This window comes from Aplidium turbinatum, chromosome 15 (genome assembly GCF_918807975.1).
Source record: "Aplidium turbinatum chromosome 15, kaAplTurb1.1, whole genome shotgun sequence".
In the NCBI taxonomy this organism is placed as follows: Eukaryota; Metazoa; Chordata; class Ascidiacea; order Aplousobranchia; family Polyclinidae; genus Aplidium; species Aplidium turbinatum.
The window spans coordinates 7,329,050-7,396,592 of NC_137486.1; the positions used below are offsets into that span (position 1 = coordinate 7,329,050).

The window sequence follows — 67,543 nt, forward strand, 5'->3', positions numbered from 1 at the left end:
TTGTTGCACAACTTTTTAGTTGTTTGCTTGGAAACTCCGACTCGCAAGACAACGCAAATATGCAATAGAGACTTGCATAATGCTATGGGAATTGTTCAGGAGCTAAGTAGTTTGCAAAATCAGTCTGGCAAGTTCAAAATCGCCCTGCAGGAGGAATCCCACCATGGCTTGCACACTTTGTGCCAAACAAGATGGCTGACGATGTACCGGCTATGTACGATGTACCGGCAGTGTTGTCAAATTACGAAGCCTTGCTAAACACACTTCAAAATTTCAACAATGCGAAATCATTAGGCCTTTATTCCCAATTATTGCAAGGCAACACATAGGCTACTTTGCATTGCAGTTTTGCCAAGTTTTATTCAAGCCACTTGAAAAGATAACTGGCCTGTTGCAGATCAAGTCTTAGCCTATAGCTACCATCAGCGACATGATGGAGCTGGTTGAAAACTCAAAAGTTAGGGGAGGCTGGGGTGCATTGGAACACTAAAAACGTTTTTGTTTCTAGCTCTATCAGGTTTTGTTTAAACATACTGACGTCTCGCTAGTTGATAGTATAAGTGTAGTTCTATATTTTAAATTATTCCACTTTCTCCAAACTTTTATACTTGCCGAGTATTTCGAGCTCAAAATTTGGTGTTCGAATGCGCCCCGTGGATTTTTTCCGGGGTCAAATGGAACACAAGACTGGGTGGATTGGAACATCGATTGGGGTACAATGGAACACAAGTAAAACATCACAAAAACGTGTTTATTAAAAAGAAAAATTGACGAAAAAACTTCCTTTTCAACGAAGATAAACAACAACAAAAAAATAGGCTGTGTTTCGTTATACAAACGTTGTGCAGGAATAGTATCCAGCCCTACATTTTGTGTTTTATATTATGTTGAGCAGCTGCTTTTCGTATTGAGTATCCTTGGTTTATGACCATTTCGGTGGCACTCTTCATGACATTTCCTGAAAAATCTCTATCAGTCTAGCGTTTACGACTTCGAACCATGTTTACAATACCGGCTAGACAAAATTTCTCTGTCGCTAGTTTTGCAAGAGTTGGCTATGCGTGAATATGTTACAGCAACACCTAACACCATAACTGTCTGTGGAAAATGCAATGACAAGTTAGGCACTAGTTTTAGTGTGCACTGTGCAGTAGCTTACTGGAAATGAAGTCAAACCAAAAGTCAGCAAGTTATTGGTTGATACTTTTACATGAAGACAAATCATGTAGTGTGTAACTTTAGCCCACAGTATAGGCTACTTATAGGCATAAACAATTAACTTACACTCTCTAGTGTAAGGGTAACCATTGTTAGGTAAACTCTTTAACCAACGAGTAAGCTACGAGAGATTAGGTGCGAGTTCAAGTCTAAAAAGCCTACTTAAAACTGTAGCCAACTTGAGATGGAATCAAGTCCGTAGGCTACTCGTAGCCTACTTGAATGTAGGCCTAACCTATGACAATAATATGAACCTGGCTTTAATATCTTTATGTTTCCTGCAAGCAGACTGTTTTATTTATAACTAACAGATACAATATGTTGGGGAGCATTGGAACGTGTTCCAATGCAGACAAACATTTTTGTTCCAATCCACCCCAAGGCAAATTTTTTAACAAAAATGGCGGTAGCTCACTTGTTTTCTAACCTGTTGAGAAAACTGTTTCACACAAGCTTGCTAGTATCCCTACGTTCTTAGTTTCATAGGTGGGACAATTTTTCCTTCGCTGAATATTCTGTAACTAAGTTTATTTTGAATAAACTGCAATTTACTTGAACTAGTCAGAAACACATTTTGATCAACAGCACCCTACCTCAGCGCATGTCAGCTACCAAAACAGAACATGTGGTGAGCAACTTAGCAATGAAGCCACTGTCATGCTTGAATGGTTTTAAAAGTTAAAGAAAAAAAGGGGAATTCGACTGTTCCATACGTCCCTGTGTTCCAATGCACCCCAGCCTCCCCCTAATTACCAGAGTCTTAGAAATGAAGAACAATTTATGCAGTTATACAAGGAATTTCAGCGGCAAGTAGATAGCTTAGGCTTAGCTAAAGTCCAAATTTCAAGAAAGCGCTGTGAGCAAAGTGCTTCCCATGACCTCGCTTCTCATTACAGAAGGCAGTTCTGTGCATCTATTGACAGCATAGTGCAAGGCCTCACCAAATGCTTGAAGTTTTAGTATCTGGCACAGTCAACGACAGTGTTGTTACAGCGTTGGAACGATATGGCTTTGATGTGAAAATTTTGGGCCAAGATTTAAGCCACTTCCATCAGAAATTTGGGCCGATCAAGTATGTGTGCGATGTTCGAAACAAGTTAATGGGACTTAGGCCTATTATTGTCAAAGAGTTTTATGCCAGTGTGGAAAAACTTGTAAAATTGCTATTGGTCAATGGCCCTTCTTCTGCAGAAGCTGAAAGATCGTTTAGCTCGCTACGCCGCTTAAAACATGGCTCCGAAGCACAATGACTGCTTCAAGACTCAATTTCATTGCCATGTAGGCCTACCATGCCCATTAAGTGTATTTGGATGAACTAAGTGCAGATGAAATCTGCAAAGAATTTTTTTTCAACAATGCAAAGATTTAAAGTCTTTGACGACTTCTGACTGTTCTGCTTAGAATGGAAGCAAAGTGCACACAGTGTGTTGTTTAAGTTGAGGTGTTCGTTTATAATGTTATTTCTTTGTAGTTTTTGTGAGATTTTGGCACAAGGCATTACCTGGGTGTTATGACATTTTTGTTTAGTGTTATTTCTTATACGGCGCAGATGGTAGGCCTTCCTGTAGTATCGATCAAGATGTCTCCTTATTTTCAGTTCTTGTAAAAGTTAATGTAGTTTAGCTTTTTTTTTCTGAGTTGAATGTAGGCCTAACCCTAGATGCTGAAACGTTTCATTTCAATGTGGATGTTATGGCACAGGTTGTCGTGCTGTAGTTTTATAGATTATAGCTTTGACCTTAACGCTTTTGGCCTTTTAAATCTAACCTTTTAGCGTCTGAAGTGCAAAATTTGGAGGACTTGAGTCAAGGAAGAATACAGAGAGGGATTTTGCGTACGTCCCCTCTTCCAGTCAAAATTGTCTCAAAACCTCAAACAAATGTGGCAAATGTTAAAAAGCTTTTGCTCGCGATTTCAGCTTTGTTGAAAGAATTTTTCGATTTTAAATCGTGCTGAAAGGCAAAAATTTTGCGCCTTCGACGCGAAACATGCAGCCTAAGACGCTGTATAAGAAACTGAAGCTTTCAGTAATGCGAACGGGGTCTGGAGAGCGACTTTCCAGAAGTATATGTGATGCGATAATCCAATAAGCCCCGGTCGATGTCAAAACATCGTTCCCGCCCTTGCTTAAATGACCCCCCCACTCTCAGGAAGTGTCCGGAGCCCCTGCCTTTAAGAGTCATTTCGAAATTAATTTAAATAGATGATATACAGTAGATATCATGTGATGAAAAATTGCGGCATGTCGTAGGCTAAATATCAATTTTAAATCTACAATGTGCATTCATAAAAATATCATCAACATTAGTTTGTGAAATTTGCAATGAACTTGAATGGATACATTTTGATCCTAAACATTGCATGAAAAATTTAACAACTTTTATTTGCATGCTCTTGACAGGAAAACCGGGCAAAGCAAAAGCAGAGAAGCTAAGTTGGTGCTTAGCCAAGGTATAAATGTAAGGTAAGATATAATGTAAGGTATAATCATAATGTATAGTGTGAATGTATAAGGTAGGCCTATAATGTAAACTAAGATGTAACTTACATACCAAAAAAGTAGCGCGCTACTGCCCAGTGCCTACCTCTGAATGTAAGGTATAAAAGGTAACATATAATAGCATAGTTAGAATAACTAAAATTTAGTCAAACCAATGTTGATTTCTGCATTTCAAGATTAGCTCGTATCATGTAAGTGGAGTAAATTAACTTAGATTCTACCATCCGTAATATAGCTTTAGGATAAACTGGGTCATGCCCTTCATGATTGACAAATTTTCAGGACAATTAAGTTTTTAACGTAAGATTTGAACTTTCATCTCAGCAGTTCAAAGTGATCAACAACATCAACAGAAAATTAAACATCGACTTCATAAGTCACCCCTTTTAACCCGTGTTTGGTGATCTCCATAACGATAGCTTAGACTTTGAACATGGGCTCCAAGGAAAACGAAGAGCGCGAACTTATAGCTTTTGTGTTGTCTGCAGTTACACATATGTAAATGCAGTTACACATATGTAAAAGACCATGAACCCAGACAGCAAAGCAACCGTTTTTTACATTGATTCAACGTCAGCAGATGTTAAATTGTTAAAAGGTCTACAGACCTTGAATCAGTGTAAAAAATGGTGAATTTGTTGCCTGGGCCTCTAGGGTGAGAAACAAGTGACACGCAAAGTATTTGAGTGACACGCAAAGTATTTGAACCCAGTGCATTACCGAGTAATAGTGTCAATACAACGCAAGTCTGCACGGTCTGCTACACAAGCTGCGAAAGGAAGACAAAACATCACTATCCTATAAACTAGCCTGACAAATACAAGCGAAGAAGGCTGAATGAAACTTTTCGTTTTCAGTACAAGAGATATTTTGTAGGTGGAGCGAATACCATATCTTTATATCTTTTCAACCTCAGTTACAGAACAATTTTTAGTCCGCCCGGATAGCTCAGTTCGTTTGGGCATGACTTCGTGAACGAAGAAGCTTTAAGACCAAGCGGCGCTGGTTCGACTCTCGATATGTGCGCTTGAGCAACGCATTCTAAAGACTGTTCTCCATTCAGCGGCACCTAATGGATGGAATAATTCTCAGGCAACAACACTTAAACAACCGGAAACTTCACTCTGTCAATCTCGGCAACGGGCCCTGCGTCGAAAGCCTCTACAGTCTACACTCTACAAGTATGCGAAATTACCAGGAATAATTTATCAAGGCTTTGTCAGCCCGAGAATAAAGGTTCAAAGCCAAACCAAACTTTTATATATTTCAGCTATTGTCATCTCCGTATAAATCGCTTTGTTTTTGCACTCCACTACTTTGAGTTTTTAGGCAAACTGCAGAATATTTTTGTCGTATTACATTAGATATGACATTTTTTTATTCGGGGAAATCTTGAGTTTTTTCATTTAATAAAATTTTATTTATTGTGACAATTTTCCTATGAGTTGGAAATTTTCTGACAAAAAAAATGTAACTACCCATTTATGGCTTCTACCATTTGAAAACACCAAAATAATTTTTGTTAATTATCTTGATATGACGCAGAAACAATACAGCAGTTGATTTCCGGTAAAACGTTTTGTGAAAATGTCTTTGAGCGAGTCTACTTTTATCGAAAGCGTGGCTTTCTTGCAAATGCTAAAGTCTACTACAAAGCAATAATTGGAAAATGGCATAATATCCCTTTCTTATTATACTATTGTTTTTAATGTGAAGTTGTTGCGTAATCTATGACTTACAGTATGACAGCACAAGATTGCGAACCTGTATGAAGAGCTTGACAAATCAAGTTTTCTTTGATTTGCTTTCAACGTCCTACACCGAAATAGACTGATATTTTCTGCATGAATTTATTATACGACAAATGATCTCCTGTCCGACTGACTAGTGAGTAATAGGCTGGCAATGTTAAATAATGAGGGAAGCGATCAACATATTGAACACCCCCAGACAGCAAAATCTGTCCATTTTACATTGATCTAACGTCTACAGACGTAGAATCGTTGGCGTTGAACCAATAAAAATGGCGGATTTTTCTGTCTGGGCACAAACTTGCCTTTCACGTTCCGACCAATGAATTCACAATTTTTACAGTAATTTGACGTGAAATAAGGTAACTATATTACAAAAAATTACTTACAAAAATAAATACAAACACCTAAAAATAGGATAAATAAACCAAATTCCATAGCAATCCATTTACATGTATCCACAAGGCTCAAGGTCGTAAGGCAAAACAGAAATCAAGTAACAAAAAACGTGATTCGGTGCAATTCAAAGTACTGGAATTTTGACAAGAAATACCAAAACAGCACTAAAGGCAACTGCATGATCAAACATTCTTATGAGACGACAGTTTTCCAACCAAGTCTGACCGTCCGATTTCAACAAACGCTCTCTCCATCTGAAGACAATTTTCCTCGTGCGTCTGTGACTTTTGAGAGCGAATCCAAAGCGAAAAGACGAATTTCATCTCTTCACGAAAACTCTCGTATACGTCATACTCGACGCTCTGTATTATGACATCACTGATACCAAGTTCTCTCGCTACGGTTCGCCACTCGTGAGAGGCGAGATGGGCGCATAGAAAATCGACCAAGTCGGATGAATTTTGAGAAAGTTTGCTCTGATTTACTTTAGACAAGTCCGGAAGTAGATTTGGATACTCTTCTTCTTCATTCTTTGTTGGTGAATACTTGTTGTCATTGCAAGAGCAAGGTTCTTTGTAACTTTTGTAGCAACTACACCATGCTTCCTCGTCACTCTCTCCTTCAACTCCACTGTCCACATCACTTGAATGATATGCTTTCATTCTTCTACAGCTGAGGCACATACCATCCAACGGAGTCGGACCTCTGCTGGTCACATCGCTCATGGAGTCATCAAAACTAAGATCAGGAGAGGAGCGACCGGAATTAAGGCGCATCTGGTAAGACATCTCTTTCACTGAATCATTCTTCAGATTACCAACCAACTGTTTTGTTGAACGCTTTGTGGGAGTGTACGGTCGGCTCAAAGGGTTCAAAACAGAGTGTGATGTTGTGTTTATATCTTGTTGTTCAATGTACGTTGATGCTTGGGTCAGTGCAGACACATAGCCACGATTTAAGGCAGCAGAATTTTTGTTGATTGTCATCGCATATGGAACTCCAACATTGGCCACCGGCACTTGTGTTGGGCAGTTTTTGTTGTAATAAACGTATTGCGGCTGTATGGTTGTGCACGTGTACGCAGGCACGTACCTCACTTTCGCAGGAGGGGACAAAAGTTTTTCAATTCCCTTCTTAGGCTTGCATTTCACGTACCGTACTGGCGCTTGAACATACGGGACTAGCACAGGTGATACGACCACGTAGGATCCTGGAGTAGCAGGAAACCCAAGAGTAGTGGCAGCGTTGGGTAATGGCAGATTGTTGTTCCCATGTTTACTTCGTAGTCTGACAACCGGAGAACTCATAGCTTTTAGACTCAAAGCAGAAAATATAACACTTGAAACAATGTTTATTGCAATTTCTGTAAACAAATAAAATCATTTTAAAATCTATATACCTGAATACAATGCATTTCAATGTCATAGTCTGCAAATGATAATGTTATTGCAGAAGTAACAAGCTGTTAAGCCTACATTCGTGGTCTATATTGCTGATTTGCAACTGAGTAGTGAGCTGTGTAGGCTAAAATACCTTACTTACAACATGGCGATTTATTGCTAGTTCTTTGATAACAAGCAGATCGTAGGTGTGACACTCGAAAAAACTTTCGTGTAGGCTACAGTCTTTACACCTTGTTTTATAACTGTTGGAAATAAGATTATTTCGAACAACTTTTGAAGCAAAATTTAGTTATTTGTGTTTTCGAGATGAAAACAAGAGACGTAAATAATACAGAAAGCAATTTGACGCCGTTTTTAGTCACACTGGTGTGATGCAAGACTTTGCGAACAGACATTCCTTAATATCGTTTCCTGACTGTGAATTATAAATGTAGCTTATTCTGCAATATCCAATTAATAACAATTCCAGGAGTCAAGTACTAAATGTAAAAAAACGGCTCCCGGCAGCTAGTTGTACACCAAGCATCGTCAATTGCAATAAAAGTAACAATTGCTTCTTAATTTCGCATTCTGTATATTTGATAACGGTTCTGGAAAAACAAACATGTTTCATCAAACAGGCCTATTTCACTGCATCTAGTGTCTAAGTTTGTAGCAATGGATTTAAAGTCTCTATGCAGATACACTGAATATATTCTATTAGCCCTAGGCTAAAATATGCTCCCAGCTGAGGCAAAGGAAACTACTCACTGCTAAAGACAAGCGCATTTTGTCTGATATATATTGATTACACATGCTCCAAATAAACTAACAAATAATAACATTAAGAAAAACTTGTTGTTGAATGAATCACACATTACGCTGTTTACTTTCTCTGCTCAAACGCTAAGTTCTGCTGTGTCACAGGGGAATTTCCCCACGGCATTCGGGTTCAACTTGATTGTGAGAATACAGAAAGGCAAACAGAGCGTGGTTTTCAGCAGATAGTTTTTCTCCTGTCTATTTTTCATCAACAAACTTGAATCACCTTCGTTTTAATTGTGATCAAAGCCCAACAAACAGATTGCGGTCATTGTGAAAATAAAAACAATCTGGAACAACTTCGATTCACCTCTCGCTGAGTACACAAGTTGGTTTGTTGCGTAAGCGTATTTTTCATCCCAGCATGAGTTTAATCGACCTAGCGTTTTGTTGACAACGCAAGTTAAACGTATTATTGACGTTTCATGATTGCGAAACAATGAATGCTTATTGAGAAAAGTGAAGTTGGAGCTATATGAGCAAAAAACCCATAAAACACGCCAAGGGTGGGGGTGATTGATTGAGCTTGCACCGCAAGTTCATACCAAACAGCTAAAGAATCTTTTCGTACAATTTATTCTGGGTTAGACCACTTTTTATATTATCTTACTTTAATACGCGCTCATTTTACTACGACTCACCTTAACACAAGCGGAAATTTCACTCTGTCAATCTCGGTAACCGGCTCTGCGTCAAGAGCCTTTACAAGTATGCGAAACTACCAGGAATAAACCTATCAAGGCTTTGTCAGTCCGAGGATAAAGATTCAAAACCAACCAACCAACTGCTAACCAAAAAAAGTTTATAGCCTGTAGAAGGTGACCTGACCTGGAATTAACCCTGTTGTAATAGATGCACTGACAGAAACTGAGGCGTATCGGAATCTTGGCCTTGCGTGAACCAGTTGCTCTTCAAGTCTCTTGTAAACCAGTGTAGTAAGCGACAGTCTTACTGAAAGGAGCAAGTTGGCTGACTTAGTGGAGCGCCCCTCAAGGCGGCCACTAAAGAACTGTTTTGCGTATGACCCTTTCTCTTTCCTGCAGACCTATCATACCATCACCAACGTTTCTTGTATTTACAGTAGAATAGAGGTCTTCTGGACCGAGATTTGAAGTAGACTTTTACATGAACATTTCATTCAAATAAACAAACAATAACAAAACGTAAAGACCGTCCAGACTACATTTCACACCGAATAAAACTGAGAAACAAAGCGTCAACTTTCTGTTAGTATTTTAAGAAAGCCGCTTCCAAAAGGCAAAAGCGCCAGCAAATGATGACGCAAACCTTGAACCCAATCACTGCGCCAAGAGCCAATAAGCAGTTCTAGCACTGCGCATAACGTAATCGAGCCTACGGAATACTTAGGCCTATAATTCTTTGTCGAATCAAATTAATGCTGTTTACAAGAACACATGGCCGTTGAGAGAATGGTATGTGCCCAGTACCAATAGGATTCTCCGCCCCAAATTAAGACACTTCTATGTTCACGTCCCGGGCCACTTGGAAGGTCATAGGCCCCTAAAGTAATTCCTGGGTCTAAAAGTACCCACTGGAATCTCTGTCAACGCCATAACATGCATACCTATCTTGCTCAGTGATATGAGATTATATGACAATTATTTCGATCGCTTGACCTCTGAACAACACGAAAGCTTCGAGATTTTGGTAACAGGCATAGCACGCAAGTTGCAATATGCTCACAAAACGGATACATGTGGAAGTTGCCACATAACCTTTATCGCAGCAGTATCACTAACCGCTCTTTTAACACCGCTTCAACGATGTAAACTTTTGCTTGCTGTTTATGTAAAATGTGACTTAAAAAGGCCAAAACGTGACATTCAGTTGGCTTAAGCTTTATCTGATGTAGCAAAGTCAGCTTACTTCTGATTATACAATCAGCAAACTGTAAAAATATAGTATAGTAGCCTACAAGAAACCTTTTGTTCAAAACTGTTAGTTTTACCGAATCTTTACAAAGCTTTGGAAGACTTTAGTTTGTCGTGTACAACTAAGGCACTTCTTGTGCTTATTTTTCACGATGTCAAATATTACTCAATGCTCTTAGTGAAATCCTCAACAGGTTTATTGCAACAAAATGCTAACAACCAGGAGCGTAGTCAATTGTTCTCCCCCCCCCCAGAAAAATACTTTTAATAAACATTTTACCTTCTGGTCCCCCAGATCTCTTTTGAATACTTCGCTTTCGCCAACTCGTTGCAACCCTCACTGACATGTGCAAAAATACTTATTTTCCCCTCCTCCCCCTTGAATTTCCTGACTACGCCCCTGCTAACAACACATCTAATCAATCATGTATTACTGAACTTGTTGCTGTTGTCCAACCTCCTGTGCATTGCTTCATTTCAAAGCTCATGCTGCAAATGCAGATTTATCAGAAATTGATGTCTAAAACTTTTAAACAACTTTCTTGAATATAATAAATAACTGAAATGGAAAAACTTCGCTTATTCATCCGTACCTGGCTGTTGCGTGTGCGTCTGATTGACTACGTAAAGTTTTCTTGACGTCACAGACATCGCAAGACGTGTACGTTTGATGGTAAATGGGCTATTTAAGTAAACGCCTTTGGCGAGACAGCAAAACTTTTTTGAGAGTAACACTCAAGTTTATGGTTGTTTTTTAGCCACACGCAAAATACCCAAACGTCAGAGGTTTGCACAAGTGCTCTCCAAATTCATTTTCTCCGATCTTGGCCTACTGCATAACCAATGAGGAATCATTTAAGACAATTATTTAAATCAAACTTTAAAGATAGATAACAAATTTGAACTAAACTCAAAACCTTTTCACGATAAAAGAACTCACGTAGAAAAAGTAGATCTGGTGCTGCAACGAGTGGCTATAAGGTTTCACTCTCTAACCCCAAGTAAACCTTTTTGAAAATTCCACTAAAAATCAGAAACGCAACATGCTGAAAACTGAAAAGCGGTCTGTGACTCGTGGCGTACTGACACTTTCTTTTTCTAAAACTTTATTCACGAACTCATGAGTCAACAAACTAAAATCAAAACAAAACAAACAGGAATGTTATGCTACCGCCATATCCTGGAAACATATGCCAAAACTTGTTTGTGGCAAACTCTCACTAGGCTTTTGCTAAATATTGGCTGATAGCTAACCGAATTTAGTAACTTTCTTACTTTGATAGTACCGACTTAGTGAATTGTTATTTCTACAGTTTTTGGTGTTTGATATTACACTGCAACCTGCAATACCCCAGCTAGCAAAACTTTCTTTTTCAACGTCGCTATTAGAAGAAAAAATGCCTGGTTTTGTTGACTTGAACGATCTTACTAACCGATCACATAAGAGCAATCCCAGGCAGCAAATCAGTCGTTTTTCACAACGGCTGCAGACGTTGAATCAATGTAAAAAAATAACTGATTTGCTATCTAGGAAACAACAATGTTGCTTGATAAGAAAACGAAACAGATCAAATTACTCACCAATATGTAATTGCAGTGCAAAGTACAATGTGGTCACTACAATTAAAACAACAGTATTCTGCGACTAATAGCATTTTTGTTTTCATGAAATACAACAAATTAATCATGACAAAGTCAGATGTATTCTCCCTCATCGAAAATAAGCTGTGTTTGCACTTTAGAATAACGAAAAACCACTCGCTTAAAAAAACCCAGACATGAACGTTTTCCAAAGAGCAATTCTCAATTGTGACGTCATCCAAAACCTGTCGTTTCTCTCAGACAGACAAATTAAACTCTTTCTAGTAATCGAGCTTATTTTCAGACTAATCAACATTGCGTTCAAACTTTAACTTCATGCCATGTGTGTTTTCGCAAATATATTTTAAAACAACGAAAATAGATCGATTCAAGTTCCTTGCCAGCAAAAAATTACGTTTTTACATCGTTTTAACATCGCCAGACAGTAAAACTATGCAAACAAGGGAACTTTTGCTGGCTGAATTTTCACTCACTGAACTTGGTGTGGCCTAGAAGTAGAATGATTTGTTAAGCAACAAATTTGATACGGTGCAATGCCAGATTGTCGAATCTCAATTGAGCGATATTTCGATCATCTTATGCTAAACCTTATATTTATGACAATAGTGTGATTGGCATAATTTGTCACACATTAAAAGTTTTGAGCAAAAGTTTTAACTTTTACTTTGTTGTAACATTTCTTTTCACTATTTTTTTTACAACTTTTAAGTATTAAAACTTTGAAAAGACGCATAAGATCTTGCATCAACGCAGCTAAAAGCCTATCGTATACAAAAGGATTTTTACAAACGTAATCGGTTAACATCATTCAACACTAAGATTATACACACAAAGTTTATAGTATTTTCTTTTTTTATTGTCTGCTGTTCATGATACTTAAAGCAGACAGAAACTTCAATCGCTTACTCTGAAACTAATTTGCAAGCTAAACTACGGTAAGTCAAAAGGCTATACTTGTGCAATTTTGCATATTGTGCGGTAGGCTACATACAATTTACCTATACCTTCTACACAACAACTTAATGCTGCTACGAAAATATCAAGGGTCGAGCGAATGCAATTCATTCCGCTATCTGTAAAACTAAGCAAACTGAGACTGTCACTGATTAATCAACTTACCATTGGTTTTATATCGCCACGTCGTCCAATACCGCGTAATGGCTGTCACGCTGTAAACAATTTCATGCTTTGCACAACCTCGCGCTCAATTCTGGCGTAACATTGCCTTCAGGTTCCCCACATAGGAAAGGCATGGTGTCATCATCATTGATTTAACATGTGCTAAATGTGGTGTAATTGTCACGTTAGCATAAATTTATCGTTGCCTCTATGTCTAAGTCAGCTAATAAACGAAAATGCTGTTTATGCTGCAATATCAGCAATATTTTTGTATGAAACTACAAGGCAACATGTTACGCCAAGCGTATTGCTGAAATGGATGTTACAGTTTACAGAAGGAAACCCAATCAAAACTATTTGCTTACTCCGTACTTTGCGATATTTACCATAAACATTAAACAAGTACTACTAAGACTATATTGTAGATTTTCAAGAAGTCTCATGAAGCAATGGTGCTTTTACAAGTCGCGTAACGTCACTGTAATGATTCGCTTTGATATTGCACTGGCTGCAGCAATTGGGAGATGTTGCCTGAATTACTGCTTCATAAGCAAGAAGACTTTAACAAGCTAGGCCAATAAATTTAATCTGTTTTACGATTGATTCTTCAAAGTGTGATTTACTGTAAATATACAATGCAGTTTTGTGTGCATTTTCTTTGTTATGTTTTCTTTGTCTACTCTACAGTGACTACACCATCCTTTGCTCATCTGTTGCGTGGCCGATTGATAAGAATCTCCACGCAACGCTCATGAGACGTCAGTTCGACACCGCTACAGCGCACGTTTAATGACATGCCAACTCAATGACCACATTTTTCTTTGCTGCTTCCAGCTGCCTGTTGTTTTGAATTTGTGTTTGCAGTGTTGGCTACTGTGTGCTGTAGCAATGGGCTCAAAATAGAACATCATCATATTCCAGCTAGTAAATCAGTCCTCTTTTACGTCGATTTCATCATTTTCACCTCTATCTTGTTTTATAACGTTATGGCAATAAACTTTTTGACTGCAATCATTTGCAATGTGATATTTTCAAAAGATATGCAATTCTTCAGTAAGGGTGATGGGAAAATACAAAACTATTTCAAAACACCAATCAGCCCACAACAACGCTTCTTTCCATCATCGTACTGCCGTCTGCAGTATATCCCAGGCAGCTAATCAACCGTATATTGCATTGATTCAACGTCAAACTATTGATTTGCTGTCTAAGACGTTGGACAAACGTTTGACGTTTTATGTTATACGTCATTCACTCTAAGGAAGCGCATTGTTATGTTGCGCAAAACGTCAGTGAAAAATGCAAACAACTTATATGTTTCTGCTTTCACTTTCTAATTCATGGAAAGAACACTGCAGTTACGTTGTCAGACAAACGTTTTTCTGAAAAACATCCACACTTTGGAGTAATTTCATTTTTAAATAGATCTATACCATAAAGTGATGAGCATAAAATTCGTTTCAGGCTTAAGGCAAATTGTTCATCGTTATCAAATGTTTTAGGCCTGAAACGAATTCCCAATGGAAGAACAAGCCTGAATTGTATGTATAATACAGTAACATAATTATGATGCTGAGTGTTACCTTTAAATTGGTAATAAATAAAGAAACCATCTATCTTTTGCAAGGGGTTACCAATTAAGAAGATCTTGCTGAATTTCTTTATTGTTGTGTTCCACTTTTGACCCACATTGATTTGAATCAAATATGAAAAAAAAAATCAACAGAGGATTAAGAATTAACCGATCTTTTAAGCAGCACATGATGCAAATTGTGTCATTAGATGATCGAGAAATAGTTTGCACGAATCAAAAAGTGAGTCAATCGTCAGCGATTCTAATCATTGAATTACAATTGGCACATAAGAAAAACAGTTATTCCGCAAAGTAGGTTTCTTAAATCGGCAGATTTTCTTAAATGGTGAATAATCCAATGTTAGTACATTCAACTCCAAATCTTAAAAATCAAACTTAATAAAACAGAGAAAACTTAAGCGCGGAAAATTTCCATACAGTAGCCTACATTATAGGGATTTTAAGTACAGTACCGTAGCCCCATTGGCTACAATTGTATTTTTAACTTGCGTTCTTGCCCAAAAGTGGTCACTCTTTTTCTTTGGTCTCTCCTGAGCTTGAATAGAAACTAACACAAACATTTCCCTGCTAATATAAACATTGATAGTGGGCAAAACAAATAGCATCTGCACACATGAGCGCTCCTTTCTACAAGCTTATAGGCTGCACAACGTAGTAAAAGTTTTACGTAAGCTTTGACCGAACACATTACAACATTTATCTGAATCAGCATTGCATGACGTCAGCGTTACCGCAGGAAGTGAAAGTAGATTGCAGTTTTGCGTCATCGAAAGGCAATGTTGATCCCTGCAAGTGTGTACGCAATTTAAAATCACCTGGTCTGGTATAGGCTTATAACACAATAGTTAAATCTAATCCTCAAGTAATGTTAAAATTAATGCCTTCTATCACCAGTTAGCTGAAAGCTGAAGAGAGTGCCAAAGTTTGAAAAAAAACGACAAAAGGTGTTAGCCTAATAAAACAAACTTACTAATTTGTGGTACGTCGGCAAAGATATTTATATTTAAAATAAAAGTATGTTAGGGATAACATCCGAGTCAAATGTTTCATGTATCTGCTTTTAGAAATGGCCTACCCAGAAAGAAAAAAATGCTCTGTTTTCGACGTTTCATGTGGTAGGTCATTCGCTGTGAGGATGCGCATTATCATGCAGCGTAAAACGTCAGTGGAAAAAAAATAAAAACTTACATTTTTCTGCCTTTACTTTGTAATTCATGGAAAGAACATTGCAGTTATCCACGAAGTTACCCAATTGTTAATTTTTTATCCAAACTTTATAGTATCCGTTTTTCTAGCTAGGGCAATGGCAACAGCAAGCGATAGGCCGACCAAATTAGCATTAGTTGGTAAGTTTGACAACCCCCACTAAGATTTGATGATGTTAAACTGAAGACTGTTGGATTGCACCCACATCAAGCCTTTGGCTGTTTTAAATGGTGCAAGAAATTAAATGCGGCGGAAATCGTCGATTCAAGCAAGTTCAAACACAAAAGAGAAATGCCACTGGGAAGAATGTAGTTTCATTTTAAACCGCAGTTCTTTAAATGCAGTTTCGTTTTATTTTGTTTTACAGAAAACAAGAATTCGATTCGACCAATCTTAGCTTTTAATCGACCAAATTACTTTTCTTAAAGTTTTTGTCGGCTTACGTAATTTTTTTCCTCAAAACATTTCCGTTGATAAACGTCTGACAGCTGCGAGCGATCTTACGCACGACGTAGTGCTGCGTGCAACAATTTTTCTGCTCCACTAAGATAACATAAACACACTACGCAGGTCACAACGCCGATTGAAATTTTACTTTACCTGCAACAAATATCCCAATGTTATACAAAAAAAGCCAAATATTAGCTACTGTATGTACATACACAATCGATATCAAACGTTTTAGATTTGGGCAATGGAGGTAAGTTTCAATCTTGATTGTAACGCAGCATTTATTTTTTGAATAACAACATTTTACCTCGCGTTTCTAACATTAATGCAGCTGCATTGACTTCAATCTGCGATGTTGTAACCGGCAACAAGTACACAGTACACGAGAAGGGCATTAGAGCCGCCAAATAAGTTATATATTTTGTTTTTTATTGTAAAAAAAGCTTATGCACATTCCTTGTACTATGCATGTTGGCTATAAGCTCGAGACCTTTTTAATGTCCCGCAGTCCCGGCCATGAGTAATTGTTTTAAAACAAGAAACAGTTTCCAAACTAAGAGAATTCCCTTCTCAAGACAACCCTGCAAACTCCACAGAAAGCAACATATGCCTTCAATGTAACTAACTAACATACATACAAACATGAATGCATGTTCTTGTAGGTTATATCAACACTGACTAACAACATGCATTCATGTTTGGAATTGCAAGTAAAAACACTGCATTCTTGTTTGTATGTATTAACAAGGTATTTTATTATTTACTGTATATTCTCTTCACTTCACTGCTTGACTAAACTCTGAAGTCTCGTTATTTCAATACTGCATTAAGAAGAGCCTAGGCCCTAGACATTGATAAGACACATAATAACTTTTCTTGGAGAAAAATATTGTTGAAAAGTCAAATACTCGCCGATGATGCTAAAACCTTTTCGAAAAGCTGCCATGTTTCTAGAAACAGCTTAATGCTTTTCTTTTTAAAACCTAGGTTATTTGAAATCAATTTCTCATTAATTTTTACTTGTGGCTATTTTCATGTTGCCATCGTCATGTTATCACGTCACAACCGAAAGAGCGCTACTGTTAGAAAACCCACTGGTTGAGCAGAACGTCTTATGCAAAAGTTCTGCTAAAACATCGCACACTCGCATACCCTTATCAACCAGAAAACCAGTGACATAAAACTGGTGTTAGATTTTGGAAATGTAAAACAATTTTGCTTGAAAACCGAGGGTGAACCGTATTTCGAGCTTAGCAAGAGTTTATTATGAAGGAACAATGCAAAACTTGTGCTCCAAAGAGGCAAAAAAGAATAGAGTTTGAGGAAATTGCTTGTAATAAAGTTTTGAAAACTTTTGCTAACTTAAGTCTTCCACTATCGTGATAACAGAGCTACTAATCAAAACGATAAAACACGCTTCTTCTGTATGATCAACGCACGAAGCGCAAAAATGACTTTCTGGTGATTTTTGAAAATTTGCTGTATATTTATTTTTTTTACTTTTCCGTAATGTTGACAAAGGTTAATTAGTTGTTCAATCAGTGTGTAAATTACTACAAAGTTACTGAAATTTAAGAGCAAAATGGTTGGAACGCCTGGATACTCTAATCAAAAAGTAAGGAGCCCAAATTGTAGATACTAAACACATGTTCAGCAAACAAACGTTTCGAAAACTATGCTGTCTTCAGTGCTATGCAGTGGTTTTCAACCTTTCTGGTGGAACGGAACCCAATGAAACATTCCAAAAGCTCGAGAAACCTCTGTTCAATAATTTAATTGCCTTATGAAAAAACATCATTTGATTAATAAAATTAAATTAAACTACTCATGTTCAAATTTATTTATGTACAATAAAAATACAAACTGTAAGAAACCTAATACAGGCAAAACAAAATGACCTCTAACACGTTCATGGCGATTTGACCCACCGGTATACAAACGATTAAACTGTCTGAATGAACTTCTTGAAGCGAAGAAAACATGTCGACGAAATTTGGCTGAAAGGAGAAAGTTAAAGGTAATCGCACCACAAGAAAACAACGAAAATTCGAGATCGCAGCGGACGTGTTAAAGTGTAGCAAATTTATTAATAGAGGCAAGCCTAATCAATATTTGATTATATTTAAACAATATGCATATAATAATAAAATAGACTCTCAGATTTGAATGTAAACTTGCGGAACCCTTAGACTTTCTAAACTTGTGGAACTAGACGTTCCTAAACTTGTGGAACCCTTAGAATGTTAACTTGCGGAACCCTGGTTGAAAACCACTAATGTATTACGTTTTTTACATTTTGTTACATTGTATTTATCACATTTATAGCACTGAAGATGAAGATAGTATAATTTTTGAAACGATTGTTATTGTTTGCTGAACATGAGTGTAGCATCTACAATTTGGACTCTTTATTTTTTGATTGCTGAAAGTATTTCTGAATAAGGTTTAAGGTAGCAGAGGCTATCTGTTGGTGAAATATCACCTCTCACCGTCTTTGCGTATGTCACTGTACTTTTGGATTGAATTACTAGATATGTGAACAAGAAAAGAATGATGGTAAGATTAAACGGATAAGTAAAAACTGTAATAGTTCGATTAACAGGCAATGTCTTCAGATTAAAGCATAAATCGAACAGCTCTCTGAAAGTTTAAATATCGAATCCAATCTATTATGATACTTTAAGCAAACATTATCGCACTCTGAATATATAACGAAAAAAGGCCTACCCTACAGTGGGCCTCTACTTTTTAGTAAGGATGCCTGAAAGGTTTTCAAACAATAGATTTTAAATTCGGATCAAAACATCAAACTGACTTCTCAAACTGTTGGAACAGCATCTTTGACTGCGTAACAATGTTAAAATACGTTAGAATATCTAAAGGATTTTATCTCTCTTCTCTTAAGAAGTTTTTCAAATAAAAAAAATCATCTCAAATGCAAAAGTATACACTGGATAATCCTGCTCAACGCTTCTGGATGCCATTATTGAACATCTTCGTCGTTTCACGAGCATTTCATTTTGGACAAGTTTTATGCTATTAACCGTTGAAACACATTTTCCAAGAAAGTGAGAGCGTAGTATTATTTCTAAATTTACTGGTTTTGCTGATGTGAAATAATCATTCCAAATGATGATCAACAATACAAAACTGATAAATGCAGCCTCAGCTATGAAATGTCGAGCTTTTGCAGCAGTATTGTCACATTTGTTATTTACAATTGTTGAAAAACACTTCACCAACTAAATATGAATATGGGTGGGCCCCTAAATAAAGATTTGGGCCCACTAACTGGGGCTTTAGAGGCGGTAAATAGGGCCTTGCGTGATTTAAGCTATTGCATATCGAGCTTCTGCATAAACATTTACAACATTTTTTTGTTTAAAATATCCAAAAACACATTAAACAACCTGAAATGAGTGGGCTCTGAACAACCCCACCCCCGAGGGGAATGATAGTCGGTTAATACGGACCTGTTACTCAATACCGCTCTTGAGAAATAACATATTTGTACTACGAAATCACAACAACGCTAAACAAAATATTTTTAAAGGAAAGGGGCCATGCCGTGCACGGACATTTTGCCGAAAGGACATTTTGCCGAAAGACATTTTGCCGAAAGACATTTTGCCGCAAGACATTTTGCCGAAAGACAGTTTGCCTAAAGGACATTTTGCCGAAAGACATTTTGCCGATGGACAAATTGCCGAAAGGACTAAGGTTGTGAACAATAGACTAAAACACACTGTGGAGAATATCGATACATATAACACAAAAAGGAGTTTCGGCAAAATGTCCATTCAGCAAAATGTCTTTCGGCAAAATGTCCTTTCGGCAAAATGTCTTTCGGCAAAATGTCTTTCGGCAAAATGTCCTTTCGGCAAAATGTCCGGGTACCGGGCCATGCCCCCCCCCGCCTCACTAGTTGCGTGACCAACGGAAAAAAACTGGAGTGAAAGACTTTGAGTATACAAGAACAGCAAGGTATACAGGCTAAAAGTGACTTCAAATGTTTGACTACAATGATGACTTTTGCCAAAAAATTTTGCAATGGGTTCAAGGTGGCATAAGCAGTGATTTTATGATTTCCTAAAGCCTCTACTCAAAGCAAAGAGCTTGTCCCAGTTCAAAGTCAGTTTATTGATGATGCTGATTCGGCTGAATGGCACAGTTCAGTTCAGTTGTTTTTATTTCTGACCGTCACAACAAAATCGTATCACAGTAAGATCGCAACTAATTTTGAACCAGAGGATAAACCTTCCATTGGCAAAGTAAACATAAAAATTGCTCCTTTTTTGCATACATCATTGCCTCAAAATGTGCTGTTTGTGGTGCACAATGCACATGTGACGAGTCGGCCCTTTTCAGCTTTAGTTTTCCATCCTACTTATGCCTGCCGTTATGCAATTGGCGATCAGCTGATTTCATCATCCATTGCAATTTGTAAACAGAATCAGTAACTCATGGAATTGTTTTTCAAATTTTAAAGCTAAAGGAAAATAGACTTAGTTTTACGACAAAGTAAAGGTTTTTGTTTACTTTTGCCTTTATCATATTGACTCATTTATATTTACCGTCACACCAATATAGCATCTTCCGTTTTTACACAGACTGAAAGTAAAATAAAATAATTAAGAAAATAGCCTACTAAATGTTTCTGGGAGCTTATCTTTCCAGATAGCTTGTCCGTGATAAAATGGCTTCCCAATGTATTCATCGGCGCCTTTGTGCACCAATGTAGTCTGTTTCGTGCAGACGTAACGTATTTAGACTTGTTTGGAATGGCAGCATTCAGACGCAGACATTATCACGCCCAGACTGAGACTTTATCGATTTGGCCGAAAGCCGATATTGCCTCAAATATTCATATTTTGGCAAAAAGTTACAAACAAAATCGTGTTGCTTAGTTTCACAGAGGAAAAGCAATAGCTGAAAATTAGAATGCACAATAACAGTTTGCGTGTTTACACAGCGCTGTATCCATCGCAGGTATTCGATCATTCCATTGAGTGCATTCTTTCGCTAAGTGCCAAGCAGGACAAAGAGCATCGATTTCAAAAGGTCTTTGATCTAACCCAACAGGGTATCGAACCCATGTCTACTGATTCTGTAGTGGATGCTCTCACCTCTGCAGCCACAGAGCAGATTTGGCGGTTTAATCCATTTTCAAGAAGACAATATTTATTGGCACTGGCTCAGGTAGACTGGTTGAAGGAATGCTTGCTGTTAAACGTTAAAATTCTTGAAAATTTTGAAAAACTCTTCACCAGCCTTTTTATAATGGTTGGTTGGTTTGAATCTTTTTCCTCGGACTGACAAAGCCTTGACAAGTTATTCCTGGTAGTTTCGCATACTTGTAGAGGCTCTTAACGCAGGGCCGGTTACCTAGATTGGCAGAGTAAAGTTTTCCGATTGTTGAAGTGTTATTGCCGGGGAATTATTCCATTCACTAGGTCCCGCTGAATGGAGAACAGTCCTTAGAAAGCGTTGCTTAGGCGCATACCTGGAGATTGAAACATTCATTCTTTGTAATTGCAACGTGTAGACAATTAATTATATGAAGGCTCATTTATTGCAATATTGGAAGAAATTTTGTTGCATATAGGCTACACAAGGTACATGTTGAGAAAATAGGTGGACTTTGAGGAAGAGGACAAATATTTATAAAGAAAGTTTCACAAAAAAATACATTTAATTTACAACACAACATTGCGAATCTGCAGAATTTTGCATTTTTGACTGTTCTTTGTAGCTGGGAATACCCTTTTTTTTTTAATTTTTAAACTTAGTTTTTATGATTGACCGCCACGAGATCAATTTTGTTGTTTCGTATTGTTTTGCACTTTGCGTAACTTGAAATGGGCTAATATTCATCAGTTTGTTGCACGTCTTTGGAATTTTAACATGATGTTTATGTCCTTTTGTATGTTTTCAAAATAGTCTAAGTCAGGAGTCACCAACCTTTTTTGCATGCGGGCCACTTTGGCACTAAGGAGAGCTGTGGCGGGCCGCACTATAATAAAATGTTAGGTAGGTTGACTCTTATGCTAGAAAAGAACGCATTTCGTACCCAGTATCCAGCGTTACATGTTTGTTCATATTTATGTTAGAATACCGCAGCAACAAAATTAATCGAACAATGCTACTGCCAGGCCAAGCTCCCTTTACAACACTTTTGACTTTTTTAACAATGCCTAATAAACGAGGCCACTTGTTTTGCGCACTTATAGCCAGGCGAGCGGTTTCATCAGAATATTCATCGCCAAGCAAGAGTGGTGTTGTCACTTTGCTTCACAAAAGATATCTTGCAATTAACAATTTCAGTAAACAAGGAAATGTTTGACACATCGCAATACAGGTGCCCAACAATAGTGACCTGCGAACATATCAGCGAAAAATAGGCTCCAATAACAGGGAAAAAGAAACCAGGCACCATGAAACAAACGCTTGTGGAAATCACAAAAAAAATCGTAATTCATGAACAGTCTTCCCTCTAAAAAAGCAATAAGTTGGTTTTTCATCCTTTTTGTGAGAGTCTATAAAACCGTCTTACTTTTATTATAGACAACTGTCACTTGCGGTGCTTATCAGCGTGGCAAAAATTTGTTGATTAACAACATCTTGCAGTACTTGCTTCGGCAGTACATATACTAAAATTGGAACGATACAGAGAAGATTAGCATGGCCCCTGCGCAAGGATGACACGCAAAATCGGGAAGCGTTCCATATAAAAAAAAAAAAACATTTTGCAGTACTAAGCTAAACACTTTCATAATACAATCAGAAAAAGTCTTTAAATTTATATATAATATTTTGCCAATTTATTATAAATTGAGTTGGCACACCGACCTATTTTGACAACAAAAACTTGCATAAAGAGAACACTGCTTGTGAAACACAGTAACGGTGAAGCGCACACTAGTGTTTAAATGACATGTGCAAACTTAAAATAAGCAACCCTATACTCACAGACAATTTCGAAATTCGAAAACAGACGTTTTAATCAACCACTGGGACAGTGTGGCTGGACATCGCATTGAAATAACTTTAAACAACCCCCACCCAGAACTATAATCTGATTGGTCGGTCGGTGGAGTCGTATGCAAAGCGAAAATATGCTTCCCGAAAAGTATTTTTTTCCCTCGTGCTTTTTAACTCCTCAAGAAAAGTATTTTTGGTTATACCTGTATGCTGATGCCTTCCGCGGCCCGCAGCGATACAGCGTGGCGGGCCGCCAGTTGGTGACCCATGTTCTAAGTGATAAAGGTTTGTTTGGTTTTGAATCTTTATCCTCAGACTGACAAAGCCTTGATAGGTTATCCCTGGTAGTTTCGCATACTTGTAGAGGCTCTTGACGCAGGGCGGTTACCGAGATTGACAGAGTAAAGTTTCCGATTGTTGAAGTGTTGTTGCCCGGGAGTTATTCTATCCGTTAGGTGCCGCTGAATGGGGAGCAGTCGGTAGCCACTTTAACAAGTCGAAATTCTGCCACTGAAATCGATTAGAATGAAACCGCCAACCAATCACAAGCTACGGTTTAAGTGACGTAAAAAATGGCGAAAAGAAGATAATAGAAAGCAAATTAAGTGATGGATTTTTTGTCAGTTAGTTGGCTTAGGGGTTAGGGTTAGGGCTAGAGAGTAGTCATTTCATTGACGCGGGTTCGATTCCCACTACTGCTATTGCTCTTTTTCTTCTGTAATTACTAAATAAAGTTCAAAACAAGCATTAACTCTCTGGATGAGTGCGAGAAGGATCACAATTGGACGGTAGCCTCTTATAACATGTTCTGATTGGTTGGCGGTTGCATTCTAATCAATTTCAGTGGCAGAATTTCGACTTGTTAAAGTGGCTACCAGAGCAGTCCTTAGAAAGCGTTGCTCAAGCGCACATCCAGAGATTGAAACATTCATTTTTTTGTAATTGCAACGTGTAGGCAGGCTAATTAATTATATTTGACAGTAGTATAATTGTAGCCTAATTATAATCGTAATTTTAAAATTTCAGAACAATGTAATTTTAGTTGTAATGTAGCCTAACTGAACCTGAAACTACGTAATTCTGAATACACAACAGCCCATTGTTGGCTCAATGTCATGTTAGCTATAGCATCCATTTCACAAGTCTAATCAAGGAAATGAAGTATCTTCTGACAGGTGTCAAACCCACAACAATGATTGATATGAACGACTCGGTTACATGTCTTGTAATGCAAAGAAATTTATTCTCACACGAGTCAGTTCAATCATAATATATAGCTAAATATTGATTTCGATCAGCTATAAGCTAGATCATCTTCAGTTAAGCTTATTCAAATAGAATCAAACAGTTTCTATAGTAATTTCATTTATAATATAAATAATATTTAGAGCATTTATAATATTTATAATATAATAATTTAAATTTATAATATATAATATAATAATTTTCTATAATTTCTATAATAGAATCAAATAGTTTCTATTTGAATAAGCTTAACTGAAAATGATCTAGCTTCTAGCTGATCGAAATAGATATTTAGCTATATATGATTGAACTGACTCGTGTGAAAATAAATTTCTTTGCATCTCACAAGTTTTATTGAAAAGTGAGAAATAATTGGAAAAACAACAGACAATCGTTTGTAACATTATGGGAGCCTATAAGCTTATTACGTTGTTGTGGGAAAGTAAGTAAGTAGGCTAATTATAGCGTCTCTCAAGACTGTCGAAAGACACTTACTGCGTTCAAGGAGCTTGTCCCAGTAATTCTCCCATTCCTGTCCCAGCAGACTTCAAACCATCACCAACTTGTTTGATTTTAATTTTTGTTTTCTGTACCAAACTAGGATTAAAATTATATTTTTACATATGACTAAAAAGAATGCAGAATTTAAATCACAGACATCCGGATGGGATCCAACTTAATGCTGAATCGAAGAAACGAAAGAGTGTCGCCTTTCCTACAGGTAAAGGCGCTAACAAAAACATAAGCCAGGCGTGAGCACAACAATAAATTTTTGCCGAGAGCCCACAAGCAGGTCTGACTCAGTGCGTAAGGCAAATGAGCCTCCGGAACAGTAATAACTGATCATAATACAAGTGATTCAAAATCAATAAAATTTTAATCAAGTTTGTTAATTTGTTGTTATAGTTACATTACAGATTCATCTGATGAAATTTAAATTTTTGTTCTGTAATTTCACAAGATAATTTACTGACAACTTGTTATTTCGCAAAGTTCAAGTAAAAGCAACAAGAGTCCTTTTTGTTTCTATTTTCTTCTCAGTTTCATTTCTATTCTTCTGTATGAGTAGTGATAGCCTCTCCATTGACGCCAATTAATACCGTCAGCAAACGATTCGTGGGCACCTCCCAAATATAAACCATTTGGATTGGCATTGTGACAGTCGCTATACCACCAGCCCCCTTTGTAAAGATTTGCGCAGTCTTCATGCGATTGAGTATCATGATCACGATCTTTTGCAGAAAACCTTGCTCCCTGTTGACGTTGCATAGCGTCACCTGAAACAAGATTTCAACAATATGACTCGATCAACACCCAAATTGTTGGATTCAAAGCTCGACTGCTTTCTTTTTTTTAAATGTGATCACTAGGCTTGGGTTGTTTTTTGAAATGTTGTGCAAATAAATTAACTAAAAGTTTCTAACTGACAAGAGAAATTGCAAACACTAGTTTAATATAACCAGAGAAAGTATTTCAATCGAAGAATAGGCAGCAGTGGCCGAGTGGTTAGCGCGTTGGGTTCGCAGTCGAGAGCCTGCATGTTCGACTCCAGCCACGCGTACCTGCTGTTGTTTCTCTGGGCAAGAAACTTCACGATAATTGCCTCTACCCAGTGATCGATTTCGAGTAATGGGTAGTACCAAATTTAAGTCATAACTAGAGTAGATAACCGGAAACAGACATTGCCGTCGGCTGCAGCGTGGGTCAGGTGTACGTCGGAAGGCGTACACCGATGCATAGCGCTCAAGTCCGCTTTCCCGCAATGCAGGATAAAGATAAACAAACATAAACAAACAAAAACAAATGCCTATAAGTGCTGAAATTATATTTTTAACTTTTAAGTTTGTGCTAAAGTTTTGTAGTTCATTGTGAAAGTTTCTCTAGGAAGCGCATTGATTTTGTCACAGAAACCTGCACTGTATCCTACAATATCGTTGAATACCTGACTTGTGTAATATTTTACTCACAGTGAGTAAACAATCAACAGTAGAAACGAAGATACACGCATGACTTTTTTGGTGCATTAACGGCGCAGCTTCAACATCGATGAAATCCATGCAGCTGTTTTTAATATTTTCTGCTCTTTGTGAGTTATGTATCTTATGTGAAACCATACTGAAATGAACTTGTTAAGCATAAGCTATAGCGTGTTTTCAAATCATGTGAATTAATATTCAAGTAATTTCTTTGTACATTGTATGTGTTCTTACCGGCTGTGCCACTGTATCCACCAACTGTTAACGTGTAATTGCTTCCTCTTCCCACAACAAAATTTCTGAAAAACGATAGTTGGTAGTAAGCATTGCTCATGCGTAGGTGACGTTTCATTGCTGCAATCTGGGTTTAAGGTTAAAATCGCTGGGTTTCAAATGTGTCATAAAGAAAACACATCATCAAATGTCACAAAGGCTTTGGTCATATTTAGATTTGTCAAATTTTTTTAGTCACAAGCTATTTCCGCATCAGCAAAAGTTTTTCCTGATCACAAATCATAGCCTACAATCAAGTAAACACCAGTTTAACTAAATTGCTCCATCGTCCACTAATACAAGTTGTAACTGGGCTTCTTCTACAACTTCCATCCAATGAATCAAAATTATGGTCTTGGGTAGTCGACGCACTCATAACGTCTTCTTCTGGTTGTAGCGGGTTACGACTTGCGAAGGCTATACACCTGCTTTGGTTTGGATCATGACTTACCTGCGCTACTACTATTATAAAATAACACTTTACCCAAAACGTGTGAACAACATCTGGCAACTTTAATATTTAAAACGACCTCTGCTTTGCAGGAAGGTCAGTTGAATGGTTAGATATCCGTGATTAAAAGTTACATCCTTTCTTTAGAATGCAACCAGGCCGCTGAACAAACATAACAGGTAAATAAAATCATTTAGATTCGGAAACTTGTATTTGATAAAGCTAGAAATTACAACCAACAAACCTGTAAAGAGCATATTTAGTTTCGTTTTCAAAATCTTCTATGTCGACTCTCATTTCATATTCTCCGTCTTTAGTGAGGTCATGGAGCACATCAAGACCTGCACGTTAAACATGATACAACTAGAGCGCAATTCTATTGTATCATAACAAGTTTTTATAAAAATAAATAAGAATAGCAAAGCAAAAGCTATAAAAGCAATAATTTACAAGACACAAAACTTCCAGTTGGAGTAGGTGGGCCTACCCTACACTTCCGATGCGGAGAGAGAAATGCAATGCCTGATGACAATAACCTGTTGTAAGTTTGTTTCAAAGCTTGAAATGAGTTAGCAGGAGCCGCAACAGGCAACACAAGTTTTTTTTATGAGGGAGAGGAGGGGCAAAAAGAAACAAAATAAAAAACAATGAATTCTCTGTTTACTTTGGACTGTTACGTGTAAGAAGTGTTGAGCTTATTGCAAATTCGAAAAAAGCAAATTTCAAGTAGCTTATTGTAGTCTAAGAGACGCGACAAAACCGATGAGCTAATTTAAATTTACAATGTTTTAACAAAATATTGAATGGAATTCTAAACCCATTGTTTTGTTCTAATCTCTTTTATAGTATACACACACTTAGTAAAGATTTCTTAAGCAACATTGGTGCTAACGTAGCCTATACACCACACCAAAGCACATAGACTACAAGGAGACTGGCGTTAATTCGAAAGTTTTCTTTTTTCAAAGTAAAATTTAAAACAATTATTCCATAACCTGACTTGAAGCGGCCTAATTATCATTTATGGTGTCCTCTATCATACAACCAAAAACAAGTAATGAGTCAATTCAACTTTTAATGCAAATTTAAGATAAACAAACATAGAATCGATTTTCCAACTAACCCCATGCGTGGGGTTAATTGAAAAACATCAGTTTACTGCGCGCTATTTAACTGGATACTCTTTTTTGAACCACCAAACATTTACATGGGGTGTAAGCAAATATGTTTACTTGCTTTGAAATCAAAATATAATAAATTCAAGACCCAATCACCGTAAATGCATTTTTTTAATAAACTCATTGTTAAAACTTATGATACAGTATCTACAGCACTTTAAAACTTATTCAAACTTAAATTTTACCAGTTTTCTGCTAAAAACAAGTATATCAGAGCATATACTAGCCTACTTACTATCATACCACGACGACACACTCATATCATGAGTTACACAGCCATGCTACTATTAAAACATTTTCCAACGCACGTTAAGGACTGCTCTCCATTCAGCGGCATCTAATGGATGGAATAGTTCCCCGGCAACAAGACTTCAACAATCGGAAACATCACTCATCTGTCAATCTCGGTGACCGGGCCTGCGTCAGTGATTCAAAGCCTCTACAAGTATGCGAAACTGCCAGGATTAAGCTCTGCAAGAAGCTTTCCCAGTCCGAGGATAAAGATTCAATCAATCAATCATCTACCATTTTTCAACTATAGTTCAATTGGCATAGCTTATGACAAACAATTTTACTAAAATATTCAAGCATGGTTCATTTGACTAAATAAAAAAATAGGCTATTTTTAGTGTTGTAGAACACCTAAAGCTGACACACAACAATATCGTCCGCTTATCTTTAACGACATCGACGCTTAAGATGTTTCCCAAAACGCCAAAAAGTTTACTTCGAAAGTAAAAAATACAAAATTTTCAGTCAAACAGACATAGGCCTATCTTGACTTAACACATCGAAACTAGCATGGATTGTGTGGTTACATAAACTACATCATATGGTGGCAGTAAATATTTAAAAAAGTTTTCGAGAGTTGTAAAAATGATGATTTTTCAACTAACTCCGCCTTTCAACTAACCCCAATTCACACAACTTTTTTAACACGCACACGTGAAAAAAATGTTGACCACATTGCAGGCTAGAATCCCAATACAAATTCATTCCTTTTTGTTCGATAACTTCTATAATAATTTGCCTATCATTATCTACTAATCGTGACTCAAATTATAGCTAAGCCGGCACGTGATTGTTCAGCTCAACTCACCCAACCAGAACTCTCCACTTAAGCTTCCAAACCCTCGGACGTAATCATCAAAATTTCTGAAAAAAATTCTCTGAGCCATCGATTCGTTTCTGAAATACCTAAAAAGCACGAGGGTGCAAAATTTTGTTTGCAGAAGGAAATATTTTTATTTATTTAAAATTGCGATTGGGCTGAGTTTTCTATATCACTGTGTAATACAGGTAGATTACAAACGAGCAAAACATTGTCTGTACGCATGTGGCTTAATTTTAGTTTGTCAACAGATTACAATGGAAAGCATTTATGATGACGTGTCCATAAGTCATTGACTGGATTTCTGGATTTGTCACGACGCACAACAGATGGGCCAAAACAACCTCAAAGTGAAATGATCTAGAAAAAAACGGCAAGACGACATTGAAAAATGGTTGATATCACCTGGATAACAACAACAAAAACATAAATGAAGTGGAAACATATGTGGAGACAATTTACCAGCAGTGACATGACAGTTTGATGATAATGTTAACCACAAAAAGACAACAATGATATTTAACCTACTTACCAACCAACCATCGTTGTCGGTATTTAGATCACAATACACTTTCAGTCCAACTACAGTACATCAGTAAAGCCTTTAGGATGTATTGAGTAAATACCACTGTTGCTGCCTACATTGATAGAACGGATGCTAGCACAAGACTTTGGAAACATCGTCTCTGCAGAAAGTATAAGGAAATTTGGGGTCGCAAAAGTAAAGAAAGTTAGAAGTTTTATTGGTTTTGTCATATCACCCAACTTAGTGTTGGTTTTGGAAAAGTTTTACAAGCCCCAAACAACCAATGCTAAATAGGCATAAAAAATTCAATTTAAGTGGGTTGGTTTATTGTAATTTTAAAATGTATATATGTTTAACGTTGACACACAAAAAAGATTTCTATTATAGAACAGAAACAATTTTATTCACTGTCACTGTTTTGCACTAATAGGCTATAACAGTGATCCTCAAACTGTTTTCTTTGCTGTAAAGTCAAAAAAACATTTTTTGATCTTGCAATGCACCAACAATGATTTGGTAAAAATCTAAAATGAACAAGTGTTACTTATTGAAACAGAAAATCAAAGAACACTCTGAAAAAATGTGATCTGTAACCTTCCTTTGCTGTGATAAAGCTTATCAAATATGAGAAGTTGCGAGACTGCTACTCACATTATTTTGTTTTGCAATACAAGTCTAATCGATGCTTCGTTAATCACGGTCACATTAGAAAATCTCACTTTACATAAATCAGAACAACACAGAACAACAGAAAGTATATTTGGCACTGTGCTTAGCCAGAGAAGTCTAAGCGAGATTTGAACTCTTCTGTCGGATGTTAAATTTTGTTTAAATTATGCTGCTCTTGCACCACCTAGCAGGTGGTATTTCTGTAAACAAATGTTCAAGAAAAAGCACACTACTGCAGGCTACTTTTAAGCAACTAACTTCCAAGTTTGCACCTTGCAACACACATTTTATAGCTGTGCCTTTCGTTAGCCTGGAGACATAATGAGAAGAAGAGAAAGTATAATTACTGTATGTGAAGGTTTTTTAATTGTTTCGAAGTCATAAGTTTAACAGAACAATTTTATTATGATCAGTTAAAACACGCGACATCTATAGAAATTTTAAACGACGCATAAGTGCGTCGCGGTGCACAGCTTGAAAACCGCTGAGTCATAAAAACTGACCCATATACTTAACAAGCATTGCGACTTTCATTATCATCTGACAAAAATATCCATCACAAAATTTATATTTACAAGTTATTGTAGGCTACTGTTACACAAAACCCTTGACTTGTAACTATTTCTGACGACTGCCATACGCAAGCAGATAGCTTTGTTTGTAACTCAACATGTACTCAGACTTCAATATAAACTAGCAACATAACCGCCCACATAGCTGCGGCACTAAAACGATTGGACTTAGTGTTGCAACTCGAGTTGGAATGCGGCAGCGCTGTCAAGAAAGCGTATTTAACAGCGGCCAGTAAGAAGTCATGGAAAACGCGTAAGGCAAATGCGAAACACCAAGTAGAAACAGGGCAAGTTCTCACAAAAAATTAAAAGCTTAAAGGCACATTTCCAATATTACAGTTATGAAATATAGGCTACGAAAACAACACTTTTCAGAACAGTAATGCAGCATTGAAGAGGTTATATAAGCGATTTAAAGCAACAACATGCAAAAAGTAATTTAATTGTTGCGTGTAGGCCTACAACTCAAGTACAAGGTGTGGCATTCTTACCTTTTAAAGCTTGGACATCTAAACATTCGCACATTTCTGCAGGATCTCCTTTCTGACCCTTTGGACCCCTAGGACCAACTCCACCAACAGCCCCTTGCTTACCAGGACTACCTTGGAATCTTGGAGGAAAGCTGCTTGTTGATGTTGAAGAGCTGTCACCATTGCACTCCAAGTTGCAAGTCCCCAAATCGATTTTGCCACAACAGGACAACACAACGCAAAGGAACAATACACAAGCGAAAACCTTCATTTTTCTTTTTACGAATTCTAAATGTTTTTCACCTTCTGAGGATTTATAATTCGTTTAAAACAATGAAAACTATTAATACTACAAAAAGTGCTCAATGCTAAGCTAAAAGGCAAAGCAGAGCGAATTAAATCAAATATAGTTATTACTATCTGAAGCCTTTACAGACTGTTTCACCTAACGCAGCGTTTCGTAACCGGGGGTGCTAGCACCCCTTGGGGGTGCTGGAATAGACTGTAGGGGGTGCTAAATGCATGCAGTATAGGCTAATACCAAAAAATGCCATTTTACTTTTCTGCATTTTTTCATCTTTCTGCCAGTATCAGCACTTGTCATATCAATGATTGTTGTTTCGAAGTAGCCAACATGATTTGCTGTTGTTGTAGTCATCTCCCAGTCAAGTAGGCTACGCAAATTGATCCGGAGTAGATTGTGCGAACTTACCTGGTGGGTGTTTTGTTGTAATATTGTTGCTCACCTCTCGCTTCTAGAAACCACCATGGCAAAATACATTCCCACAAATCACTCGTATCCAAAGTGGATACAGCAGCCCTTCTTGGCAGATATGAGTGATGATAAACTAAAGGAGGAGCTGATTGACATGCAGGTGAATCAGAGTTGTGGGACAAAATTTCGTCCTTCCGCTTCCTGATTTCTGGTGTGATCAGTTGACAGCATATCCTGCATTGGCACGAGCAACACTGGAATTGATCGTTCCATTTCCGACTACCTACTTGTGTGAAAAGGCGTTTTCCACTTTGCTCCAAATAAAAACAAAGGAATCGCCTTCAACATGGGTTGCTCCACAATATGAGAGTGGCTTTGGCCAACACGAAGCCTCGAATAGAGAAATTGGTCACACATAAGCAACAACAGAAATCCCATTGATACATGTGTAACTAGTTACCCAGCTGGATAACTTAAAGTAGGCTATGCTTAAGTTTGTCCATGTTCTTTCATTATTCTCGGGGTTTTCCTATATCTTTTATCACTAATGACGATAGTAGTTTTGAAGAATAAACAAAATGATCAATTTGTACATCGCTTTCTTTTCAATAGTGCAGGCCAAAGTTTAATGGCGGCGCCGAAATTTTGACAAGCTTTTTGATCGCTGGCGGTATATTTTGTATTTTTTGGTCGCCCAACAAACTGTGCTGTTGTTTTAAGAGAGTTGATTCACTTACAAATGATTATAATTGAATTTCTGTTGATGAATGAAAGTCAAATACCAAATCCTGAATCAACTTCGTTAAAACAGTAGCACAGTTTGTTAAACAACAAGAGACTTCATTACAAAATATATCGCCAGCGATCTGAAGGCATGTCAAAATTTCGGCCTCTTCTAAACTTGTGGTCGGCACTGTAGTAGTCGTATGTCAACAATAGTTAGGGGGTGCTAGACTGGTCAGGCCTGTTTACAGGGGTGCTAGAGTCAGAAAAGGTTAAGAAACACTGACCTAACGGATCATCAGAAGGTTTTATTCAAATAGAATCGATTTAGAATCGAATCGGTTTTCTAAACCAATAATTTGGTTTAGAAATTATTTTAAAACTTAATACCAATTGTCAAAACACAACAAAAATATTTTGTTAGCTTGATGCAACTACCAAAGTCATCTAATCAAGAGATATTTCTACACAACAAAATATTTCAGGCGATTCAGTATTTTTGACATAGGCTAGCCTGTACTTGTTATCTATGATCTTGACGAGTTAAAGAATAGGCCTAAGCCAAAATCTCCAAAACATTCTAAATCTTGTAGCGAAATTTTTTACCGGTGATGGTCAATGTAATGAACATCAAATAAAAATGAACATATTGTTTCACCATAAAGTAAAAGCTTTTATCAACTTAACACAACATGCAAAATATAAACAAGCATAAATTAATGTCTGCCTATCATAAGCACCTAACATAAGATAACTAAAAAACTACCGAAAGTAAAACAGTCCACAAACATCTAGCTGCACGTTCAGCAAGAAAGCAACAACAATACCAAAAAGAAGAAAGCAAGGGTTAAACGCCGCGCCAACTAATCAGCTTGAAGCAGCGCGCGTCATCAAACTGAAGCAACATAAAATTTCACAACATTCTCCCCTCCTTATAAAAATAACTAAGCATCGTTTATAGTTATACCATATCGAAGAGGAGGTACACCTAGATTTTTTCTGGTAGAACGACGAGGTTCGGTTACAGTTTGATGCGACTCAATCGTCTCTGATGAAATAATGTCCGGTACCGGACCGGGTACTTTAGAATGAATCAACTGTTTAGTATTTGCATCTGGATCAACTTCTTGCTGGTATCCTTGGGGGTTTGACTGTTCTACATGATCTACATGCACAGGATGTTTGTCTTTCAAAGGCGGGCATGGAGCTAAATCTCGCACAGAAACAGTGGATTTTCTCCCATCAGGAAAGCGCATCTGTGCAGTGCATATGTTAGATTAACGTCAGTTAATATAACTTCTTCAACTAAATCATCATTCTTGTTTGACCTGACAAACTTTCGAAGCAGAACTGGTCCTGATTTTGATAACCACGCTGGCAGCGATTTTCCATTGGGTGATCGCCGATTGAAGTTGTAAAACAGTTCGTGCGGTGTCGCATTTGTAACGGTGCATAGCAGAGACCGAATCGAATGCAGGGCATCCAAGAGAACAGCCTCCCAACAGGAAACTAGAAGATCATTTGATTTCAAGACAAGTCGGATTGCTTTCCAGATCACGCCATTGTACCGTTCTACCTGAGAATTTCTAGTGGGATGATAAGGTGTTGATTTACTAGACGCAATTCCACGTTCCAAGAGAAATTCTTTAAAGTCATTGGACAAGAATGATCTACCATTGTTTAAATGCACATAGTCCGGCATTCCGCACATAGAAAACAACTTTTTGAGGCAACTGATGACTGTGGTAGAATGCATATTCTGGCGTGGAAACGCAAACGGAAACCGTGAGTATTTATCAACTATGGTGAGAAGATATTTGTTACGTGAGGTTGATGGCAATGGACCTTTAAAGTCAATACTGATTCGATCGAACGGCAGTGTTGCGTTGATGAGTCTTTCTTCTTGAGGTAAGTAGAAAGGTGGTTTCAGTTCAACGCATGTGCGATAAGAAGAACATACCTTCTTAACTGTAGAAAACGGCAAATTCTTTGCACGTAGGCTACAAAATGTAAAAGCGTCGTTACTCCCGGGTGGCACAGTCCTTTGTGAATTTCAGATTATTTACCAAGTCATCTATTCTGCTGGGCAAGGGATAAGCATCAAGTTCAGTAAAAAAATTGATCTTTTGCGAATAATCTATGCAAAGGCGATTTTTCTTGCTTTCATCATCCTTCACTACCACCACTTGATCACGCCAAGGAGAAATGCTGGGCTTGATTATTCCTTCAGAGTGAAGACATGACACTTCGGCCTCTATAAAAGCCTGATCTTTCTTGTTGAATCTTCTCGACTTCACAGCTATTGGTTTGCAGTTTGGAGACAAATTTGAGAACAGCGATGGCACACCAGCAGAAGCTGAAGCTAGAGCACACAATCCTGAATGACGAGACACAACAAGATCCTCTTCGTTTTCTCCGTACTCAAATATAGCAGACTTGTGTCGACTTTGGAAATCTTAACCCAGCAGAATGTCACAACACAGATTGTTGAGAACTCGCAAGCACAGCACACATCTGGATAATTACGTCGGTTGATCATTACGTCAGTCATGCAATGACCTACAACATTCCCTTTAACCCTATTTCCTGTGGGGGGGGGGTCGGTGGGGACTTGGTACTTTTCAATACAATATCATTAAAGAACTACGCAATCCACAGCTTTAAAATTTCTTGACTTTTCCTAAAAATTATTCAACTATTTATTCCGCTTTAAATGACGTTGCTATTGTCTATAGTTTTAGAGATATGGCATGATTTTCATAACATACTCTGATATTTTAGCTAGCTACTAGCTAGCCCTTTTGTTTTCAAATTATACGGATTAATAGGATTACTGAGCGCCGCCGTGCGTGGAACTGCGACGCAGATATCTCATGAGTTGGCTTTGTTGTAAAGCATTCAACCGTGATGATTCCGTCTTTTGTTTGCAAACTCGAGTTTTGAGTTGCTTTGATTAATCTTTTAATTACATCTGAGTTGCTTTGAAATTATCAGAGAGCATCCGATAAGCTATGCTAAAAAAAATGTAATTTTACGTTGTTTTCTATGGCCAATACATTTTGTTTCTAACTTATAACAAGAAGCAGTAGGAAAATTCTTGACAAAACTCTGTTTATCTCATAAAACAAACAGACTGATGTAGTAAGTTTCTTGATTTCTTGTCGGAAAGCAAGGAGTGCGTTCTTGACCCGCCAATAAATTTTTGCATGTACCTGTACACTTATATTCACATGAATATTTATGGATGTTGTGAAAATGTTTTATGAAAACAGAGATTGATGGATAGTGAAAAGAACTTGACACAGACTATCTAAACTGCTTGGCTTTTGTGAAAAACACGCGCAGCTAAATTATTGTGCTTTGACAAGCATTGTGCATATTGTATCATCACTGAATCTTTACCTAAATGGTAATTTTGCAGTTGCTTGAGAGATTACAAAATACGAGGATTGAAAAGTTTTGATATATCTCAGCAGAAACACTATTAGGACCAACTCAATAATTTCAAACTTTTCATTGAAATGTTGGTCTTCAAAAGCTTATTTTCACAAAACGGTGTAGGCCTATATCTTTTTCTCCATAAATTTGGACGTTTGTGTCATTTGGAGCAAAGTTGTTTGTTGGGTTGAAAGATTCTGAAATCAATGCCTCGTTATTGTAACGTATCGTAACGTAATCTATCAGTCAGCGCTTTTGTGCCTTTTTGTTTTCGAATACATCTCTGTGACAAAAGATTGGCTTTTGTAACAACGCCATCAACCATAAAGTTGTATTCTCTGACTGCATCTCAAACGCTATACCATACTCAGCAATTTTTCTAAAGCATTGTTACACAAAATGCATATCTGACAAAAGAAGTGAAATATGTTGAATTGAATTATATTTTATACGGATCGTTTTCCTTGTCCTTGAAAAAAAGAAAGAACGATTTTTATCGTTTGGCATAAAAATATGTATATTGAGGTTCACCTTGGTTTGCATAATGAAAATCACCCCAAAGAATTGCTTGAAGTGATTTTCGCAGCTATTTGATCCTTCGCGATGATATAAATTATAGTTTCTATCAGATGAAACCTCTTCAAACTATTTTTTTTAAAAACTATGGTTCATTCAAGAATATAATACTTTGTAAATATAGCTTATTTCATTTTTGTGTTTTTACTTCGACTTTTTCACAAGCAAGACTTTACACAAAACAAGTTATTTGCAACGTGAGTTGATTGACCATAGTAGCCTAAGTGGACCAGAAAGCTGTGGCCTAAACTTGATTACTTTTTATCAAAATGTTTGCACATTGGAAACAGCAATCACTTTGTTTCAAATCAGCAAATCACTTTTTGTCATTGGTTCAACGTCTGCAGACGTCTAATCTAATATACGACAAAATTGGTTTTCTGGGTCTTCGGTTCGGAAAAACATCATTATGATGTATTGTAACGTGGTCTATCAGTCAGCAGTAGTTTATGCGTCTTTTGTTTTTGGAAGTGTGTCAATTACAAAAGATGGCTTTTGCAGTAACGCCATCAACCGCAAACTGCATCTAAAATGTTATTTCAAAATTTGAAAAGAAAGAAATCTTCTAATACGTAATAAATAACTTGACACAAAATGCATGTCCAACAAATTAGAAAAAAAATGTAGAAAACGTTATTTTGCAAATCTAGTTAACAACATGAAAAAAACACTTCAATCATTTTGACACAAACGTGCATTTTTAAAATATCAATAACCTTCAATTTTGCCCAAGGAAAAAGTCAACACTTTAGTGATTTTTTGTTTTTTTACGACAATAGCACTCGGCCTGAAAAAGATTTTTTTTCTATTTTTCGTATCGTTATGCCACGACTTTGAGTTTGTCACGCAGAACGGGAGTTCCATTTGGCAAACGACCTCTTCGAAAGCCTACCAACACGATTTGACTAAACGATTATTATCACTACATTTTGTCACAACTGTTTGCAAAATTGTTTCATTCAAAGTGATCATTGTTGGTAAGTATTGAAACATTTCACTTTGGAATGCATCGTGACATAGTTTATCAGTCAGGAGTTTTAGACGCTCTTTGTTTTTGGAGTGCATGATGGCCTAAAATGGAACAAGCTCCTATCGAAGCAAGTCATTACCTTTGGATAGGTTGTTGTTCAAATACCACGTGACACCATTAGGCTACCTTACTTTTCTGTATTCAACCGCTACCCAGACAGCAGCAAATCAGACACTTTTTACATCGATTCAAAGTCTTTAGACGTTGAAATAATGTTAAAAACGAATAAATAGCTTCCTGAGATGTGCTGTGAAATACAAAGTATTTCTTGATCATGCATAACCAAATTCGACAGTGTGAATGTGAAAAAAAATTTGCTTGATTTAGTTTCAATATCAAGTAATGACAGTACGTTTGAAAAAGTGTAGACTATAAACATGTGGCTCAAAAAGAACTTGAAATAGTTTTTTTGTTGTGACTTTGTCTCATTCTCTGCAAATGTTGAAACAAAGCAATTTTTTTTTACAATGCCTCCGGCAAAACAACAAGCAAACGCGAGTCGGACGCCAATTACGATTTCATTGAAGCGTGGACGACGTCTCCGCGTAAGAGATTAAAATCTACACAATGGAATTAACCCGTCACACTCAATTATAAGTTAATTACGAAGCAATTTCTCAAGCCAAATAAAAAAATATGACCAACCATCAAATTATTTGATTTTTCAAGTTGCGCTATTGAACAAATTGCAAAAGAGTTTTGATGTTATATTGTCAGATAAAGTATCTACACCATGTGAAAATTTGATTGATGTATCTTGCGTAGTTTTGAAGTTACACGAGCTCAAAGTGGTAGTGTCGAACCGACCCCCCCGTCCGCAAGTCAACTAGCCAAAATACGTCACAGGATAAAGGGTTGGTTTGACGGAGCCATCGAAGTCTGTAACGAGGCAGAGTTGACTGGAAGCTTCAACGTTCGTGCTGTCTCGTTGTTTATAAAACTACAGGAACTGCCAGTATCAATTAAGGCAGACAATTTTTTCCGGACAATACCAGCATTTAGCGTGACATGAGACAAGCATTGAGGAGCTGTATTGATCACACACAAGGCATCCGAATAGACAGACGCAGATGTATCAGCAGTTCCTTGCTTTTACATACTACAGAAAAATGGCCCTTTTTGTTACATTTAGGTAAAGCACACTACGTCTCGCGCTGGACAATGCTTTCTGTCGTGATATGATTGACCACAGTGAAAACACAATTTCTTCGATTTGGTCATCGCCGAGGTTTCTTCGCGATTTACATCGTTTGGTTCTGTAGACGTTGGAGTAACTGCTGCCAGCATAGAAACGTCATATGCCTCCGAATTTTTCTGTGCCATGTCTAACGTTCGAGCTTGATTGAAAGCTGCAGTTAGAGTCAACGCATCATTCTCCAGAAGCCGTTGTCGGATTGTATGTGACAGCAGTCCATTTATAAAGGCATCACGGATGGCCTCTTCCCGATGTTGTTCAGCCGACACATTTGTAAAGTTACAATCTTTGCTGAGTTTTTTAAGCAGTTGAAGAAATTCTTCAAGAGGTTGACCTTGCTGTTGTCTTGTAGTTGAAAACAAATGACGAGCAAAAATCACATGTGGGGTCTTCGAAAATAAATTATGGAGAATACCAATTGCTCCATCGTACTCGTCACATTCATCAATGAATTCATAAACATTGTGTGAAACACAATTCACCAACAGCTTAAGCTTATTGACAGCCTGGCTAGCCTCACCCCGTTCCATTTCTTCAACAAAATACTCAAATGTCTTTCTCCAATGCTTCCACTCTTTGCATGCAGTAGGAGAGCTTGGGCCAAGGTCAAGGCAAGATGGCTTTAGTAATTTATCCATAGTCTTGGTATCAAGTTGATTAAATTGTAATGAACATCAAATAAAAATGAACATATTGTTTCACCTTAAAGTAAAGGCTTTAATCAACTAAACACAACATGCAAAATATAAACAAGCATAATATCTTAAGCACCTAACATAAAATAACTAAATAACTATTGGAAGTAAAATGGTTATGCGTCTATTCAAAGCCGATAATTCAAAGTGGCAAATTCAAAGCCGATAATTCAAAGATAACAATTCAAAGCGGTCGATTGAAAGCCGACAATTCAAAGACGACAATTCAAAGCGGTCAATTGAAAGCCGATAATTGAAAGCCGGCAATTCAAAGTTGACGATAATTAATCCGCTTCATTGGAAAAGTCGATAATTGAAATTAATTAATCTTACTGTGATGTGATGAGAGCACGAGCTCGTACTGTACTCAAAAGTCCATCGTTTCGCAATGCTGAAGTTAGTCAGAAGTCAAACAATAAGTAGTATGGATGTTTCTTTCACGAAAACGGAAAGAGGAATGAATAAAGCATGCCATGGCGGTGACTGCGAGAATCACGACAGGGATAGTAAGCTTGGTGAGGGGTTAAGTTTCTGGTTGTGTGAAAAGTATTGGAAGGAGAGCAAGTGCAAAGCTAGAATGCATGTCTGCAATGAAAAGGCAGTGAAATTTGTTGGAGAACATAATCTCGCTCCAAATGGTCAGTGTAAGCAGGTTCTGGACGTTAGTGCCCAGGTTAAGTTACAAGCAGCAACGTCTTACGCTACAACTCAGCAAATCATTACGGCGGCAACAGCAGATTTGCATCCAACTGCAGCAGCTCAAATTCCAGAGGAACGTGTTTTGAAACGTAGCATTCAGCGAACCAGAAAGCAAGTACAAAATATTCCTGTGGAGCCGTCAAATGCTGAAGAACTGGTAATTCCATTAGAATTCAAGAAATTGGATGATGGTACTGTGTTTCTGCTTTATGATTCTGGACCTGGAAATGATCGCATATGCATCTTCAGTACCCAGCGTAACCTTGAGCGTCTCTCTCAGAGTCAAAGCTATTTCTGATGGAACGTTTTGCACAGCTCCAAGCCATCTCTTTCAACAGCTATATACCATCCATGCTATTGAATTAGGCGCAATTGTACCTCTTGTCTATGCTCTTCTTCCGAACAAAGCTGCTCAAACCTATTGTCGACTTTTGCAGGATATAAAAAACCTTCGACCTCAAATAAATCCAATTGTTCCCGACAATGGTTCACCAAATCAAACGTCATATAAAACCGTTCAGGTCTACTGAATCTTAGCGTATTACGTCATGGAATTTTTCCTAAAAAATAAGCCAAGATTGCACCATCGTTCGTAAGACTTGTATCATACCTGTTGAGAATTGCTTTACAGTGTTTCACTATTACGTCACAGTAACTGCGTACGTGAGTTTGAGATATCGTAATTTATTCTAGTCATTCGTAAATTGGTTGCTTGAAAGTTGGTCGCATATTTAACTGTTTGCTTACAGCTTGCCAGCTGGACGAAAATTCCGTCTTTATCTAAGTAGTATGTATCGTAGTGACAAGTTTGTAGTGGTGTACAGTGTTGCAATCCAATTTCGACAATACAATTTTGAATAGACGTTTTTAAAGGAGTGTTTCTTTCGGTCATTACATACAGACGAAGGGATCCGGGAATCTTATATGTTACAATTTTCCCACGAAGAGATTATGGTTTACCGCTGTGACCACCAATGTCCTACTTTGAGAAGGCTGTGACCACCGATGACAGACTTTGAGAAGGCTGCAATCAATTCCATTCAAGACAATTTTCCGCAACTTCACTGACGGGCTGCCTTTTCCATTTACAGCAATGTGTTTGGCGTAAAATACAGCAATTTGGATTAGTAGCACAGCTTATGAAGAAGATGATAGAAAGTTGGCAATGAGTGTGCGGAGCCTGGCAGCACTAGCTTTTGTATCAGAACAAGACGTTGAGAACGCATTACAAGCCCTAGTAATAGCCTAGATGAAGAATATGACCACCGAATTCAACCTGTAGCCTAACTGATCACTTTGAGGACACTTGGATTGGTCGACCAACTCGCCACGGGCATCGAAGACCTGCTGTGTTTCCAAACGAACTTTGGAAGGTTTATCAGCGCACTTTGCGTGGAGAGCATCGCACCAACAATAGCATTGAAGGGTGGCATAGACGTTTTCAATCAACTGTCGGTTGCTTTCGTCCATCCATCTTTCGCTGCATCAACGCTCTGAAGAAAGAGCAAAAACATAACGAAGCCCTTGTGGAAGGCCACAATCCTCCACCGCGAAAAAGGAAATATGAACAACTAAACGAACGGATCCTTTGCATTGTGCAACAGTATGATGCTCGAACAACGGCTCAGTATCTGCGTGGAATTGCTCACAACTTTGGCATGTAGTTTTCTTGTGAACTATTTTCGGTTAGAATTGTCAGCTTTTGGTATGTAATTAAATTGAAACTGTATTCTTATGAACTATTTTCGGTTAGAATTGTCGGCGTTTGGTATGTAATTAAATTGAAACTGTTTTCTTATGAACTATTTTCGGTTTGAATTGTCGGTTTTTCTCTGTTTCTTTTCTGTTTTGTTTTTTTGTTGCTAATATCTGCTTTGAATTGTCGGCTTTTTATTGGCGGCTTTGAATTTTCGTCTTTGAATCATCAGCCTTGAATAAACGGCTTTGAATAGTCGGCTTTGAATTGTCGTGCTACCAAGCTGATTAGTTGGCGCGGCGTTTAATCCTTGCTTTCTTGCTGAACGTGCAGCTAGATGTTTGTGGACTGTTTTACTTCCGGTAGTTATTCAGTTGTTTTATGTTAGGTGCTTAAGATAGGCAGACTTGGATGACTTGAAGCAGTGCGAGATATCAACCTGAAGCAACATAAAATTTCACAACAGTCAACATCACAAAAAATCTTCCAGCTATCACAAAAAATAATGTTATCCATTTGTTGCAATGCTGAAATTATTTTCTTGTTCAATTTTAAATACAGTTCATTTATTTTGGAGTTTTGCAAGTAAACACCTTCCAAGAATCTTATAAAGCAATGAAACCCATACGTCAATAGACATCACGTGACAGCATGCAATACAAGATAAATTATAAGGAAATGATTTGCAAAACTGTTGCTAACGAAGCTAACATACCTTTCCATCAACGGCTGGCCAGCATTTGTATTTAGGCCATGACCTTCTTGATTGAGGCCCAAAAAAAACACAGGTTTGTACAATTAAAAAGATTTCCGTTTGTTTTCTAATATTTTAATGTCTTGATCTTTCAAATAGTTCAGTTCAGTTGTTTTTATTTCTGACCAGCACAGCAAAAACAATACACATCAACATAGAAAAGGTCGAGAAAAAGGTAGAAGTGACAAAACGCGAACGTTAATACGAGCTTGTGACTGATGTAAGTTATTAAGTTGAAATAAATTTGGCACGGTCGCAAGTCAGAAAAATTTAGGATAGAAAAGGAAAAAAAAGAAAATGTTACAAACAAACAAAAACAGCAACCCATAATATTGTAGCTTTAGCTGATATTTTCAAGAATTGTATAAATTAACATTTGCTATAACGATCGGCCATGGTGCGTTATCAAGAGTGCTGATGGTCGTGAGGGGAACACATCTTGGTACGTTTAGCTCATAACAAAGAAGAGCAAGACAGGCAAAGAAAACCTCACATATGTAATATAGCCTACTAATCTGATGATCTAGTATGATATTTCTTATGACAAGTTTAACATACACAGTTGTCAGCTCATGTATAATTTGGAATTCCAGTACAGTCACGGTTCAGCGCTTACGACAGAAAACAGTGTTTCCCACTTATAATGTAACAACACATTGTCACAATATCACATCCCCCTTTTTAAGAAACAATTACCCATGAAATACACAGCACACATATTTACGTCACTCTGCGGGAAAGTCATCAATCTAAGCCAATAATGACTAATCACATGTAACAAATTCTATTTTCCCGCAGGACACAAAATACATAATTACAGTATGACACTTCATAATCCTTGAATTTATCAGGGATTTTACGAAATCTGCTACATCTTCTCAACTGAGTGTCAGGCATTTGTTCTCGGTCCTCAGGGGGACAGTACTCAGTTTCATCTATGTCCTGTAAGTTAATAGTTTCAGGAATAGGTTTGGCTTGATCAGGTAGTGTTACATCAATAAACCTTTTTCGCAAATGCATTCTATTGCGCCTGATAATCAAGCCTGATTCAAGTTTAATTAGATACCTGCGGATAGGCACATGTTGCGGATTATAGTTCTATTCAAAGATGTTTGGAGAGGTGTCAATTATACAAAGTCGTACTATTTTCTTGAATATCGTAAAAATATCCTCCAGCATTTTTGAACCGTTCTGCTGGGAGTTCCTCCCAAATACCCACCTATTGATGCACATCCCTGGAAAGGTAATTTAATACTGAATTCGATGCATGTAAAATTTAAGTGGCATATGTTGATGATTATAGTTCTATTCGATGATGTTTAGAGGTGTGTTTTTATGCAAAGTCGTACTATTTTCTTGATTATCGTAAAAATATCCTCCAGCATCCCTGAACCGTTCTGCTGGGAGTTCCTCACAAATTCCCACCTATTGATGCACATCCCTGGAAAGGTAATTAAATACTGAATCCGATGAATGTAAAATTTAAGTGGCACATGTTGCGGATTATAGTTCTATTTGAAGATGTTTGGAGTGGTGTTTTTTATGGAAAGTCATATTATTTTCTTGATTATTGTAAATATATCCTCCATCTTTAAACCGTTCTGCTGGGAGTCCTTCCAAATGCCCACCAATTGATGCACATCTCTGGAAAGATAATTTAATACTGAATCCGATGCATGTAAAATTTAAGTAACACGTGTTGCAGATTATAGTTCTATTCGAAGATGTTTAGAGATGTGTTTTTTATGCAAAGTAGTATTATTTTCTTGATCATCGCAGAAATATCCTTCAGCATCTTTGAACCGTTCTGCTGAGAGTTCCTCCCAAATGCCCACCTATTGATGCACATCTCTAAAAATTAATTTAACTCTTTCATATCTGGGCTTTTTGAGACGATGTTTTTCTGGGCAGGGGCACAAAGTGCCAGTTAAACCGCTTATAACTTCTTTCAGTTATGAACTAGAATCTTTTACCGCTGGAAAAACAATCGCAAGGCCTTTGAGCGTTGAATGATATTAACATGTTTGTAATACATATTATTAAAGTTTGTTAATAAACGTGTTGATGAACGCGGATCAAATTTGAAAGCTGCCTGATTTTTATAATAAAGAAACAAATCTTTCATCTTTCCCACTCTCGTGTCATTTGCCTTTTTCTAGACCTCTTTTTCGCTGTGATGGTCAGAAACAAAAACAAAACTCAACTGAACTGTGAAGACGTATTGTCGCCTGATTGGTTACGCTTGGCCGGCCAACAAACAAACTATGTCAATTCGGTGATTACGAGGACGTTTGACAGCAATAGATTTATTTTTGATTTGATTCTTTTTGATGCATGTTGTATTCCCATAATCATAACAAAATTGCTCGATTATTGATTTTACAACGCCTCATCGTACCCTAGATTCTTGCAAGTATATTCACTTGTATTTATCTCGTAGAGCGTCGATACAATATAATATAACACCTGTCATGCTACATACATAACGTGTTTTGTCAGCACCACGGTGTAATGAATTCTAGGTCATTGATTTTCGTTATGAGTTCATAGCGTCCCTACAATGAAGAATGAGAGGTACTTCAAGCGGTCCCATCATTGCTAAAAATCATTATACGTTTCACATATTTGTGTAATCGGTTGTAACAGTCAAATTATGTCAATTTACTGTCATTCAACCTATTTAGACAAATATAGATGAGTTTATATCGGACAGAATACAAAGTATCCTGGCTCATTTTAATTTCTTTGCGCAAAACTTATAAACTTTACAGCTATTCTACGTCATTTTGATGTCTCATGGTACTTTGTTATTTATGAGATGAAGAATACTTTGAATAAGACACAAAGCATTCCTGATTATTGCGGCAAACTCTTTGTCACGATTTCTTTCTATCTCTTACCAGGAAAAAGACTTGGAAAGGTTCAATGACGTCGTTTAATGGGTCAAACTGAAAAGCAGTCAATTAAATGTAGAAAGGTTCCACTAGTGAAATGATAATCTAACTTCTTGAAGGACTTTAACGAACGGCTTCTCAAATAACTCTAATTTTGAACACAATTTATATCAGCACCAATTCTCATCTACTTGTATTCGATTTCTTCAACTCTCAATCAACAATAATTTCTGCATCAACTACCAATCCACAACTCATAACACAACTCCCATAATCACATAATCAACTCAATAATCAACTCAATAATCATCATTACGCAAACTACACCACTATTTATAGAAAGTTGTTTCGGTCTAGTAACATCGAGAAGGTTACGTAATGTCACATTGTTCTGTCAAGTTGCAATAAATGTCAACAAGCAGAAGCTTAACCGTATTAAGACTGGGGTTGGGCATAATGTGCCCACCCCAATTTCAAACGAATGTATTTTAATGGGCATACGTGCTAATAAGCTGAAATTTCTTGACTTTTCCTAAATATTACTTGGCTAAACGTATTTAAAGTTTCGTGGCTATACCTGATTCAGTTTGGGAGATATTCTACTGTTTTTAGCTTGTACCTTGAAATATTTCATTGATTTGCTCCTGGAGTGAGAGCAGATTGCGCTTGGTTGGTTTCTTTTATAAAAAGAGTGACAGATCATCGATCGTTTATTCAAAGGCGCCAAGCCGCCAAGCCGAGTCGCCTAATGAGTTTATCGCGCGTGTAATTTGATTAGTTGTGAAGAAGACACTGCATGATGATTTGCTTCTGGTGTAAATTGCATACAGTTACTTCTGTCTGTGACTGAAACAAAACCATTTATTTTACGCAACGGATATATTCTTCTTGGAATAACCTACTTCAAAGTTTGGTTGCTTTGTCTATCAGTTTTCAGTCTTTAGATGTCCCTCTAATGTGAAATTGGCGAAATGAAGCAGATATCGACAGAAAAAAATAACAATATGTTGATGAAATGTATTTTAAAAATGAATTCGCATATGTATATGAAGGAATTTCGAACTAGATAAGTTGTCTAATACAAGTCAAGTGCATCACTTTACTTATTGGGGAATGGTATATAATGCTATGAATGATATATCTCTAACCTCGTACAAGCCTGATGGCAGCAAGTGCCATGTTTTCATCGATTCAATATCATCAGCTGTTGAATCGATTTAATAATCGACAAGTTTGCGATGAGAGAATGCTTGCACACGATCGCCTATACCAGGGATGGCGAACCACTGACCAGCGGGTCATGAAGTGACCCATCACAGATTTTCAGTGACCCACTTGTCTTTTTTAAAATAATGAAATTTAAACAAACATTTCAGCAAAGAATAAATGTTTCACTAAATATTTGTAATAAGGCCCCATCCTATTTTAATCTAGTACCGTACCGAATTGCCATATAGCAGTCTGACACAACTAAAGCCGTAGTAGTGCGTTATCAGTATCACGGCAAGTTACTGGGTGCTTATGACGTAATAAAGCTATTGTGCTCTTGATTGTTAGCAAATAGTTTCAGCTCAGATACGAGTGCTGCATGTGTGAAGCTAAAAACTACGGATTACCAACCAAGGATAATAAGACTTGCAGAGAAGCCGCAGCAGCAAGTTTCGCATTAACATGTAATTAAATGTATGACCCACTTTTGCTTTTTCAAGGATTAAGGTCTCTTTTGTAACCCATGCACTAAAAAAGGTTCGCCATCCCTGGCCTATACTATAGGATTCTTATATCGAATCAACGTTAGACGAGTTTGATTTATTGTAAACTTGGCTGCCTCCAATGACTGCACAAGTGGACGTCGCTTATTGTTATGTTTCAAAAGATAAGCGTTAGAACAGCACACTGCTGTTTCAGCTTTGATTTATTATCATCATTGTTGAACCGATGTAAAATGACGTAACTCGTGGGTATAGAATGCGAAAAGTCTGTAACTTTATATTTTCGCACTACGTTTTTGTTTTGCGTCTGTTTCTGCAGAAACGTGGTAAATAAACAATTCCTGATTTCGCTAATTGGATTGTTCTAAACATCGGCAAACCGTTGCAATTTATACCCAGCTCGAAAACTCGATAAGTTTGGCATTAGTTCTACGTTGCTAGACGTTGAATCAACATAAATATGACAAATTGTACGAGCTGTGTATCAGCGTGTAGATCGAAAAACAACGTGATTTGTTTCTTTTTTCACTCTGAAATGCATATAGTATATAGCTAACGGAGGTTACGGTACACAAGCCATGCATAAGGATAAGCTGGTTTACACTAGCGCGAGAGAACAACCATCAAAATTAATTTAGTCGAGTGTTGTGATGCCAAATAAAAGATTTCACAACGCGGGCGGTCGCTACGCATCATTGTTTGACTTATAACCCGTAGACTGCTGTCCTCCGGTTTGTTTTTCGCACCCAGGGATGAGGGCGACTGGAGTGACCTCTCCAGAGTGCTGGCCTGGGCGTCTGTATGGAGGTCTTGCGCTGCCCAAAAACACAACAGGACCCTCCTCTCTGCCTCTCCGGCGTGGTCCAAGGGAATGCAAAGCGTGACACTCGGCGACGGTTTGGCTGCAGGAGTTGCCGGAAAGATGTCAGAGTTTGACAGTCGACCGCCTCACGTACTCCACTCCGGATTTTCTGTCTGGGTTGTCTCCCGTAGCCTTTTCCAGGACTGGATATAGCCGCAAGACAGCGGAGGTTTTTGAATCAGGGTTTGCCTTCCCCGAGACGAACTGCCGTCCAAGGCTGACGGGCTCCGTCTGCCCGGCTGTTGTACTGTCTTTTGTCTGGCCTCTCACCTCTAACCTGCCCGACATGGTTAAACCTGCCAGGGGCTACGAGCCCCCTTCGGTATAGCCCACAGGATCCTTGAGATACTCAAGCCTCCCCACCGCGGCAAGGTAACAGTACGGGGAGAAGAACATTGTAAACCGACTCTATTAGCTTGTATCATGCAACTACAAAACAAACCGTGGTTATTGTTCAATGATTTTGATGTAACGCTGATGTTCAATCGATATAACTCGCTCGCTGTAATACGGTATTGAATAGAATCAACGTATTTTGATTTCATTTGCATTTGATAGTTCAATTCAATTCAATTTATTTTTCTTTGTCGGAAAACAACAGCAATGATAAAGTTACACCATTGTCACGCAGATCCAACGTCAAACGACGTAAAAACGTTGCTGCGATTGAAACAAACAGAAATAAAATCGTTTCCATGTGCTTGTTCTCCACTGGCAAATCGGTTATTTTTACGTCGATTCAACGACTAAAGACGTTGAATCAACGCAAAAGGAGTGGAATGGTTAGCTGTGTAAGAATATATTTTTTGCTGCTTGTAGCCAAATCTGCCTACATCTCAAGCAACACTTGTTTCCGATATTCGCATCTTTTCTAACAAACTGAAGTCAAATAAACAATTTTTACGTCTAAGCACTGTGGTCAAACGTTGAGTCGATATAATAATGTCGCACTTTTGCCGGCTGGATGATTACAGAATAAATAGTTTCTCGGCAGTTGATGAGCCGTTGCGGTTGTTAGTTTGAGAGACATAACGCAAAGTGTTATTACCGTGGGAATACCGTGACGTCATTATCTCAAGCAGAGCAAGATAAAGCCTTGTTTCTTTATTATAATTTACATCCAACTTTAGCGATTTGATGCCTGTCTAATAAATCTATTATAGCTATAGATATACACATGATTCGAAGACAAGTTTGAATTTGTTGGAAAGTCAGATAAATTTTCTTTCACTTGGTAAAATATCTAACTGACAGCATGCATATCAAAGGCGTAAAAAACGTTCAAAAATGGTGGGCATTTTATGCCCCCCCCCAACTCAGGGAATCCCTTCAGAGCCCAGTCTTAATACGGTTAAAGAAGTCTAAAGAATGTCACGTAGGAGTAGAGGACTGTTACATAATACAGATTTCGTAATCAGACATTTACTGATAAACAACCTTATGACGTCATGACAAACGACGCTCAGAAATTACGAAAAACAACAGAACATTCCAGAATTGCATGCTTACAGACGATTCTAGAAATACGTTACATAATACAGATTTCTCATACAAAGGTTACTTCAGGTCATAACCGATAATAACACACCTCACCAGAATTCCATAATGAAAACAGCACATTCTATCAAGACGCAAAGCAGCCTGACGCGAGGCCTTGCACATTGATTGTGACACTCTTGAATTATGTAAAATCGTACTGATGAATTCCTCTAAAGGTGCGATATAGATTATCTGCAACACGTTTGCAGTATATTTAGCTCTGGGAGTACTATGAGCAACTGTCCAAATAAAACGACATCTACGATATGTTAGTATGCTAAAGACCAACGTTGCGTACAGGAGTAATGTAGAAATGCACATAATACCATGGCGATATTACAAGTCAGGTTACATCATTAGGCTATATGAAAAAAATATGTTTTATGGCCCAATTAATTTGATATTGAAAAGGCCAGAAGTAAAGTAATAAACTTCGGAGCATAGCCGTAGGATTTAGAGGAAATTCGGACTATGAATATCAAAGCTCACACATTAGCGAACATATTATTCAAACGTTTCGAAAACTGCTGTTTTCATCGTCAGTCAAAAGTAAGAATGAAGCTATGTTTTTACAATGGCAAAATCGAGCGAAAAATGCGATACAGTAGTTGAGTCACCTCGGCTATCAAAATCAGTCACTCAACAACGATTCAACATCTGCCAACGTTGAATCAATGCAAATGGCTGACTCTGCCAGCAAGGGATAGTATAGCGTCTGAATAATAATTGTAACGAATGTCTGCTCTTTCCTCCAATTATTGTATTATTAAATTTAACTTCTTAATTGCTCAAAACACAAACAGTTGAAGAAAAAAATCTTCTCACACCCTATGTTGGATTTATTTTTCTTGCAAAATGAAGTCATTTTGTTTCAGCAAGTGGCCGGTGTGTACCTTATACCACAGTTCAAAATTATGGTTTCGAATGTGTATTATGATGCAAGGCAAACGGCAAATTTATTAGCAACCGAAGATGAAAGAGATGCAAATTTTTCGGATAGTGATGTTGATTTGCCTTTATCTGATGGTGAAGGTGGTCCGCTAACATCTGACAAGAGTAACGAAGATGAGGTCGTGACCGTCAGACATAGGCAGTCCCAACATCGTAGGAGCCATGCCGTCAAATCATTAGATAGTGCCTTGGATGAGGAAAATTACCATACATTGCCTGACCAGGAAGAGGAGCGAATGTCGGTGGTTGTTGACTAAAGAAGTAGAGTGAAAGTTGTTTGGAGTGCCAAGCAACCATCAATAAGAGGAAGACAAAACTCTGCTAATGTGGTGCACAGTTTACCAGGAGTAAAGCGCGATTATCAATATGCAACGACGTCGTATGATGCATGGCGTTTCTTATTTACAGCAGAGATGATCTACATCATTGTTTCAAGCACCAGCACATGTATACGAGAGAGGCTATCGCAAATATCGGAGGCTCAACGAACATCTTGGCATGCTTCACATTTTCAGCAAACTGATGCCATGGAACTAGAAGCATTCATTGGATTGTGGTGTATTAGAGGACTACTCAAGCGAACATTTCACCGAATTAAGATTGCTTTTACCATTTATATGGACATCCTATATTTAGTGCGACAATGTCGTTGAACCGATTCAAATTTCTGTCTGCAAATATTCGTTTTGATGATAAAAGCACTAGGGCCAATCGCTGGAAAAGTGACCGATTTACAGCAACCAGAGAACTTTTCCAATATTTTACTGGAAATTGTGAATAGATTTTAATACCAGAAGACTTCCTTTTACTGGATGAGAGTTTGTTTCCATCCCGCGTTGGTGTGTCCTTCAGGCAATAAGCTTCAGGCAAAAAATAAGCCTGCTAAATATGATTTGTTGCTAAGAAGCATAAATAGTGCGCGTATGTCATTCACCTATACCGCCATAGCTTATGCGGGTAAGCCAGTAGGTGTACCAGGACCACACTATCTGACTTCCACTATGGAATATGTGGAAACGTTGGTATACAATTTGGACAGAGTTTCTTCGCTTCAAGGACGAAACATATCCCTTGATCGCTTTTACACTTCACTTGATTAGGCAGAATGGCTTTGGAACAAAAACGTAACTTTAGTTGGAAAATGGCAAAGCAATAAAAAAGGGGTTAGCGAGTTAAAATATCTCACTGATTGGGAAGCCTTCAGTACCAAAATTTACTGGGAGGAGTCGAGAAACCACATTACCGTTACGTCGTACGCTGTCAAACCAAAATCTACCGGTAAACGCAATGTTCTGGTCTTATCAACTATGCAGCCAATCCTTGGAGTAACCAAAGATGACGGAAAAGAAAAACCTGCAATAATCAAGCTCTACGATTTTACCAAGGGTGGGACTGATGTCGTCGACCAGAAGATGGCGTATTATAGCGTCAAGCCGAAATCAGCAAAATGGACTGTGTCTGCATTTTCTTACATTTTAGACGTTGCGCGGGTCAATGCGATGACCACTAGTTACTTGAACCGCGAGTTGTCCTTTTCACAAGCCAAGGGAGACGAAAGTTTTGTGGAGGGGTGGCAGCTAGCCATGTCATTAGTCAAACCACACATGTCTAGACGATTGGATGATGTACCTATTCTACGTGGGTCACTCCGAAATACAATGTCAACATTTTTGGGACGAAACCATAGATTAACAGCAAACTCAAATTTGCTATTACCAGTAGTTTTCATAATGAAATAGCGGGCTATCATAAGATTTGTTCTTATCATGTTATCGTTGATTATGAGATTAGATATTTTAATCACAGTATTTGGTCATTTCTGCTATAGGTGGCTGTGAATCCTGGACTGTATGCCCGAAGATAGTGAAGAAGATCAACAGTGCTGAAATTTGGTTCATTCGTAGAATGATGGGAATTAACTGGATGGATAAAATCACTAACGAAGAAGTGTGGAGACGCTGTGGGTGCCTCCCTGGCGTCCTCATCACAACTATCAAAAAAAGGCAAATGACATTTATCGGGCATGATCGGGCATGTCTACCGCAAACGCGGAATTGAACACTCGGCAATGATGGGGCAATTTCCTGGTCAGAGACACCAAGGGCGTCCACGTTTGGAAATCTTCAAAAATTTTTCAACGTGGACAAACCAAAATTTTGAAAATCTGATTAGAAGTATGGACAATCGATCGTTGTGGAGACTCACGGTAGCCGACGCCTTATTCAGGCATGGCCGCTGATGATGATGATTTGGTCATCACCGTTTTATTCAAAAGCGGGGTATTTTTCTATCTATTAATTGATCGAAATATTACTTATAAAGCTGTGCGGTTCAATTTCATTACCATTATACTTGACGATGCTAATTTACTACACTTGCAATACGGTCTGTTTTGTACAATATTTCGCACAAGCCATATTTTTTTTGTGACTGGAATTTCTTGTCTTCGAAAAATTTTGATAAGTCAGTTTTTCTCAATGCAATGATGAGCTGCATGTCTTCATTTTCAATAAACAGTGCCTGGATGACATTATGTGTTTCCATTTTCGCTGCTAGGCATTACTTTCACAGATCAAATGTTTGTACTGTTTCAACGTCTGACGATGGTGAACCGCTGTAAAGCGGCCGATATTTCCTGCAAAAGTTTTGCGTAACAAAAAAGCATTCATTCAAGAGGAATGCAATTTAAAACAAACTCATGATTTTCTTAGGTTGCATCGCAACACCGCTGAACGTTGTATCGACATAAGCAAAGTATCTATAAGCTGTTAGCACTCGCAATGATGATGATGGCGTATGAGCGATGTTTCCAGGCTAGATTGCAATCGCAATGACACGATAGGACATATCAAGCTGTGCTTATTTCTCTACGATGAGAATTAGGTCAGGGCAAGAGCGGCAAACCAGAGTTGACCTTTCGCTGCTTGATATTTGAGCAAACAAATTATATGGTAGATTATAAATATTAGTGCAATTTCTTTGTAATGTAAAAATGCCCAAAAATGCCTTATATTTATAAGGAAAAGTAAATTTTTGTTTAGTTTAGCATTACTCCATGTTATAATTCAAAAATATGCGTTCGAACGGTCAATTTTGAAGCTGTTTTCGGGAAATTAGAATAAAAACCTACTTTCTATCGTTTTTTCATCTCAAACACTTTATTTCAATAACTTTGTGGGGTAAAATTTTAATTTCTGCACGCACAATACACATGGCTATTATCTTGCAAAATATTTTGGCTCTGTGATTTTCATAGCTCCCGTTATTAGCGATTAATTAGCACGGGGCTAAAATAGCCCGTGTCGAATATCGTGACGTCACACGCGTGCCAAAGGGGGGGTTGTAACCCCCAACCCCCCCCCTGGCTACGCCACTGAGATGCTGTATCGAAGGATGGGATAAGACACATCAAAAGACGCATCGCTTGGCTGTAAATCTACACTGTCTTCGCCGTTCGCAATGAAGCGTCCACGTTATAAGTTGCAAACTCTTTCACAGTTCAGAAGAGCTTTGCCAGCGCAGAATTGCACCTTTGTTGTTACCCAACCAGACATCTCTCACCAACCACAAGTTACAAAGCTCACTCTTAACTATTACTTACATACGTTCGACGTCTGTTGATGTTGTGTATGTCTTGTAAAAGCGGCGCGATCATTTCGGTTACAGCTGCACAAGCTAACGCAAGGCGAGGCACGAAAGGAGATGCTCATAATAATTTGACGTCTACTGGCGTTGAATCAATGCAAATAGGGTGATGTTTCTATAAAAGATTCAATTCTGCAAGTTGGGCACGTGCTATGCGCCGGCGCGTAACACCAGTGAATAAAGAAACAACAGGAGAAAATTTCTGCTCCTAAAAAGAGCAAACTACAAAAATGTTTCTGACAAGGTGTCATAAACCACGTTGTATTTCAAAAAGTATCTAGATACAAATTTTTGAGGAGCATCTCCAATATGCGTATGAACTTTGTGACAAAGTCATGAAATTTCAGCTTTTTAGAATAGTTTTATCGTATGGTTTTCAGCGTTTAAAATTTCGTAAGGCATGAGATGCCATAGCCCAGGCATGAAAGTGTTAATACTGAATGCGATGCATGTAAAATTTAAATGGCACGTGTTGCGGATTATAGTTCTATTCGATGATGTTTTGGAGAGGTGTCAATTATGCAAAGTCGTACTATTTTCTTGAATATGGTAGAAATATCTTCCAGCATCTTTGAACAGTTCTGCTGGGAGTTTCTCACAAATTCCCATCTATTGATGCACATCCCTGGAAAGGTAATTTAATACTGAATCCGATGCATGCAAAATTTAAATGGCACGTGTTGCGGGTTAGAGTTCTATTCGAAAATGTTTGGAGTGGTGTTTTTTATGCAAAGTCATATTATTTTCTTGAATATCGTAAAAATATCCTCCAGCATCTTTGAACCGTTCTGCTGACAGTTCCTGCCAAATGCCCACCTATTGATGCACATCCTTGGAGGTAATTTAATACTGAATTCGTTGCATGTAAAATTTAAGTGGCATGTGTTGCGGATTATAGTTCTATTTGATGATGTTTAGAGAAGTGTTTATTATGCAAAAGTCGTACTATTTTCTTGAATATCGTAAAAATATCCTCCAGCATCTTTGAACCGTTCTGCTGGACGTTTCTTCAAAATACCCACCCATTGATGCACATCCCTGGAAAGGTAATTTAATACTGAATCCGATGCATGTAAACTTTAAGTAACAGGTGTTGTGGATTATAGTTTTATTTAAAATTTTTCGAACGTATGTCAGGTCGCATTTTATGCCTCGCACTTATTCACGGATAACTTTTTTAGGCGGAAAGCGGAAAAATTATTCTGCCAGAATGAAGGTAGTTGATTTTTCACATTAACACGGATGTGTTTAACAACGTTTCTAAATGTTTCAATTTCTAGTTAAGCTGCAGATATCCCGTAGTTTGTAAATCAAAAAAACCCTAAACTTGCTTATAGTTTTGTTCTACGAAAATAACGACATTAGATAATAAAGCATTTTTTTAAAACAAGCATTTTTTATGAAAAACGAGATCATCAGAAATCATTGATCTTCTAGCAATTTTGAGTGATCAAATTTGGCTCTTTTGAAAAAACGTGTGGACACCTCTGTATTCAACACTTTGATAAAATTTTGATAAACATCACCAAGCAGAATTAGCCTACTTTCTGCTTCACAAACGTTGTGTAGGAGAGATCCTCCACCAGTGCCCAGTGTCCTACAGAGCTCAACCTCTGTTTTTGGCGGCATTCTGATTTAACGCTTTAACGAGTTTGAGGTATTGCCACGTGACCAATGATATTGATATCCCAGTCACAACTTGAAGGCTTAGCTAAAGACAGGCAGCTAGCTGCGAAAAAATGTCAAATTTGAAGGAAATTATTATTATTTTACATAAAAAGGAAAACCGTGCTCATCAAATCATCATTAACTATATCAGATATTTAGCAATGCCATTGTGAATAGGTAGCCTATAGTCTTATATGTTACGTTTTGGCAAGACATAACTGCAGCAATTAGGAAGTTACAGCTTGTTTTGTTCAAAATGGTGTCGGTGCCAACAGTGCCCACCAACGGTAGTTCCAACAGTGCTCAGGGTGGGCACTGTTGGAACCTTGCAGAATAAAATTGTCAGCTGACAACTCGGTAGGATAGATGGTCTGTAGGCTATTAGCTTGATCAAAACTACATTATCAAACGTTTGACGCTTCTCCATTTTCAGTTTTCTCCATTGACTAGCCTACATATGTGTATAACTTACATAGGCTACAACTTAATTGCCTATTGTTGTAGAGTGATCTAGAAAGCATGCAAGGGAGAATTCTGCATTCAACTTCCTTTAGCTGCAATATCGCACTCTCCACCTCAGCAGCCGAACGAGCTTCTTCAAGCCTCGGGATAATGTGGTTGGTGGTGTTGCAAGAGTAGTGGTACGTGGGTCAGCAGGAAGTAAGCTATTGAAGTAACTTACTAAAGTAAGGAAATGATTTGCAGTTTTATTGTTTACTTTTATTCATGCATTTTTAGATTGTGTTGAAGCTGTGTAGATGCTAAATGTTAAAAATTGAATAACGTTTGTTCTTTTGACTTTCATTATTTGCCACCTTAAGCCTGCACATCCATTTCGTTCCTAATGTAGCGATCCATTATTTCATCGTATAAGTTTTCCTGCCTTTTACTAAAGTTTCTGTAATTTTCCATGCAACTGCTCCCAAAGAAAATAGAAAAAAGGGCGCACACAATAAAATGGTTTGTTCGTCCTTTGACGAGAGCTCTATCACATCAAACCAGCTCAATTAGACAAAGAGCTCTATCACATCAAACCAGCTCAATTAGACAAAGAGCTCTATCACATCAAACCAGCTCAATTAGACAAAGAGCTCTATCAAATCGGACCAGCTCTATAAAATCAGACTAGCTCTATCACATCAAACCAGCTCAATTAGACAAAGAGCTCATATCAAACCAGCTCTATCAAATCGGACCAGCTCACATCAAACCAGCTCAGTTAGACCAGTTCAGCTCTTAGAAAAACATTAAATTGATTGTTTAATTAAAATGTAATAACTCGTGATAATGTTTCACTACCCTGTAATTTCATTATTCTGTACTGTTTAAATTCAAATTGTGTTATAGACCTACAACATTATATGAACACCTTCTGATAACTTAAAATTATAATTCGAATAACAATAATTGTGTGGAAATTATTTCATGGAGTCAGATAGCCAAATTAGATAATGGAGTCAGATAGATAAATTAGATAGATAGAAATTTCATCAGGTACTTAGACAGCCTTAATATCAATTCAAGACATAAACAAACATTAGACCTTAAATAACAATAAACCTTATAGCTATAATAAAAATAACCACATTGATGACCCCGCACGTAAGTAGGTTTTTAAAAATAAAAGTAAGTTTACAAGATAACCAAAAATATGGAGACTCTGGTAAGTACATTATGCTACAAAACTTTTATTTCAAGCTCACAATTATTTTGTAAAAACATGTCACCTTTTATCATTTCACGCGTCGATTTTTTAACAATTTTTCTGTAGCGTATTGTAGCCTACTTTTTTAAAGCACCATGCCGGCAATTTATTGCTTGTTAAACATAACTGATTTTTCTTGTTCGCTCAATAAAGCGAATCGTTCAACGGCAGACTACTCATTTCAGCAGCCGATGTCGACAATCTAATTTTATGCCGAAGCGCTACTCGCCAAATGTAATGTTTTTAAACGTTGCTTAGATGTGCCTACTAATTGCCAACAAGTTGCCGTTGCAGGGAAACATAATTATGTAATTTTTTGTAGATTTATCGCAGTGTCAAATGTTACTTAAATCCTTAGCTCATTTTAATATATTTTTTTTTATTTTTGCCTCCTTACATGCAACTAGCATGGCAGATTGCCAGGTTCGAGCCTCAATCTCACTTTTTATACAGACGTACACGTGCAGGCACAGCTCTGCAAAGCGTTATGGTGTCGCTTCCAAGCAACCATCCGTGAGTTTGTGCGTCTTTTTACTCCGACAAGGAGATCTCCGAATAGGAGAAATCATTGTGAAGACTTTGCTTCACAACTTTGCCACCCTTATGTTCTCAGCTGAAGCATCAGTTTGTATAACTCTGTGGCGCAAAGACAGGGGAAATTATGCGAAGCCACCCAAAGAGGTTGTACTTTTCGTGTGCCCCAATTTTTTTTTAATATTACTAGGAGCTAACATGATTTAAGAAACGTTGTTTCTGTTTTTTAGTTTGCATTGCACTACTGTAGATGCACAATTTTTTTTTATCCTGTAATGGAACTTTTGTGTAAGCTTGCTTGGCATTTGGACATATATTTTCTTTTGTCTCTTTAGAAGGCAGAATCGCTGTCACGTGTTCTGGTGCTGAGATCGACAAAACAGCACTATCCATCACACTTAAACTTTCACTCAGCAAAACAATCGATTGATGACATCACTCGCCTCGACTCAACTGACACTATATAATTTCTTTCATTTGTAATTGTGTATCGAAATATGGCTGATCAACGTTGGATAACCGTTTTGTAGCAAATCCCTGAAAATCTTCTTGACAACCCGTAGGGTTGACTGCAAATCTTAGTGTTCAGTGTTCACGTTGCATGCACAGTTTTCGATGTTTTAGTTATGTTGCTGTATAACGTTTTTTTTCGTCAACAGTGCTATTATCGCCACCAATGATGTCACACGCTGTGAACAACAGTGATGGACCTTCGAACCCCAGAAATGTAGCTAAACAACAACCTCATCAATCAGTGACGTCATCCGGCGAACAGTCGACGGGCAGCTCATGTGATTCAAAGCTGCAATATCTTTCGTTTACGTTGTATTTTAATATTGTAATTACGTAACTTTTTACTGTAGTGTTTGTGTATTTTTAACAGCGCCAAGCTGTTGTGCAAAGACGAATGGTCTTAAGGATTGTCCACTCCAGCATTCGTCCATTTGTTTATTTTGCAGTCTGCAGAGCAGCAATGTAGGTCATTTTTGTAGGTTATTTTTGTTTGTTCTAAATACATGTGACTGTTTAATCAACCATGCAGTTCCTTGCAGGAAAGTTGCAGCTTCTTCCAGTATAGCCATTTCAAGTACTTTGGAATGAGGTGCACCTCAGCCACTTTGGCAGCTCTTCGATGTCTGGCTATATAAGATGGCCTACCTGCGTTTCAACAGTTTTTGCCTCCACTGCAGGTTATATTACTTCGTTGCAGGAAAAATGCAAATATTGCATTAATACGAAATCGTTGTCTTTTTCTCCACTGCCTGCATCCTTTCCAATGCAGAACCAGACAACCAGTGGTTGTCAATTTCAACCTTTCTCTCTATATAGGTTGTCTGCTAAGCGTTTTTGTTTATTGTGTATGGTTGAATATGACTGCGAGTGGCATGCAAATGCGCGCATCTAACGGTTGGCATGGCATGTTACTAACCTATTTAACCTATGTTGGGCAAGCATGCATATGCCCACGAAACATTAGTTTACATACTGTATGAAACAACCGCATGGTTTTGAATCATGTAGCCTACTGCACCTTTTTTATTTCTGTGTTTTGTTTGCAGTTGCTGAACGACTGTTCAAACTTATGCACATTTACGATTTTGTGAATGGTATTTAGACCTGTCGATGCCTATGTTCTTTTGTTTTAATTAGTTTTGTTCGCCTTTCAAATCGTATCTTTACATGTTGTACAGGTCGACTTATAAACCAAGTCGCTCAATATTTTAAAGTTGAACTTGTAATCAATTTGCTTTGCCTTTTTCAGAAATCTTACACCACATTCATTCATGAACACCAGAAGGACGTGATTATGCGTACTGCCGCCTGAAACGAAAAAATGCTCCAGAGCCACCTGCACTCGACTCTCTAGCGCCTCTCAAGGAATACAAAAAGCCAAATGCCAACAATTAAATGCTACGACGACCTCAATGATCTCCAACTGCGATGATCTCTAGTAAACAAAAAGGAGACAAGGCTGCTGCTGCATTTGCATCAACTCAATCGGCATGGTCTGCTTTTCAACAGAAAAAGCCAGACAAACAATGAATGCCTGCTACGGTTTTCAACGGCGCTTACAAAACAATTAATGTTTCAACGAGGTGGACTCTTCAACACAGCACAAACTCAGACATTCCAATGCGGAAGGCGGTGGACTCTTCTTGTACGGCACAAACTCAGACATTCTTTTGCGGAAGGCGGTGGAACCACGCAGAATCACTTCGCGACACGATATCACAAACACAACACCACATTATTATCATAAACACTAAACATACCTATTTCATACTATGTCTGTTACAATTGTGTTAACGTTTTTAACTCCTTAAATTTGAACTAAACTTGGTACCCTTGGTTCCAATTTAGCCCAAATTTGGGGGGGCCTCTGTAGCGATCCATTATTTCATCGTATAAGTTTTCCTGCCTTTTACTAAAGTTTCTGTAATTTTCCATGCAACTGCTCCCAAAGAAAATAGAAAAAAGGGCGCACACAATAAAATGGTTTGTTCGTCCTTTGACGAGAGCTCTATCACATCAAACCAGCTCAATTAGACAAAGAGCTCTATCACATCAAACCAGCTCAATTAGACAAAGAGCTCTATCACATCAAACCAGCTCAATTAGACAAAGAGCTCTATCAAATCGGACCAGCTCTATAAAATCGGACTAGCTCTATCACATCAAACCAGCTCAATTAGACAAAGAGCTCATATCAAACCAGCTCTATCAAATCGGACCAGCTCACATCAAACCAGCTCAGTTAGACCAGTTCAGCTCTTAGAAAAACATTAAATTGATTGTTTAATTAAAATGTAATAACTCGTGATAATGTTTCACTACCCTGTAATTTCATTATTCTGTACTGTTTAAATTCAAATTGTGTTATAGACCTACAACATTATATGAACACCTTCTGATAACTTAAAATTATAATTCGAATAACAATAATTGTGTGGAAATTATTTCATGGAGTCAGATAGCCAAATTAGATAATGGAGTCAGATAGATAAATTAGATAGATAGAAATTTCATCAGGTACTTAGACAGCCTTAATATCAATTCAAGACATAAACAAACATTAGACCTTAAATAACAATAAACCTTATAGCTATAATAAAAATAACCACGCTAACATTCGACAATTTGCGCCACCCTGTTCACTGTTGAAAAAGTCTTCACCATTGTGTGGATTGCGTCCTAAATTCAAGCAAACTGTATCCTCGTTATACAACGAAGCTGGATTAATTACAATTGTAATTTTGTTGTTTTGTAATGTAATTGTAATTTCAAAAACATATGGTCCAATTTACAATCACATTTATAGTTACATTTAGGGTTAATTTCAACATCATTTGCTACAGAAAGACTTTTTTTTCTTTAGCTGGTAACTATACCGCAAAAAGAAACTTACCCAGACAACCACTTTACTTTTACATATCTTCATCAGATCTGGTACGGATCTGAATCAATCTGGTAAAGATATGTTCCAGATAAAGTGATTTTCTGGGTACTAGGTAGCCTACAGATAATTTTCACAACTTAATCTTTATTGGATGCAATTCTACCTTCTTTGATATAATCAATTATAAAAAATTATTGATGGTTGGGTGGTTACTTGGTTTTGAATTTTTATCCTCGGACTGGCAAAGCCTTGGTAGGTTATTTCTGGTAGTTTCGAATACTTGTAGAGGCTTTTGACGCAGGGCCGGTTGCCGAGATTGACATAGTGAAGTTTCCGATTGTTGAAGTGTTGGTGCCGGAGAATTATTCTATCCATTAGGTGCCGCTGAATGAAAAGCAGTCCTTAGAAAGCGTTGCTCAAACGCACACCCCGAGATTGAAACATTCATTTTTTGTACAGTAATTGCAACGTGTAGGGAATTAATTATATTTGACAGTAGTCTAATCGTAACCTAATTATAATCGTAATTTTAAAATTTCAGAACAATATAATTTTAATTGTAATGTAACTGAACCTTAAACTACGTAATTGATTCAATTCTGAATACACAACCGCACATTGTTGGCTCAATGTCATGTTAGCTATAGCATCCATCTCACGAGTCTTATTGAAAAGTGAGAAATATCTGGAAAAACAAGACTATCGTTTGTAACATTATGGAGGCCTATTACGTTGTTGTGGGAAAGTAAGTAATTGAAGCGTCTCTCAAGACTGTCGAAAGACACTTGCTGCGTTCAGGGAGCTTGTCCAGTAAGTCTCCCTATCCTGTCCTGGCAGACCTCAGACCATCACCAACTTGTTTTATTTTTTATTTTTTCTACCAAACTGTTGGATTAAAAATGAGATTTTTACATATGACTAAATAGAATGCATAATTTAAATCACAGCCATCCGAACGGGATCCAACATAACACTGAACCGAAGAAACGAAAAAGTGTTGCCTTTCCTACAGGTGAAGGTGCTAACAAAAAATTAAGCCAGGCGTGAGCACAACAATAAAATTTTTGTCGAGAGCCGACAAGCAGGTCTGAATCAGCGCGTAAGGCAAATGAGCCTCCGGAATAATTGATCATATTACAAGTGATTCAAAATCAATCAAATTTTAATCGAGTTTGTTGTTTTGTTGTTATTGTTACAGAATAAATTCATCTGTTGAAAATTTAATTTTTTTCTTTTTGTTTCACAGCACAGTTTACCGACAACTAGTTATTTCGCATTGAGTGAAGTTCAAGTAAAAGCAACAAGAGTCTTTTTTGTTTCTATTTTCTTCTCAGTTTCATTTCTATTCTTCTGTATGAGTAATGATAGCCTCTCCATTGACGCCAATTAATACCGTCAGCAAACGATTCGTGGGAGCCTTCGAAATATAAACCATTTGGATTGGCATCGTGACAGTCGCTATACCACCAGCCCCCTTTGTAAAGATTTGCGCAGTCTTCATGCGATTGACGGTCCTGGTCAGAGTCTTTAGTAGAAAACATTGCTCCCTGTTGACGTTGCATTGCGTCACCTGAAACAAGATTTCAACAATATGACTTGATCAACACTAAACTGTTGGATGCAAAGCTTGACTAGACTACTTTCTTTTTTTTTAAATATGATCACTAGGCTTGTGTCGTTTTTTGAAGTAGCTTAGTAGAATTATGCTAATAAACTAATTAAAAGTTTCTAACTGACAAGAGAAATTACAAACGCTAGTTTGATATAACCCAAGAAAGTATTTCAGTCGAAGACCGACCTAAGTATAAGAAGTGCTGAAATTATATTTTTAACTTTTAAGTTTATGCTAAAGTTTTGTAGTTTAATCACCGTGAAAGTTTCTCTAGGAAGCGCATTGATTTTGTCACAGAAACCTGCACTGTATCCTACAACATCGTTCAATACGTGATTTAAAATGATGATGTTGTTTTTGCTAGTTTGTTTTATTTGTTTTTGTCATTGTTTTCATGTCGTCAAGTTATAGTCTATCTATTTTGTGATTCGTGCAAGGCATGGTGCGTTGCGCTTGAAATGGCTTTGCCCGTGGTAGGATTTCTTTGTGGGGTTTTCTTTGCCTGCCTTGCTCTTATTTGCTATGAGCTAAACGCATCAAGACGTGTTCCCCTCACGACCATCAGCACTCTTGATAACGCACCATGGCCGATCTTCATAGCAACTGTCCATACAAATCTTAAATATATCAGCTAAAGCTATGTGGGCTAATAAAGCTATAGCCTAAATTTATGTTTTTTATTTCATTTTTGTGTAACATTTTATTTTTTTATTTTTCCTTTACATCTTAAATTTTTCTGAAGGTGTTGCGACCGTGCCAAATTTTTTTCAACTCAATAACTTACTTTGGTCACAAGCACGTTTTAACGTTCGCGTTTTGTCGCTTCTACCTTTTTCTCGACCTTTGCTATGTTGACGTGTATTGTTTTTGATATGATGGTCAGAAATAAAAACAACTGAACTGAACTGAACTTGTTACAGATCTTACACACAGTAAACAATCAACAGTAAAAGCGAGGATACCGGCATGACTTTTTCGGTGCCCTCACGACGCAGCTTTAATATCGATGAAATCCATGCAGCTGTTTTTGATATTTTCTGCGTTTTGTGAGTTATGTATCTTATGTGAAACCATACTGAAATGAACTTGTTAAGCATGAGATATTGCGTTTTTTCAAATTATGTGAATTGATACTCAAGTAATTGCTTTATTTGTACATATGTATTCTTACCAGCTGTGCCACTGTATCCGCCAACTGTCAACGTGTAATCCAAAACTGGTTGTCCGACAACAAAATTGCTGAAAACAGATAATTGGTGGGGAAGGCGGGCAAGTTGAGCAGGTTTTTTTTAAATCTAATTTTTTTTTTACTAACTTTTTTGAAGACTCAAGTATTGCATTTCAAAAACATGCTAATAAGCCAAGTTTTAAGACAAAAACTGGTTGATTTTATTTATTATTTTGCACTGTATTCAAGTTAAAGTAACGATTGCGCAACTTGCCCCGGATTATTTTTTCGGGACAAGTTGTGCAACACCATGGTGGGCAAGCTGTGTAGCACCATGGGGTAAGTTGAGCAACACTAGTGCCAAGGGCAAGTTGAGCAACATATTAGCCTACGGCCAGCAAAAGTACAGACAATTTAACAAATCAGCTAGTTTTACATTTATTCATTATCTCCAGACTTTGAAACTATGTAAAAATGGCTAATAGGCTACGACATTTGTAAATTAACAAAGGCGGTTTACAGGAACAGTTGCACAACTTGCCCCGTCATCAATTGCACAACTTGCCCCATTCACACTTTTTTTAAAGAACAAAAAATTTCAAGATAACTAACAAATGTACAAAAAAAATTTACCTGCGAAAATACAACTACATCACATGTCTACTAACCCCTACTGCTAAAGTTTGACTAGTTTTATTGTGCATCCAAAAAATCAAAATTTCGTTTGCATCCGAATTTAGATCCTAAGACCTAAACAGTAAACACCTTATATCGTTGATCAAGCCTAACCTGCCCAAAAAACTGATAACTGTAATTCACGTGCTTCAAAGACATTATAGGTAAAGTATAATAATGGCGTTAAAGATTCATTACGCTTTTTATTTCCTTTCAAACGGGGACTTGCACAACTTTCCCCGTTGCACAACTTGCCCCGCCATCTCCTACTAAGTATTGCACATGTGTAAATGACGTTCCATCGCGGCAATTCCAAGTTTAAGGTTAAAATCGTTGGGTTTGAAATGTGTCATAACGAAAAAGCATCATCAATTAATATCGAAAGGGCTTTGGTGATATTCAGATTTTTCCAATCCTTTTAGTCACTGGCTATTTCCACATCAGCAAAAGTTTTCCCAGATCACAAATCATAGCCTACAATCAAGTAATCACTAATTTTAGATGAACGGATCCATAGTGCACTAATACAAGTTTTTAAGAGGCGTCTACTACAACAACCATCCAATAGTTATCAAAATTATGGTCTTGGGTAGTCAACACACACATAACGCCGCCTTCTGGTTGAAGCGGGTTACGACTTGCTTTGGTTGGGTTCATGGCTTACTTACGTCACTCACTACTACAATAAAGTAACACTTTATCCGAAAAATGTGAACAACATCTGGCAACACTAATATTTAAAACGCCCTCTGCTTTGCAGGTAGCTTAGTTGGACATCCCGTGATTAAGATTTACACAAAGATCCTTCCTTTAGAATGCAACCAGACCGCTAAACATGCATAACAGGTAAATAAAATCAGTCAGATTCCGAAACTTGCGATTGGTTGATGAAGCTAAAAATTACGACCAACAAACCTGTAAAGAGCATATCTAGTTTTGTTTTCAAAATCTTCCATGTCGACTCTCATTTCATATTCTCCGTCTTTAGTGAGGTCATGGAGCACATCAAGACCTGCACGTTAAACATTATGCAACTTGAATGCAATTCTATTGTATCATAACAAATTTTATAAAACTAAATAAGAAAAACAAAGCAAAAGCTATAATAGCAATAATTTACAAAACACTAAATTGCCAGTTAGAGTAGGTAGGCCTACACTTCTGATGCGGAGAGAGAAATGCAATGCCTGATGACAATAACCAGCTGTAAGTTTGTTTCAAAGCTTGAAATGAGTTAGTAGGAGCAGGGCCTGATTAAGGCTCACGGGGGCCCGAGGCACAGCTAAGTTTAGGGGCCCCTATTGGCAATCTCTTTTGTTGCAGAGCAGCAGTGATAAACTGAAGCCTAGCATAACAAGTAACTTTCCAAATAGCAAATCTTCCCAAGACCATGAAAGCATTAATAATGATAGAATATGGGTGCAACCTATTTCGCACCCTGAACACTTCGTACCCCCATTTTGTACCATAAAAAGACCGAGAAAATAATAGAACAAAGACGAAGTCGCTGATCGGAGTTTCCGCAAACATTTCAAAACTAACCAAACTACACTTTCTTCCTCTCAATGCCAGGCTGCAGTTTTATTATTGTTGTTTGGCTTACTCTAACCATGTTTTCCTTCTTTTCGCTATTCGAAAATGCGTTGTTTCAATAAAAACGTGAGTCCTGGGCCGTATTGCATGACAGCCCCCATGAATGACTTTTGCTGATTGTGACGTAACCTACCCTAACAGGAAAGAAGCAAGACAGTGGGGTGCAATTGCATTGGAATTTTCTAGCTGTAAGCTAGTAGCATTGGTAACACAATGTAGGCTTTATGACAGTGTTAAAATTGTTTTTTGTTTTTGTTTTGTTTGTTTATCTTTATCCTGCATTGCGGGAAAGCGGACTTGAGGGCTATGCATCGGTGTACGCCTTCCGACGTACACCTGACCCACGTTGCAGCCGACGGCAATGTCTGTTTCCGGTTGTCTACTCTACTTATGACTTAAATTTGGTACCACCCATTACTCGAAATCGATCACTGGGTAGAGCAATTATCGTAATCGTATCACTGGGTAGGCAATTATCGTAAAGTTTCTTGCCCAGAGAAACAACAGCAAGTGCGGGTGACTGGAGTCGAACATGCAGACTCTTGACTGCGAGCTCAACGCGCTCCGCAAACTCCGCAAACTCCGATCAGCGACTTCGGCTTTGTTCTATTATTTCTCTCGATCTTTTCAGGGTACGAAGTTGGGGGACGAAGTGTTCAGGGGACGAAATAGGCTGCATC

General features: G+C 37.7%; 1 protein-coding gene, 1 non-coding gene and 1 pseudogene across 3 annotated transcripts; 1 reads left to right on the plus strand and 2 right to left on the minus strand.

The window, feature by feature from the left end:
* Window positions 1-5,524: 5,524 nt before the first annotated feature.
* Window positions 5,525-7,755, minus strand: LOC145784829 (uncharacterized). The gene has a single exon (XM_082596670.1). It carries the CDS (start codon window positions 7,173-7,175, stop codon window positions 6,051-6,053), a length of 1,125 nt encoding a protein of 374 aa, XP_082452796.1. The 5' UTR covers window positions 7,176-7,755; the 3' UTR covers window positions 5,525-6,050.
* A 14,806-nt stretch (window positions 7,756-22,561) lies between these two features.
* On the plus strand, window positions 22,562-22,668 carry LOC145784910 (U6 spliceosomal RNA). The gene has a single exon (XR_014291079.1). It is a non-coding gene; the product is annotated as a U6 spliceosomal RNA (small nuclear RNA).
* Window positions 22,669-24,692: 2,024 nt separating this feature from the next.
* Window positions 24,693-31,658, minus strand: LOC145784764 (microfibril-associated glycoprotein 4-like; annotated as a pseudogene). Its single transcript, XR_014291041.1, has 6 exons — window positions 31,409-31,658; window positions 29,683-29,836; window positions 29,139-29,236; window positions 27,106-27,202; window positions 26,372-26,436; window positions 24,693-25,438 (listed from the first exon to the last, which is right to left on the minus strand). The product of XR_014291041.1 is annotated as a microfibril-associated glycoprotein 4-like (transcript).
* Window positions 31,659-67,543: the final 35,885 nt, after the last annotated feature.

Bases quoted from the DNA above. Each gene is read 5' to 3' on its own strand.
- LOC145784829 (XM_082596670.1), bottom strand. From the start codon at position 7,175: ATGAGTTCTCCGGTTGTCAGACTACGAAGTAAACATGGGAACAACAAT.